Source organism: Opisthocomus hoazin, chromosome Z, assembly GCF_030867145.1.
Source record: "Opisthocomus hoazin isolate bOpiHoa1 chromosome Z, bOpiHoa1.hap1, whole genome shotgun sequence".
Lineage (NCBI taxonomy): Eukaryota > Metazoa > Chordata > Aves > Opisthocomiformes > Opisthocomidae > Opisthocomus > Opisthocomus hoazin.
In genome coordinates, this window is record NC_134454.1 from 91,237,243 (window position 1) to 91,308,975 (window position 71,733).

The window sequence follows — 71,733 nt, forward strand, 5'->3', positions numbered from 1 at the left end:
AAACCGTGAAAATGCTGATCCTATATGTGCTGACGAATTTAATTAGCTCCTTTAAACCACCAGATGCTTTCAGTAAGATTTTCAGGGTATCCCAGGCACATTTTAATTCAAAGGTCAAAAGCCTTAGGCTTGTTTACTTTGGTATTTTATAGATAAGAAAAATCAGTCTGTAAAGTAGCAGAACAGTATGAAGATACCTATCAGATTTGTACAAATACAGAGGGAAATGCATTGACCATCACAAACCAAAGGACAGCTGAGCTGAGCCGGCAACTAATTTAACTGCTTTGTGTAAAGACCTCCTAAAAGAGCCCACTTGTCTTTCCGCATAGGTAATTAGTTCTCTGGTGACATGTGGGAGAAGGATCCCAAGAGACAGAAATCGAATCAGAAGTCTTGGCGGTTTTAGGCAGGGTGTTTGAGAACGAGTTAGCATTTGCTAGCTCTGATGCTTGATGAAGATGGGTCTTCTCCACTAAGGAAACGAGCTGTTACAGTAGAAGAGTCACTGAGGCTCTGCACTCCCGCCACCCAGAAATGTCATACCAAACAAGAACATTTCAACATATGTGTGGGAGGAGTGTTTTTAGAAGGTGTTTGCCTGTGTGCTCACCAGTACCTTAGGGGAAAGATGGTGATCAGCTTGAAATGCTATAAAGGGTTCCAGGAGAAAATAGATAAAAGACATACAAATCAATGCATTTGCCCAGATTAGTAAAACATTACCCATATACAATGAACACATAAAGCTACACACTGCCTTCTCTGTCCTTTTGCAGCCTTGGAGGAGAGCACCATCATACCCGTCGGTGATAACGGGCTTTTTAATAGCAGCTGATCTGCTCTGGCCTTTTCCCATGTCGCAGTGTCTGTGCCTGTGCTGCAGTGGAAGGCGGAGGGGTGACCCTCCCCGGCAGCCTGGGACCCAGCTCTGGAGCAGGAGAGAGCCTTCGCCCTCCCCTCTGCCTCACGGCGGAGGCGGCTTTGCCAAAAAGGAGAATTTGTCCTCCTTGCCCAAGTGACCAGCAATACACCGCAGGCATGGCCCAGGCTCAGATCCTTCCTAAGATTTTGCGTGTCTGTCTGCCCTGTGGCACTGCGCTGTGTAGCTGTGGATGGCTGCCGTGCCCCTCTGCAGGGAGCGGCACTGTCCCAGGCAAGGGGGGAGATGCTCTGTGCTGCTGGGGCACCGGGACTGCCTGGTGAAACCGTGGTTTGACCCAGCACCTGCTGTAGTGGCTCCACAGCAGCAATGCTCTTTGCCCGGGAGCTGCTCCGGAAGCTGCCAGCAGCTAGGCCTGCTGCAGCCATGCAGACCCCCAGCAGCCATACGGACCCCGAGCAGCAGCCCTGCAGCCCCCCAGCAGCCCTGCAGCCCCCCAGCAGCCATACAGACCCCCAGCAGCAGCCCTGCAGACCCTCAGCAGCCGTGTAGACCCCCAGCAGCCATACAGACCCCCAACAGCAGCCATGCAGACCCCCAGCAGCAGCCCTGCAGACCCCCAGCAGCCCTGCAGACCCCCAGCAGCCATACGGACCCCGAGCAGCAGCCCTGCAGACCCCCAGCAGCCATACGGACCCCGAACAGCAGCCCTGCAGACCCCCAGCAGCAGCCCTGCAGACCCCCAGCAGCCATGCAGACCCCCAGCTCCATGTGGGCCTGCAGCAGCAAGAGGTGTTAGCTGGGGTGGCTAGGCAGGATAAGTCCTCTCACGGTGAGGGCGCCCAGGGAATGACTAACGGAGGCAATAACGGTGTTTACAAGACACAGTTTACGTCGCCAGATCCAAAGGCCGGTGCTTTTCCTGTACCGAATACTGGGGACACCCAGCTGTCTTCTGCAACTGGCAGCAGATCTGCCCTGTTGGCATGGGACCTTCCAGCAAGCCCATCCGTTGGATCATCCAGCTTCTCTCAGCAAAGCACTGTAGCTCACAGGGCCTGGCAGAGCCACCACCGCTCGGTGGGGCTGGAGGACCTGCCCCAGCCCGGGCAAACAGGGCTCAGTGCAGAGTGGATTTCACATCTGGAGTGCATTGTAACTGTGTCTTTTGCACTATGAAGGAAGAAAGGAGAGGGGAGGGGAGGGGAGGAGAGGAGAGGAGAGGAGAGGGAGAGGGAGAGGGAGAGGGAGAGGGAGAGGGAGAGGGAGAGGGAGAGGGAGAGGGAGAGGGAGAGAGAGAGGGAAGGGGAGAGGGAAGGGGAGGGGAGAGGGGCAAAAAAGTGAAAAGTGAAAAGGAAAGAAGGCCAGAGGAAGGCAGGAAGGGAGGGAGGGAGGAAGCAAGGAAGGAAGAAAGAAAGAAAAAGAGACAAACCATACTTGGTGCATTTATTCATTTAAAATGAATATTTTTACTTGACTGAGTGGAAACAGAGAGAGAGACTTACAAACCTGTAGGAAGGTGCTTCCTGTATTCATTTGCGAATTTCCTTCACAGGCTAGCTCACGGAGAACTGCCAAAGCCCTTGATTTCAGAGAACATCTGAGCCCCTCGGGAGCAGTATTGTATCCACCACCCATGTGCAAGGGCTGCACAGCTTTCGTGGGGGTGAGCACGTGTGCTAACTACTGTGGCTGTGCAAGTGCAGAGACCTGCGCGCCGCCAGGACCTAAAACCACCGAGCTGGATCCTGCCTGTCCCACAGACTCGGATTTAGGACTAGGGAAAGCCGTGGTTTTTCTCAGGGTTTGGTGCCCTGCCCCGGCATAATCTTCCAGGTGGGACAGATTTCTGTTTAGCCTTGTATGGAGCTAACTCCTACAATAAATGTGGTGAGCTCATTTTAGCCTGTACAAGTTATTTGGTGGTACCCCAGGCCCCAGAATTTGGCACACGTAGCAGCCAAGCAGAGGGCCACCGCTGTCCCTCAACGTTTCAACTGCATTTGAAGAGCGAGGGGCTGTGAAATTAAAGCAGCCCGGAGCAGACTGCGTTGCTCACTGCCATGGCTTGCTGAGAGCTACCAAGCCTTGGCTTCCTACAAGTCCTCACTCAGTCCTATATACCATGACATTTTTGTCCCGAGCTGTAGAGTTATATGCTTCATTTTTTGCCTTTTGCTATATTTAGTACAGAAATGCTCAAACCATTTTTTTTTTTTAAGTTTTTGCAGAAAATGTCAACATTTGAATACTGGGTTTGTTTCAAAATGTTTGAAACAGATATGTTTTTATTAGAAATATATGTATTTATTTCTGAAAGCAGTATTAAATGAGTGGTTACCTGTATGTTATGCATCAGAAGCACAATTTTTCTAAAAAGTACACATTTAATAGCATTTTGATCACACTGAAAACATGGAAAAAGGCACATTTTTTCCCCAGTATTAGCTTTTTTAAAGCCATTTTTTTCCATGGGGAAAAATGTTACGTTATAAAATGAGAATCTAATTTTGCACTAAGCAGTCACTGCACGTAAATTTTAACCACCCCCCCTCAGGGTTTTAAAGTCTCTCTCTTTTCTCTATATTTACATTTAATGGTATAGAGCTAAGTGCGTTCCTCTGCCCGCCCTCACTCTGCAGCCCCTGTGAGACCAGGCTGAATTCACCACCCTTGGATAGCGGTGTCTCTTCTACATCACAGCACATTTCTGCTCAGCAGCCTGTTTCATTTCGGTGAAGGTGGCTTGTGCCTTTTCTTTGATTGCATCCATGTCCATATTCTGGATGTTCTGCAGCTGTCCCAGGATAGAGTCTTTGTCCTCTTCCTCCACCTGATCTTCTGCCACCATCTTCTGAAGGTCTTCTGGCAAACCCACATCGTCTCCAGCCATCTGTATTTGATTCTCATCTACTTCACTCTGATACAAAAAGCAGAAAATAAAAACAGTACATGAGAGTATTTCTGCTATCCCAGAATCTACCGCTGAGTCTTGTCTTTGTTTGCTTGTTTTAGGGAGAACCGAAACATATGCATAGATTTTTCAGTCAAAGTTTTTAGGTGCAACTTGTGAATTCAGGGGCCAAATCAGCCCCCATACAAGTGCTAAGATTTTTCAGACAATGTCAATTATATTTCTCTGAAGGGTTTCAGTAGAGCCAAAACTGAAGCTCTCAGTGTCACCTGCCGCTTTGGAAATCTGCCATACATGTTAACTGTGGCAACATGCTGATACTACGGGAAATCCACTACAAGTTACTGGTATCCACCAAAGTCACGCTGCAATATACTGCCTGGGCTGTCATCTGTTGTGTGATTTGGTCAACGAAGCAATAGCTTTAGAAAAACTGTGTGGCTAACATTCCCCAGTTCATTTGGTGGTGGGTATTTTTAGATAGCAGCACTGAACTGAAGCCTTCCTGAAGCAAGATGCACTAAACATAGGAAAGAATTACTGGAAAAAAGGTCTCCATCTTCACCAAACCTTGTCTAAGCTCTATCTAGGTCTCTGGTTAGCATCTCTGAGTTGTGATGAAGAGCAGGGGCTGCCTGGCACATAATCAGAGCAGTGTTGCAGTGCTGGTAAGTGGGGTAATAGGAGGACTTGGACAACAAAAGAAAGGATGGAGGTTGAGTGTGAGTCTGAGAAAGCAAAAGGAGACAGAAGGAACTGATTAAGCAATTAAAAGGGCTAAAATGCAGTAAGTGCTACACATACTTGCTTCCTGCCTGCTCGCTGAAACATTCTGTCACTGGGGCTATGTCAATTTTTCAAACAATGGCAATTTTGTTCGCATTCTGTGGTGGATTCTGATGGATCCACAGCTCAGAAGAACGGGATATTTTGACACAGTTCACACATCAAAGATAAGCATTAATGCCTCATTACATTTCCAAAATGAAGCATGACAGCAGCAAAGGCCTGATATGAATAAGCAGCAATGCTGTCAGCAGGAGGTGCTTTTGAGAGTGAGAGGGGTCTTGGGTTTCCATGAATGAATGAATGCAAGAATGAACGGAAAGACGTATACGAGCAATGTCTGTGTAGTTTCAGGCCTTAGCAAGGACAGGCAGACTGGGATGCTCGATTGCATAGCCACTATTTCCTCTTACCTATATTTGCACAGCTTTATGTCTGCAATAACTGTACTTCCCTGTAATCTGATTTCTCCCTCTCTCTCATGAAAATACAGAGAGGTGTATCATGATCATTACTACTATGTGGCTAAAATGGGTGAGGACGTCTCTCGACCCCTTTGGGTAAGGGTTGCTGCTATCAGATCTGTGGGAACTAGAAACAATATTCCAGTTGGCAGAAGTATTCTTTATTGATTGTGCAGCAGGAAAAAATGTCTTTAGCTTTTAGCCAGCAAGTGCGGGCTATTGGAGGAGTTGGCCCTTTTGACCTTCTTCCAAGTAGCAGCAGAGGATAATAAAAAAAGACACTGGGTTAATTACTGAAAACGTCCCCCTAAGCAGACAATTGCACATGTTCTGTTCTTCAGAACTAGTCGTAATTTAAGACATCGTCACCGCAGACCACTGTACATTATGGGGAGAGATGCCCACACAGCGCACACAAAGGCCACTTCGGCGATGTGAACAATTGTTGAGCGTGTTCTGGCTACAAAGTCCCCTGTCCTACTGAAGTCTGAGATGTGATGCGCAACACTGGGGGTTCAACGTGTTCTCTGACTGAAGATCGTATTCAGATGCCATCTAAAGCAGCACAGCTCTGCCCAAGCCACCTGCCTCTACCCACTCGGCATTTAGCCTGTCCTTGAATAGACCTAGCATGAGCTTCAGCAGGGTAGGGTTGCTCAACAAGTAGCACATAAGATGTGTATGACCTCTTCTCTTTCTTCTAAAATTTGACAGATCTGGTTCCATTACTTTTATTTGAAATGGAAATGTAGCATTAAGTTTCTGATTTTACATATTCCCTTTCTTTTTTTCAAGTCTGGTGGAAATAAGTTAAAGCTTGCTTTCTCACAAGGAGAAACCAGAAGATTTTCCCACAGCATGTTCCTAAAGTGAGGTTAATGCTGCAAGCGTCCAAGTACGCAGCGAGCCTGCAGCCCCAAGCACTCCCTTCTGGCAGTCAGCACCAGAAACGTGGTGCTGGCAACGCGTCATGTTTGTGATTTCCAGACAGCCGCCTGTGACTGGGGCGTGAGCAGGGTGTGCAGATCCCTGTGGCCCCAGCACGCACACACGTGGGGACTGCTACCCGCCCAAGGCCAGGCATGGCCTTGACACGGACAGGGGCACTGCCCTGCATCAGCACACGCTCAGCCCAGGCTACGGGTTGCATCCGAAGCAGGCAGACCCCATGGACGGGACAGCTGGGGCTGTCCAGTGCAGAAAGCCCCTCTGGACCCTGGCAAACCTGCGCTGGACGGGGCGGCCTCTCTCCTGATGACTTTCATCTCCGTGGTCTCCAGGTCTCTGCAAGTGTTCACCCACCCTTTTAGGATCTCTGAGAACACAGAAGCAACGTCTATTCTAGTAAATTATGTATGCCCGGCACTGGTCTCTTGCCCCAAGGCCAGCTGGCCTGGAACAACCCGCTGCGATGCTATTGAACTCTCTTGCCCCACCAAACAGGGCGGTCCCATCTAGCTGCCTGCTGGGAATGCCTGTCCTCACCCCCAGACTGGCCTTGGGAACTGCTTGGGAGAGCGCCTGGGCCAAAACTGGGTCAGACACTATTCTGACAATTCAGCAGCATAGGCGATAGTGTCCTCATCCCTGATAATACTCTTTGACCCTGATTATTCATCTGATGTCGTCAGACTCGGGTCTATTTTGTTACAGGTGCAGTATAATGCAGTGTTCTTTATACAGAAATGATACACGGGTGTAAGCAGTCTAAACATCTGTTTCTAGGAGGCCTGACTGCAAACAAAAGAGATCAAAGCTCACAGGCTAATCCACAGGGGAGCCAAACTTTTCCAGCATCACTGTGTGATGTGCAGCTTTCCTTACGTCTAACTTACCCTGTCATAAATTTACCTACGCCTATGTGCAGAGATCGTTAGGTAGGTGAATCCAGACCCGACTCTGACTGATCACCTACAATGCACCAGTTACGTACAAAATCAGAGTTCATGTCTTGTCCTGCAAGTGGGACTTTTGGCAGGCGATACAGCAGCCCCATACTGACCTGTGCCACCCAAGGGCTGCAGGTACCTCAGCAGGAGGTATGAGGAGCCCCAGGTCGGAACCACCAGCCTGCTCCCCCACAAACACCCTCTTGTGCCATCCTTACACAGGGATTGCCGTTCGGAGCATAGGGCATGTGTGTGGAGGCTGCTTGATGCCCCAGCTGGCAGGGCCTCATAGGCACCGCCACCTCATTACCCAAACTGGCTTCAGTGACAACTCCCTTACCCCAGAAACCCCGTTTCCGCTCATGCCAGGCTCCCAGCTCTGCCCTAAGCTACATCACAGCCGTGCCCGTGCTGAAGTGGTCCCTGCCGAACCCAGCTTGTTGACCCGTCTTCTAGGATGGACCATGCTTTGCCTGCCCTGACCATCACCGGGCTGTCGCGGGACCCTGCTGCCAGCCCCAGCCCTGCCCGCTGCGTTCAGAGCCTGCAGGAGAGGGCACTGCTCGTGCCAGGGTCCCCCATCACCCCAGCCCCAGCCTTCTCAGGGGGCAATCCTAGTCCCGCTGCCTCCTGACATCCACACTGTGACTCCATTTTACCACAGTGGATCCACAGCTGTTTCACTGTGGCCTATTAAGAAAACAGATCAGCAAAAGAATTCTTCAAGCTTAGCAAATACTTGTTTTCAGGTACTTGTCTAAAGCCTGTATGTACTGAAGAGCTTCTCCCAAGAGAAGTTTCCCTTTCTGCCGGGTCACTGTGCAGCCCCTGTGGCACAGCTAGAGCTTACGTCACGGCTGCATACAAGTGAAAAACCCTTTAATTCTGGAATGGCACTATTCAGTAAATCAAGCCTTAACAATATTCCCATCACAGCACAACAGAGCAAAAGCTGTTTGAGATTACACGGCTACGTGTCCCTTTCACAGCGAGCAGCTTTCCTTTTTAATGTTTTTAGCAGCGCTTGTTATTGAAAAGACACCTGATTGCATGCGAATACTCTTCCCCCCTAAACATCAGTGAATGAAGAAGATCCTGCTGTTCAGTAACTGAGACTCTTGTGGAGCAGCGCCCACAGAAGTGCTGTGACGAGGGGAAGGGATCCACCTGCTTGGAGCAGATGGCACAGCCCCTTCCCGAGGTGCTGGAACTCCATATATCACAACACAACCCCCAGCACTCGTGCAGAAGAATGGCACCAACGCGGCAATGCTCTAACAGAGAGTAGTGGCATTGGAGGTGACGTGGTGGGTATACGTGCAGGTCAGTGATGTGAAAGGGGTGGCGAGACCCACGGGGAGAGGTTGCCGTGCTGCAGACGAGGTCTGCGGACAGGCTGGACAGGCCTGTGGTCAGATGTTCATCTCCTGCATCACAGACACCGTCACCTCAAGACCCTGCGTTTAGACCTTGCATAAATTGACTACTGGATCCCAGTTCAAGAAAAAGGCAGTAAGTGAATAAAGGAGTTTAGCGTGGGGGATTTTAATTAAAATATTTATTTTACAATGTTTTGTATGGTGGTGATGCATTGAATACCCCGAAGATGAAAAAGTTGTCCATAGATCAAATGTCTCATAGCTAAAAACATCGTTCTGACGACAAACCTAAGTTGACAATTCTGTTAATAGGATTAGGTTCATTAAGGAACTGCTTTCTCTTATAAATCTGGCCCAGATAGCATGGAGTATTAGCTTTTGCACTGAAAAGGGGGCCCTCCTTAGTCCTGAATTTCATGCTTTCTTTTACAATGTATGCTAGTGGTTGATACTGGTAATATTCAGAGTTTCCACCCTATACCAGACTACCTAAATTGACTTCCATTTTTCAAAATCATTAATGCATTATCACACATCTGAGAGCATTTTGCTGCCATAATGTTGTATCATAAAGTTGCTATTTTTTCAGTGACATACAGTGTGCATGTAATAATTTCATTTTCTTCCTGATATAACATGTATTTTCGTAAGAGCTGATAAAAAGAAAGAAGACCTTCAACCCAGAAATGTTATATAGGTAGACACAAATGCACAAAAGCATATCCTGCAAAATTTACTTGCAACCACCGCAAATCAGCAAAGCTAAGTATATATTTAATACCTTCTTTGCTGGCTTAGAGCCTGCCTTGGAGGCAAGTCTTCTGTTATTACTGAAATTTGCCCCAAAGAGCACTCAGTGCATACCAAAGTCAAGATCCTGCTAGGGATGGGGCAGATCACCACTGCAGGCTCTCGGATGCTGTGGGGTGGCACTGTGGCTGTCGGGCATCAGCCAAGGGTGACTGCGGAGACCCGAACACCATCTCAGAACGGAAAAAGACTATGGGTGGGTGGCTTTCAAAATCAGACAAACACCCAGCTCCACCGACTTTTACTTGGGAGCTGGGCACGTAAGTGTGTCCTGAAGCCACTGAAACTAGCCCTTCTTGGGACTCAAAGCCAGGGCCTTGGCAGACTGTGGTGGGGCCGTGGGGAAATGCTGTTCAGTAGCTGTCTCAGCACATGCCTCCACAAGGAAAACAAAGCCTAATGATATTTTACTACTCAGCTACTAATTAAAATGCTTGTGTTTAGAGATTTAGGCCTACAATCCAATCAACCACTCAAAATCTTCTACTTTGTTTTTTTTTGCATAATTAATCTTTCTGTAATTAAACTCGCCCTCAGGACATGTTTACCTTTTTCTTGTCACTATGTTGAGCACTCATGGCCCAGAAGAAACGGTATATTGCAACTGATGAATACAGAAGAGCACAGTGGATAATCTGCCCTTGCTCCTTCTGCCCCTGTGTGTGATACCTGTCATGCACAGAGCTAACATTTATCCGTATTTCTCCAGGCATATCCCTTTCTCTTCCAGATAGATATTCTGTCAGCAGGGACTCTGAAGACGTGCTGTGTTTCTCTAGTCTTTCTGATGCCTGGCTGTAGCTGAGTGACTGCCAATTCCCTAACACCTGTACTGCAGGAGCAGATACCGGCCGCACGCACAAGGAGTGGCGGCTGCACATGCCGCAGGTCCAGCGATGGCCCCGGCAGCACACACAGCCTGCCCGCTGCACTGGGACTCAGCGCCCTCCGTCCAGCCCAGATGAGCAGGGCGCGCTGCAGACGATCTGCGCAGCTGGCAGGAGATAGGCAGGCTTGGTAATGCCTCAAACTTTAGACTACACAGCGGCAGGCACGCACGCTTCTACAGAGGGACCTGCAGCCGTAACAGCAGCACCTCTCGGGAACGAAAAAGAGACCACAGTTCGAGTACGAGTAAGTGTGTGACCTTGATAACCACCTGCAAAAGACTCACCAGCTAAGAATACTTCCATTTAAAGGGGTTATTGGAATAAGAAGCTATAGGCGTAGCAATACACCTTCATTTTTCATTGATCCTGGGGTGCATCAAGAAGAGTGTGGCCAGCAGGTTGAGGGAGGTTCTCCTTCCCCTCTACACTGCCCTAGTGAGGCCTCCTCTGGAGTACTGTGTCCAGTTCTGGGCTCCCCACTTCAAGAAAGATGAAGAGCTACTGGAAAGAGTCCAGCGGAGGGCTACGAGGATGATGAGGGGACTGGAATATCTACCCTACGAGGAGAGGTTGAGGGAACTGGGCTTGTTCAGCCTGAAGAAGAGAAGGCTGCGAGGGGACCTTATAAATGCTTACAAATATCTGAAGGGTGGGTGTCAGGAGGATGGGGCCAAGCTCTTTTCAGTGGTGCCCAGTGACAGGACAAGGGGCAATGGGCACAAACTGAGGCACAGGAAGTTCCATCTGAACATGAGGAAGAATTTCTTCCCTCTGAGGGTGACGGAGCACTGGAACAGGCTGCCCAGGGAGGTTGTGGAGTCTCCTTCTCTGGAGATATTCAAGACCCGCCTGGACAAGGTCCTGTGCAGCCTGCTGTAGGTGACCCTGCTTCGGCAGGAGGGTTGGACTAGATGACCCACAGAGGTCCCTTCCAACCCCTACTATTCTGTGATTCTGTGATTTTTGAAGATGACAGAATGTACCTTCAGATAATTTTAGAAGTCAAACATCCGTACAGAGTTTGTTGATCTGAGGTGAGTTTTTATATCGAACTGCATTCACATCAAATTTGCTTACGAAAGCTTTGTTCACCACCGACGCATTGGGAGGGCAAGCAGAGGTAGCTTAATTGCGGTTTCTTCACAGCATTTTTCCCCTTGCCTTTTTTCCCTCCATTACCCGTCTCAAAACATTGCCATGCTTTTTTAAGACAACACTTCTCTTTCTTGGAAAGTCAGTTAGCAAGGTTTTGATTGCAAAAACCATGTTTTCAAAGTTAGAGAAAAATACATTTTTTTATCCCTGATTATGAATGAGGCCTGCCAAACTGGTTAAATACAGATGGTATAACTTCGTCTAAGTCACCAGGTTGATTCACTTCTCATCCAAATTGTAATTTAGCCTTAGGGTTCAAGCAAATGATTGTTTTAAGAGTGATGCAGTGTTATGAACATGGCACTAGATGGCCTTTGACGGATCGGGGTTAGAAACAGCCTCAAACTAACACTGCAGAGAAAAATACATGATTTACAACTTGTGTTTACGTTGTAGAATCACTTCCTGAGCCTAGGTGACTTTGTTAATTTTTAATTGCCTGACTGCTGTGTCCTTTCCTTCTGGCATTTCTGATGTTTCAGTGGGAAATTCTTTAAACAGTTCAGCAGAGATGGCTGCAAATGTTTTAGTATTTAGTTGTGCTTGCCACAGAAAATGCCTAAATATTCAATTCTATTGCTTTCACATCTGACAGCATAAAGAGGGATTACAAGAATTTTTCCATTAGATTCATCTTCTGAGCAGAGAAAAAATGGTCTGAAAGAAGCAGTGGCTAGGGAAAACCATGGCTCCAACCTCCTCCATTTTTGTACTGAGCTGCAGTGGGATACCGCTAGTGAAGGCCATCTGCCATTTTCAGAACTCTGCATTGGTGGTCAGTGTGTGTGAAAACTGGCCACTGAATGAGATGAGATGATGAACTAGGGGCTTACCTTAGGGAGTCTGTACTTTTCTCTCAGATGAACCCTCAGACAGGCTCGCTCTGCTTTTTTCTGTGCAAACGCAGCATCTCTTTCCATCCTGGAAGTGAGAAACGGCATTTCTTCAAGATACTAATAAAATACAGGGTTTTCTTTGCACTGAATCAGTTGCTCAGCTGCAAAAAGCTACACGCAGGAGTTATTCCCAAAGTTAGGTAACTTGTCCAAAGGCTCAAAAGGAGCGGTATCAGCAACATGATGCTCAGGGCCCAGGCTTCCTGTACCCCAAGCTTGTTCTCAGAACAGTTCCTGGAGTCCTGTGAAGAATGAAGGATAAGCCAATAGTACTCGTCTGGAGTTTGTACCTGTACAAGCTGTTATTGCTCACTATAACAACGAACAACTCCAGTAAGCAGAAGTTACGCGTGTTCCTTGCTTATTGCATTGGGGTACTCACACAGCTGCCTGCAAATGCTCCTGGCCCACAAACACGGCATTCTCGCAGTCTGACAGCACACACACAGTGGCAGAATGGTCCTTCTGGGCCAGACAAAGTCCGCTTATCCCAGAGTCCCACCTCCAACAGCAGACAGTAGTGGACACTTTGAGAAGGGATTTAAAGAGAGGATAAGCATTCTGTATCAAAACTCTCCAGCTTCCAAACATCCATGGTGTAGGGTACTGGAGCTAGAAATCAGCTCTACATCATTGTCTTTAATAGCCGTGGGTGGCCTCTGCCACCTATGAATTTTCCTGGTATTTTCCACATCCATTTATTGTTTCAGAACATCCTACGGCAATGAATTCTACAGCTTCCCTGTGTGGAAAAGCACTTCTTCTATCTGCCATTTTATAAAATGCTTTCATTACATTCTGCACAATTTTTGGTTAGATTACTTATGTATTTATTTGCAAAACGTGTCCCCTCAAATATTTTTGGTAAAATAAGGGGGGTGGGGTGTGTGACATTAACTGGAAACCATCTTAAGCTTCTTTCAGCTTCTCCTCTCTTCATTGATGGGCAGATTGGTTAGAAAGAGATTTTTTGAGCCCTTCTGGCATATTTTCCCTCTCTTTCTCAGCCTTCCTCTTCTGTTGCCCACTCCTCATCCAAAGAAGCCATCATCAGCCATGGCTACTACTGGGCTACGTTCCCACGGACAGCGCGTGCAGCATTACTACACGTCCCTGTAGGTGTTCAGTGAGGCTGAGGGGCAGGAGTGGATTTTCTGCTCGGGTGGATTTGAGCTTTTCACTTGTCCTGGCATCATGGGAAGACCTGACAAAACTCACTCAGCCAATCTCCCACCACTGCCTGGGCCCTAGCGTCTGGCCTAATCTTACACTGTTTTGTTCTGGAGGATCTAATTATTCCCTGAGCATGAAGCTTTGTAGGAAACAGGCATAAGAGCAGTTGCGTGACAGTTGAGAGCCTGTGATGTACAGCACAAACTGGTGGTCCCCTCTTGCTTAAACTCTTGTGATGCTGGGAGGAAATTCTACGTGACTCTGCTGGCAACTGCCAGCACAAGCCACCTGTTTGTTTCCGCATATTAAACATTTTCCTGAGAAACACCAATCTGTGCATTTTTGTGTGTTTAATCACAAAAAAACAAAACAAAAAACCCCAAACTCAAAACCTCAGAAGAACCCAAAGCCAGGATGGTCATGCATCAAAGGCCAAGCTCTCTCTGAGTATGGCTCCAGCAAGCCACTTCTACTGCTCAGATCTCCACTCTTGTAGAGCTGAAAACTGGGTAGAATCCAGAGAGCCCCGAAACAGATGCTCTGCCCATGCCAGAGATTTCTGACACACATTTACATAATGACACCACTGTGCATTGTCCTAATTTTTTCTCTTTGAAAGTACTTAAAATGTTGCTGTTATAGTTCCAAACTGTACTTTCATAAGTACTCCTGCAATACAGTTCAGCATGTGACGGACACATGCCACACTTGGAAACATTCTAGAAATTATTCTTTTTCCAAGCATTTTCCCTATCCCAGGAAACCCATTTTCCTTCTCTGTCTCAGTAAAGCATCTTCCAGACAGCAGGTGCTGGTTTCGCTTTTAAATAGCCCTTGACAAAATGCATAGCAAAGCATTCTGTATTTTATTCCAAACCAAATGATACCTATTCAAGGTTTTGTGATAGAAATGGCTGCTGCTAAATACAGACCTGGATACCTCAAATTCCGTCAGTCATTAACCTTTCACCTATAATCATCTTACATCAAGGATTTACACAACCATTATGTAATTGACCATTAGAAGAACAGATGCATCTGAGATTTAAAAGTCAATTGTTATATTTACAATTATGCAGGATTTTAATTCCTACATGTTAAGTCCTTTATTTTACTTCTCTTTTGATATTTAAACACAGCAAGTGGTAAAGATTATAATTACAATTGAGATTTAGTAAGTTGAAAAGTTCTGCTTTATTTAGTATTTGAAAAAATTACTGCAAATGCAACTACAAAAAATAACCACCTTAAAACTTTTCTCTAAATAAATATCATCCATTTAACATAGCACTCTTTTTCATGTCTGCCATAATAAATGTGGACAAAGAAAAGATTATTGTATTGAAAGTATATTCCACATGCAGTTCCAGGAGAACAAATCAAACACCTTTTAGAATTAACTCCTGTGCTACAAACAGCTCTGTACCTACAGAAAAATTTGACAGATAAAGTAACATCAACTAGGAATGAATCCAGCATATCAAAGTGTGGAGACAGCAGGAGAGTGTAGGAGAGAACTGCGGAACTGGGGAGGGGGGGGAACACGGTATTTTATCATTTCTAATTGGTGAACTTGTATTTTGGAAGGTCTCTTTAGCAAACATTCTTCTGCTTAAAAAAAGGGAAGAGAGCTGAATGTCTGTCTTTTTCTTGGGCTATTTTTATCTGCACAAAAGTTACCAAGAATCAGCCCCATATGGATAATAAGGGAACAGGTACTCACTTCTCCTCAACCACTTGCTTTTGATATTCCTCATACTCCTCTCTGGTCATTCCTGCAGCTGCTGCTGGATCAGAAGGAGTGCTTTCTTCTTTGCTTTCTTCCCCTCCACCTCCAAGTCCCAAATTCTTTACCTGGTTGCTCAACATACTTTTCATTAGAAAGGCCATCTTCTTGAGAAAAAAGGAGCTATAAGCAAACAACTACAAGAACGCCAACCCAAACCACAAATGTTTTCAAAACCAACTGTAAGCAAGAGAGTTTCTACAGGCACATCACCTCTTCAAGGGTACAATGCTAGTGAAACGTGAATGCCAAAACCAGTTTGTCAGCCATAATCTGGATTAAGAGTGAACTCCTTAATATCTAGAGGCAGATGGTTCAGATTACTCCAAAAAAATCATTAGATGCAGCTACCTACTTTTTATATTAATACCTTAAGCTAATAGTACACACACACACAAATCAATCACAGTGTGCAATAGCATTTTGATGACTTCAGTCTTGAAACTCTCACTTTCATAGAAATGAAAACATTCCCTGGAACACAACAGTTCTGAATTAAAAATCTAGTTGAATACATAGCCATAGTAAAATCGTAAAATTCAGGCTACTGAGCGGAAAACCCTTTTGAATTTACACAGTCAAGTAAGATTTGAAAACTGGAACTCTTCATTAAGCAAAAAATCCAACCATTTTTATTCATTAATATTTTATCACATTGGACAGAAAGCACACTGAATTATTCTTCTTCATCCATTTTTCATATGGTTGGTTTGTCTCACAGATGAATGGGGCATTACTGCTATCATTACTTTTTTTCCCCAAGAAAGCAATCAGAAAAAAAGCAAATCACATCTTCCTACTATTCATTCCTCTGGGTTTATTTCAACTCTTCTCTAGGCTGTCTCTTTGACTGGAGCTGTGTAGAATACCCAGTGTTTTTAATCTTAACTGTCAGTAAAGGAGAAATGAATCTGACTGATTCTATATGCTATAATACAGCCTTGATACTTTCCGTTTGTGGATCGCTTGTGTAGGTCCTCATCTTTCAAACTTTTATTCACATCATTAGCCTCACCAGGTCTATTCAGGTGAAGATTTGCAGGATCTGCTACCTAGATCATGGACTATTTTGGGAAACAAAATCATCCGCTAGGTCTCAAAAGTTCATGATTTTGGGTTTTGAGCATTTATCCCGCTACGACTGACTGCGCATGCCTTAATGAAACATTCTGTAATTTTGATTATCTAAATGGTTCTCCCAGCACTCTCATAATTTCACTGAGAGACGGGAGGATTCCAGTTTGCCTAATGCCTAAATCTGTATTAGAGTCTTTCTAATTAAAGCAGACCTGTTACTATTTAAAAAAAAGCAGCACAGGACCTTCTGTAATCCTGGATTATTACTGATCAAACAAGAAACTTTAAATTTCTTTTTGAAACAGAGTATCGCTCAGAAGCAAAAATTCCAAATCACAAAAAAACTACTTCAATATACTACAAATACCTAGAAAGCATTTTTCTTGTATCAAAACTGATTTTATAATCGCTGTGCACTTTCAGAACTATGCATGTTACAAGAATTGTGGGAAGAATCAGCTTTTTACATCTGACCAACTCTGACCTTGATTACCAAAACTGTATTGTACTTGCCCAAATGGCTAACAGAACTGAGATCATAGACATTAGACAGCTAATCCCAATTTAAGCAGAGAATGCTGAACTTGACCATGCATTAGTCTGAAGTTGAATGCATAAAAGTAAAAAACAAAAATCTGTTATCCAGCAAAAATTAAAAACTAAAAATCCAGCATTAAGTTTATGTATAAGGTATCACTGCTCCTACCTCAGAGATTATGTCAGAATGGGCCTGGCAAAGGCAGTCTGACTTTGTCATGCCCGGAGAATTCCCCGGTTCAGTCTGCCGCCTCTCTGCAGCACTCGAAGGGTGGGATGGCTGGCAGCGGCCCTTGTTTCCCATCCCTCTGCATTTTAGAGAAGGCTGTGCCTGTTCAGGGGAGCCGACTGCGAGCTAGTGTGGGCAGGTCAGCGGGAGCTGTGCAGGCTGCCAGTGCCAGCAGAATGCACGACCCGTGTGACTGCTGTATCGCTGTGCGACTCATCTGGTGAGTCCTGTCCAGCTCTGCTCAGTGGTGCTTTTCCCAGCCTGAAGCAAAACAGAGATGGTTCTAACCTGCAACCCTTCTGCCTTCTACTAAAACCAAGACCTTGCTCCCTTTGCTGGCATTTGAAAAGTCCTGCAAACAGGCCTAATCTAGCACCTCTTTCAGAAGGAGCAGAGTCTTTGAACGAGCAGTCTGACTGCTGAGCATGTCCAGGGAGAAGCCACTGCTGGAGCACTCACCCAGCGTGCCAGGAGCTGCACACAGCCCACCTGAGACTTTCACCGCCGGGAACAGGGTCCCTTGCTAGCAGGCAACTCCAGGGAAGTGTACCGGCTAGACTTTGTGCTGTTGTTCTTTACTAAGCTTCCCTAAATCTGGGAATAAGTCTTGGCTGTACATTTTGATCCCTACAGAAGTGTTGCTAACACCACCTTCTGCCTAAAACAGATGCTTTCACAGAATCAACTGAGAGGCAAGAAAGCTGAAAGCAGGCTTGGGAAGGGTCTGCAGAGAACCTGAGAGGTCTTGCCCTCCAGGTCTTGAGAGACGTTTCAGGAACCTTCCTAACAGCAAAAGGCTTTCCAACGTTAAGATTCAAAACTGAAGACAACAAAAACTCCTTTAAACATTACTGGCCCTGTTAGCACTGGAAACTGCCAAGACACACGAGAGACTAATGACGAAACTTTGGAAGACACTACATAGCTAGCTGGTGAATTGCTCTCTTCACTGTGGGTTTAGATATTTATCACAAATCTATGTATACAAATAATGAATAAACACTCAGAGTGAAAACGAACCAATTGCTTACAGAGTGCCTAAAGCATCAGGTATTACGCACCTACCTTGGGCGTCAAGAAGGAGCAGTACCTCCAGAATAATTCCTGTTCCTGACAGGTGCTTTAACTACTGCCTATACTGACATTACAAACCACTTACTGCTTTTTGTTGATTACAGGGATCACAGGCTTAACGAAAACATACAGACAGCTGCTAATTAAGTGCTCACGTTGCCACTTCCTTTGCCTTAAATCAACATCCTTTCCCTCTAGCTTAAGTGAAATCAAAATTAAAGGCTCAGTTCCTGTTTATCTGATTGAACTGGGTGATATGAAAAAAGCCTGTGTTCCAGACCCAAAGAACACAGGCGTCTTCAACCCCAGAACAGAATTCAGAGACTCAAAACAGGAAAATCGGAAAGAGCAAAATCTAAAAGCCTGACAAAGAGGCCAGCACAAAAATGCTATAGGCAAGCAAGCATCCAAACTCCTAGCCTCTTCTAGAGACCGTTTTCCCAAAACACAGTCACAGCAGACAACTCCAACCAGAAGTATCAAAGCATTCTTTGAAAGGACCAAGACTCTCCCGCTGCCCTGCTACACTCCTCTAGAAGAGGCCTCTTCAACACAGGCAGAGCCTCAGCTGTGGAATGCCATTAACTCTCCAGGATCAGGTAGGACTGAACCCAGATCTCAAAGCGTTCAAACCCTCTGAACAACAGAGGGTAAAGAATGCTTCAAATCCACTTGCTTGGATTTTGTTGACATATAACAAATTAAAAGAAAAAAAGCTTACTAAAAATATGCATCTTTATTCAAATAAGGTTATCTCTGAACTCCAAGTGTCAATTTACATTAGTCAGAAACAAACAAATGAAAACGTCAGCCGTTTGAATTTAAAAAAAAACCAAAAAACAGTAGACAGTCTTCGGTGTTACAGTACTTGATGCATTGATAAATGTCAAATTTTCTTCAAACAGCAAGTTAGGTAATTTACAAACCATACTGTGAATTTTACTTTTTAAATATTCAGGTGTGACCATGTATTTAATATACCCTGACCAGTACAATGAGATTCTCTTGTCACCGCCAAATATTTGCTACTTATCATCCACACTTCAAACACAATTATTCGACTTGTTCTCCCCCATATCGTCAAAGTGGATTCCAAAGCATCTCCTCCTGTTCCTGAAATCTTACTTGGTAAGAATCAAACACGCTATCAGTGTTGAAAGAAACTTCTAGTAGCCAGCCATAACAGGAGGCTACACTGAGTGGCAAATATTCTTAAAAGTCTAAATTTGTTGCTATCACTTCAAGAACAGACAGGACAAAATCTGAGCTGGGCAACTGGGAGCTTTCCTTTGATCCAGTGAGTGATGAGGCAATTATGGAAGTTCCAAGGAGACATGACTGAAATGAAGAATTAAGCAAAGTTATCACTTTTTGGACGTTATGCTTTACACCTCCTGCTCCCTAATACAAAAGTCTCCTAGTTGCACATGGGAGATATGTCAGATCCATTAGCAGCATAAACACACAAGCTGAACCTCATAATGAAGATACAATTGCAGGTTCATGTTTTCCCCTAGACACCACCCCCAGCCTTCTCTTCTTTCTAACAAAACACACAAAAGTCTGGGCTGCTCCAGCTTTAAAACAAAAGTTATGGTTGGATAAATTCACAGTACTAAAAATACAGGCTTCCTCCCATTGATACGTTAGAGCTGTTCCTCATTATGCCAGATATATGCACCTACTTATCAACATACAGTTGCTAGCCTTTCTGTGTAAAAAGTCTTACAAAGCCTGCTGTGAGAGAGGAAGTTCTGTTCAGGTGTTGCACTGATGCAGGAAGGCTTGCAACTGAAAGGAACAACACTCTGCATTTTCAGAACAATTTAAGAAAATATATTAAGTTTACTTAGAAGAGTCAGGGTTGTAACAGCTTAGACTCAAGGCACCTGTAAATATTTGCTGGTGTTGAAAGAACTGAATGGATAAATTCCTATGTGTTATTCTGGCTTATCTGAAAAGTTTTTTTCATTGATTTACCCTACTTATCCAGCAAGATTAGCTTGAGGCAGTATTTTCTCCAATTAGTACAGCAAAATCTTCTCAAATTTAGAAATTAATCTGTAAAGCTATACCACTTCCAGTATACTACATACTGTAGCTATGTAAATAGGTGTGTAGGTAGTATAACTTTATTGGTATAGCACAGATATCCACTTTTTGGACACTGTATTATAAGTAACAAAATATATTGCATAGATTTATCATTCCTCCAAACTGACAGGCACAATACTGAAGTGTTCTTCATTACAGTGAATTTGGCAGCATGTGTTGCACCCCAAGGGAGTAGACTGTAGGAATGCAGTAGTAGTGTGCTAGATTCCAGATAATCGGTATGTCTGAATCTGCAAAAGTTAACAGTTAGAAGTGAAAAATCCTGATGCATTTGTGCATTTTATAGAATTTTAAAAAAAAGAAAAAAGAAAACAAACCCCCTTATTCTAACTCCACACACAAACAATTCAAGGACAAAGTTACCACAGATATGTAAACAAGGCAAAATGAGTCCATTTCACATTCCTAATTTGGGCTATCCGCTTTGTTTCTTTCCCGAAGCAAATGTTCACATGATAAGCAGTATCAAAAATACATGTTCAGTCTCCTGCTTTTGATAGTAAAGCAGGAACTGACACACAAAACTGGTTCTATGATAGCTGCTAGATTAACGAACATGTCTGAAGCAACAGCTTTTGAAGAAATGGGTTAACGCTCAGTATCTCTAGTTTAGAATACTTGCCATGTCAAGATTTAAATCAAAGCATCTGTATTTGATACATGAAAGACAGCTTTATAGAAGACATATTCATACACTAAACATATCCTTAATAAAATCAGATTTGAAGAGGTATAAAGCAATGGTATCTTTGCTGAAAAAGTTTCACAAATCTCCAAACAAAATTACAGACAGACTTGAAACTACAAAAGAGAAATCAGTCCCACAGTATACTCGAAGAAACTACTTTATCATGTTTTCCCTCACTCCCTAAAACCAAAACCCAAAATAAGGAAATAAGCCTTTATTTGCTTGTTCTGTATAGCTTGTTTTCTCTATCAGGTATCAACAGCCAGACCATTAAAGGCCTTTCTTTGTGTCCACATGTTAAAAAGTGCTTAAATCCGTATTTCAAGAAGAGTTAGAATTAACTAAATAATTCTTAAACTGTTAATCCAAGTAGTAAAGAAATTAAATGTTTATAACAAATTTTTAACACCCACTCCCACCACCCAAGAGCAGTTGTTTGGGTTTTGTTTGTTTTGTTTGTTTGCTTTTGGTTTCTTTAAACTGATATGTCAGGACACTTAGTGGCAAGCTTTCTGCACAGATCATCCACCTACAGTTCTCATTACAAACAACCACAAAACCTGGGTGTTTCAATTCCCTCCTCTGGAATCTTAATAAAAGAAGAGGAATACGGCATTTGCCTTCCAGTATTTATGAGAAAGTTAGCTGAAAACATAGACCTAGATAGGGTCTGCAGTCTTCCACTATCTAGCATTTGCTCTGCTGCTCCCCAGTCTGTTTTTAACTTTAGCATTACCAGTTTAAATGAGAACTCATTTTGTTTAACAAAATGCAATAATTTACAATATTGAAATATATCAAACACTCAAATTTCCCTCATTTACAGAAGAGTATAATTTTCTGTGCATACATACTGCTGTTATGTACACACAAAAGGAACAGGTCATCAAAAGAACTTTTTGGCTGCTGCTTCTTGTTGACTCCTGAAAGAAAAAGCAGAGGAGAATTCATTAAGTACTCACAGTATAAAACTAGCTAACTGGTTTAAATAAATAAATATTTCATTTCTTCGGGGATTAAAAGATTCCATATCTTGCCAAAAGAGACTTAGGGAAATCAAATTTAAGTCGTACCACAAAAATAGGATAAATTTTTCTATTTACAAAGACATTGGTAGCATCACTACAGTTCCAGTTTTGCATCAGACATAGAAGCAAACAAAACATTCTGGCCAGAAGCCAGAAAAAGTGCAAGAACACAACCTGATTTTTAAAATACTTGAACTAAAATTTTCTAAAGCTTCTCAGTATCTGATTGGCCTAAAGATCATCACAGAAAAGGAAACACATACAACTAAGCAGTGAAAGAATTTACCTGAAATGGGATTTTCTTTGCCCTGTGGCACAGAACATATTTATTTTCCTAGTGGGTCAACCACACACAGATGCTAGAATTACATGGGCATCAAAAAGAACTAGAACGGACCAGCTCCTCATTTGTCTTAGAAGCCATCTTTGCATTTCATGGCATAACATGACACACATAAGAAAAGCACTCTCTCCATTTTGTAGAGAGGCAGACACATAATAAAAAGTTAGGGCTATCAGCTGCACTGGTCTTATATTAATACCAGTTCTCCTTCCACAGCGGTAGCAAACAGCATTTTCTCTTCAAAGGGCAATGCAGCTATTTTGGTCCCTACTCGTTATCCTGATTAGTGTGTGCGAGAAGCAAGAGTGAAAACTACGAAGCAAGTAAGTCCTTACTCTCAATAGGTTTTCCTTTCCATCAATGCAAATTTAATTTGAACATTATGACAGTACAAGGAGGAGGAAGACAACAGAGAAAACATGCCAAATAGTTTAAAGAAGGAAAAAAAAAAAAACAGTCCATACACTATCAGTATCATGTGTAGGAGAGGGATGGATATGTATCATAAAAAAAAGTTCACCGAAGAATTTGTAAGATGGAATAAGCAGCTTGTAGGTACACATAGCAAAAAAACAAACCACAAAACCAAATTACATCAGATTTTAAGATAACAACTTCAGGAAGTCCAGCAGAGGACCATAAGGACGGTGGTCAAGAGCTGAAGTACATGCCAAAAGAGAAGAGAGGGAGGAAGTGGGCTTGTTCACCCTGGACAAAAGAAGGGGTCTAACAGCAGCTTTCTAATACCCACAACAAGAGGTTATGGTGGAGACAGGGACAGTTTCTTTACAGAGACACACACTATAAGAAAAAGACAGAATAGTCAAATTGAAACAGAGCAGGTTCCTACTAGGTATATGGTGGAGGCACAGGGAGAATATAACAAACTTCATTGTGATTATTAAACATTTCCAGTGGGGTCCCTAACAGTGGTAAATATTCCATTCTTCGAGGTTTTTAAGACCTGACCAGTCTAAACACGAAGCAACATGGTCTGAATTCAGTGTCAACCCTGCTTTGAGCAGAAGGTTGAACTAGAGACCCAAGGTCTCTTCCCCTCTGAATGATTGCTTGCTTTAAAGATTAACATAATCATAACATTACAACTGCACTTCCAGTCAGCAGTTCTAAAATCATTTGTCCTGTTGTCTTTAAAGAAAAACATACTTACCTATACATGATATAACCAATGAATAACACTGTTTGCACCGCTACAAATATGAAGAAGTGCACTGTAGATACGCATGATGGAAACGGTGGCAAGTCCGGACACTTCGATTTCTCACTAGATGGCTAAAACCCAAGAAACACAATATTTGAGAGCAAACAAGACATACCATCAAAGCACTGTTATATGCAAGAAACAAAACAAGGTATTTATGACATGATCTAAAAACTGGAACACAAGCAGAAAACCGACAGAAATGACATTACTCTGAAAAATCATAATCTTACTCCCCGTCTCACTTCCTTCTTTCACCTTTATGTTCTCAGATAAACTGATATTAATTTGAGGGTTATAGGGGAAAGAGTACATCTTTGGTAAATTAACCCAGAAATCAAGAACCTTCTATGGGATCATATGCTAATTCAGCTTAATTTGTACTTAGGCTAGACTAAGGTGCTCCCGTGTGTGAATGCAGTCATCCTCCACACTTCGAGACCTTAAGCGGAGCCTGCCCTAGTGTCCCCTGATTAAAGCTCTCCCTTCTGTGCAGAAACAATAGAGCATCTCCTCTGTATAGAGCTGTCAAGTAGGGGGGAAAAACACACACAAAAAAAAGCACCCAGAAAATCTAATTGCTTGACCTTGTTTCCACAGGAAATTAGACTAAAAATCATGTTCTTTGTGCAAAACTTCTCATCAAGACACAGATCATGCAGTTAGGTCAAGCCAGTGCAGTTTTAGCGAAGCAGCTTAATGAAGGATTAATTGCTCCGTAAATTGCATGCTGGCTCATCCTAGCTTTTCACTAACAGCCAAATAAAGAAGTATTACAGCCATGCTTACACTACCAGCACATAAATTACCATATTTCGTTGTACTAAATGCTCAATGTCCCTCTTTACTACATGAAGGTGTTCTTTGATGTCATTGAAGTGCTGAGTCGTTTCATAGGCTCCTGCAGCAGAGCCAGGATGTTGAGCTCCACTGATCAACCTCAGAGTATCAGCCATGGAATTTCTGAAACAGGACAAACAACAAAACATCTTTCAGCACAGAACAGTTTTGCTACGAACAGCAGTTAATATGGACACCTTTTAGTCCATTAAAATTAATTTGAAATACACAGTTGCCCCAAAAGACAGAGAACATTTTTTCTAGCTTCCAAGAACACCTATCAATAAATAACTCCTCAATCAAACTATGATTTTAAAAAATATTTAATTCCGCAGACAGTTTCAGTTTGTACAGTGCACCATCTCCTGCAGTCATGCTGAAAACAAGACCAAGCGAATATTCTATTGCTAGACATCTGCTTTGCCTGATGGATGAAGTCTAAAACAGGTGTTTTATCTGAGGTTCTTGCCAAGGCTTTAGGATAAGCAGAGTTTAATGCAATCTTTGAAGAAAACCAAAAGCTGTTTGAAAAATAAATAAATAAAAGCAGTCACGTAAGAAATCGAAATACAGAAGAGGCTTTAGGGATAAGAAAAGATTTAGATACATCCTTGTTTCATGATTATCATTTATATGAGAAACTCATTTCCCATATGCATGGCCATAATACTTAATATTGTCTTCATGTGAATTCATTTTGCTTCAACAACAAATCAAATTAAATCTGTAAAAAGTTGAGGTTCCATAACTAATTCTGTTTGGAGATTAAGTATTTTTCTCTTATTGACTAGTTTACCTCAATCAATATGTTTATATAATTTTCCCCTACTGTGATGTCTCTTTTCAGTTGCAAAGAGGATTATTTTACAGCTAAAATATTTATCATGTGAATGTTAATCTCTTCACTATTAACAGAACAAACAATCAAAATGTATGTCTTTGTATTTCTTTTTAATTTACTTAAAACTTTACATTTTATTCAGATGAGAGCTTACTTCGATGCCTTCAAGGTAAAATCTCAACTCCTTCTACAGTGGTCAGCACTTTATCATAGAATCACAGAATGATTTGGGTTGAAAGGGACCATTAGAGATCATCTAGTCTAACGCCCCTGCCGTGGACAGGGACTTCTTTCACTAGATCAGGTTGCTCAGAGCCCCATCCAACCTGGCCTTGAACACTTTCAATTTTAACTTTCACATAAGAAAAAAAACAACACAGAAAACATGGCTTGAATACTATTCATTGAGTAAACTGACAACAACAACACATAATCGTATTTGTGTTATACGAAACGATATTACTGATTTTTAAATGGCTCATATTGATTGTGAAAACAGCAAGTTAAGCATCAAAACTTAAATGTTTACAAATAATCTTCATACAGATGCTGCCCATCTTTCACCTTTGCATCAGCTGCTCTTCATGCCATTAAAATTCAAAAAACCACAAAACTAAAAATAAATTTTTTTTAAAAAAAAGGTGAAAAGAGAAAACTAGTAAGGTACATATCTATTCAAAGGCACTATGACAACTCTCCAGAAGCACCCACTGCAAGCATAGCTATGCTACATTAGTGTTATAGCAGCTTTCGCTCCATTATAAGAACCATACAGCATGTTTAAACTACTTGAAGCAGCTACATACTAAGTCAAAGCCACACATTAAATCAATCGACACAATTATATCAAGTTGCCAATACACCACTTCAACAGAGGCATTTAGTAATTATAGTCGCTACTAAATGCTGGATTAACAATATACTTTTCTTCAAACTGAAGACTACCAGTTTTTCTTAAAAATATCACTTTAAGGCACAAATCAACTTAACATAGTAGACTACTAGTATTCTACGTACTTCCCACATAACAAAAAAATTCTTTTCACTTTCAATAAGAAAAAGATCCAAGAATTCGCCTTCTCTGTCATCTATGTAAAAGCTCACTCCCACTTCCAGCACATGTTAGAAGATCAGTCACTTTCCAGCGTTACATTTCCAGTTACTCCACGAAATGTACTGCAGTCTAGGTCGGACAGAGTTAGCCATGACTTCTGCAAAACTCTCAATGTCTACCTCACTAAGGTCATCACTGCAAAATTACCAAAAGGAATTATCAAAAATCAGCTGTTTGCTTCTGTAAGCCACTGCAAACAAAACTAATCAAAGCAGCTCTCACCTTCTCTCATTTCACATTTCTGGTTTGGAACTTATACATGAAAAACGAATGCATAAAACCCCTCATCTGTCCTAACTTAAATTATTATATATGTTATCCAGAAATTATTTTACATTTTTGTATTGTCATTGTATAATTGTTTAAATTCATTAATATTTACCTGTACTTTGAATTAGTGTTATAATAACCTATTTTAGAAGTAAGTTTTTCGCCCATGCAAATTCATGCAACCACCACCATGACCACCACCTAATAAATGCTGATAGTAATTCTGTCTATTCACACCCCTCACATTTTTTATCTTGCCCTGCTATTTTCAGTGCTAGAACACAAGTGTGACACTCCTTTTGGTCCTCCCCCTGCTCATAACACCATCCCTACGTAATCAACAGAAATCTGCACCCTCACCTTCCCCCAGACTGATCCACTGTTTGTTAAAAGCAAAATAACTTCCCTAAATAGACATGATCTGTATCAAATTTAATTTATATTCACTTTTGCATGAACAACACCATGCTGATAGTTTCTATTGTATGAACACACAAGATTCTCCTGTAATCAGACGATTAAGAAATCCACAAATCTTGACAATAAAATTACTTAGACAGTAAGTCCTTCTCCTCCGGGATGACCAGCCACGCAACAGCAGGCTGTTCATCTCTATCTATAAACAAAGCATTTCTTTAATCTAAGAAAAATATTAAGATGATGTTACGCAAACTCATACCTAATAAGTAGTCACTAAAAGGGCAGACTGCCAATGTTAACAAAAAAATTTAATTTGCTTGCAAGGTATAAAGATTTGTCAAGAATATTAACATAAAAGCTTTCATGGAAGAACAAGTGCAAAAATGGAAGCGCTCTAATCTTCATTCGACAAAAAACTGACCTACTTAGATAAATCACAAGAGCTGCCCTTGAACTAATACAGGAAAAAACCCAGAACTGCTTCCATACTACAGCATGAAGTTGTAGGAATTGTTAATCTCCTTTTTTTAAGCCCAAGGTAAGGAACGTTTTAACTACTACAAATGAAGAGTTAAAGCAACCTAAAGACACTCCTGCTAAAGACAGCAATTTAGAAACATCTTAGAAGCAGTACACAGACATCCCTATCAAACAGGAATTTTCTAAATTTCATTTTGGTAGTGTAGTACCTTCAAGGTAAGATTTTTACTTCATTTGGTAACATAGCTTGAAAAGGCACAGCAACCTCTCAATCAATTTTAAAAAACTGCATCTTAAAAAGCAAAATTATTAATCACTTGGGAACTTGCAAGCATCCCTGCAAATACTGAAGTTTCCTGAGAAAGTTAACTGGCAGAAAGTCCTCTGACAAAAAACCAACCCCCCCCTCCCCAGGAGCCTTCATGCAGTACAGTTAGATTCCAGTAAGTTACCCAAGACTGCCACACAACTGAATATATTCAGGTCAAGAAACCAAGGCTGTAACTGCCAAAGTCTCCTTTAATATGCTACAGAAGACACTGACATACCAGCTGATAGGCCTGGTTTGTACACAGTAAAATAAAAATTAGACCATAAAATATTCACACCCTTCAAATAACAAAAGTATTTTTTAAGTAAGAGCATGCAGCCCATTGCATAAAGAACAAACAAGCACTTCTATCACAGCAGAGTTTCAAAATGTTTTCCCATTTTTCTCTAACCTACAAGAAACGGAGACAAGATTACTAAAATGGTCTACACAACACACCGGCACAGGAAAAAAACCAACACATTTCTGTCTTCACTACACAATGTAAGCGACAGTAATTTAATATTAGAGTGCTTTTCTTTTTTCCTTTATTCTTTAGTGCTGCATGACAGTATGTCTTAGCACCTAACAAACCAAGGAATTTTTAGCCACAGCTGAGTCTCCAGTATCTCCAAGCATGGAGACTGCAAAACCTTTCTGGGGGACCAACCTACTCCAGTGTTCAACTACCCTGACAAGTTTTTTTCTTACGTCTACACAGAAATTCGTTCAGTTTGTGACCATTGCCCTTCATACCCATGCAGTTCAAGAAAGAGGAGAAGCTACTGGAGAGAGTCCAGAGAAGGGCTACGAGGATGAGGAGGGGACTGGAGCATCTCTCCTATGAGGAGAGGATGAGGGAGCTGGGATTGTTCAGCCTGAAGAAGAGAAGGCTGAGAGGGGACCTTAGAAATGCCTCAAAATATCTGCGGGGTGGGTGTCAGGAGGATGGGGTCAGACTCTTTCCAGTGGTGCCCAGCGACAGGACAAGGGGCAATGGGCACAAACTGAAGCACAGGAAGTTCCAGCTGAACATGAGGAAGAACTTCTTCCCTCTGAGGGTGACGGAGCACTGGAACAGGCTGCCCAGGGAGGTTGTGGAGTCTTCTTCTCTGGAGATATTCAAGCCCCGCCTGGACAAGGTCCTGTGCAGCCTGCTCTAGGTGACCCTGCTTCAGCAGGAGGGTTGGACTAGATGACCCACAGAGGTCCCTTCCAACCCCTAACATTCTGTGATTCTGTCATTGGGTACCAGTGAGAAGAGTCTGGTTCACTCTCTATCACCCCCACCACCTCCAATATCAGGTATTTACACCCACTGATAAGTTGCCCTCAAGCCTTTTCTCCATTTCCCTCAGCCTCTCGTTGTGTAACAAATGTTCCAACCCCTTCACCATTTTCATGATCCATCACTTGCCTCCCTCCAGTATGTCCACGTTGCTCTTGTACTGGGGTGCCCAGGCCTGGACCCAGGACTCCAGATGTTGTGTCAGCAGTGCTGAACAGAGAGGGACAATCATCTCCCTTGACCCACCCGCAATACTCTGTACGAAACAGCCTGGAATGCTGCTGGGGCTTTCCTGTATGAGTGTGTTGCTGTCCACGGTTCAACTTCTTGTCTACCAGGATTCCAAAACTCTTTCCTGCAGAACTGCTTTCCAGCTGATTAATCCCCTGGCTGTGCTGATGGATGGAGTTACTCCTTGACAGGTGCAGGACTGTGGAAACCGCACTTTTTTGTCACCTTATTTTTCAAAGTTCAGGCCAAGAGAGGACATTAAACATTTTCCAGATCTGGCCCTTGTTTCAACTGCCATCAAGCAGCAATGCCTAGCCCTGCTCCTACTGATAAACAAGATCAATTTACAATGGAAATGGGGGGCAGGGGGGAGGCCTATCCAAGGCTTATACACACCATTATGGAGCTCTAATCAATATATGAGCTTTAGACAGTCATAGCAAAATCAGGGAAAAACCCCAAAGTCAAAATATATGTCTACATTGAAGAAAAAAGTGAACTACTTTTAAAAAAGCAAAAATAATAATTAGAAGAATAAGCAATAAATCTTAATAACTCTTAACTACATGTGTATTTTCATTTGTACAGAACTACTTCTCAGAATTACTTACAAGCCTTTATAGGTTGTTTACACTAAACAAAACCTCAAATATACCTCATATAATATTATCCAAGTACAATATTATAGATTTTATTCATCATATTATATAATAATAAACTCACATAATCATTATATCAGGAGTAGACTGAATATACGGACAAGATACTCCGATATACTTTTATTTTTAATAGGTTCACTAGCTATAAAAGACATTTATGCTCATGTAGTTATCAATACTCCAAAATCAGAGTAACAAATTTCCATGAGGAAGCAGGTTATCACATTAGCAGAAATCGATTGTTTTTAGAGGGACTGGACTTATCCGTTGAAGTGGAATCTCATGATAAAGACTATGGAAATTAGGGGGCTTAGTGACCCTAGAGACATGAACTTACTTTAGTATAGAAATTAAATGTATGTAGAGAGTCATCACTAAGGAACTGAAACAGAAATTTTGAGTTTGTCAATATTCTCCTACTGAAATAATAAATAGGATTTAAAAGGTGGAAAATAATATAACATTCAAAACACAGCCTTAATATTTAGAAAGCATTTACCTTATTTCATTTACTTGTCTAATGACCTCTTCTTGAGTTTTCACAACTGTCTCAATCTCTTGCTGGGAAACCTGGCGGGGGTTAAGGGAGAAGAAAAAGATCAATATATCTTGGAAAAAGCAAATTCATCATGCCGCTGAAATTAGGCTGAGCTATCAATCACGGTGTATTTTTTTTTTATTATTATTATTTACCTGTCCTTGTTGACCTGGAAAAGCAGCTGCTCTTTTAGCAATCTCATCTGTGACTGCAGAGACGTATCTCCTCTGCTCATCCAGAATCATGTCCAATTGCCTATTAAGCTGTTTGATTTCAAGATGAATTCGATTCTGCCCCTCAAAGATTTGCCTCAGTTCACGATCACTTACAGTTTCAAAAAGATCATCCGCTAATAAGAAAAAAGCACAGGTAGTTCTTATGTATATGCATGGCTCATAAATTGCATTGTATTGTTTTTCCTCGTTCCCTTAAAGTTTCCACATGGCTACACTTTTTCCCCATAATTTCATACATTTGGTGTTTATTTATCATCATTGCCACAGCAAGGGATACCTAAACGGGATCAGAACAACTGAACGGAGATAATCACACATTCAAACTCAGACTCCATCTTATAGTTACTACTTCAATACCTGGGTATGTGCAACATAAAACAGAAAGAGGAGGCTCATATTAATAGGAGGCAGCCATCTCTGCATAAGCTAGCATTGTATTACCAATTATCCTTCAGAAAAGATTTGCAGGTATCAAGTAACAGCTACTTTTTTGAAAAAGTAAACTTTAAAAAGTAGCTTGAAATAGAGAAGCGTCTATACATTTTGAGTGAGTTCCTCCGCAGCTTCAACAACATCAGAAAGAAGAAGGTCCAAAAGACTCTATGGCAAAAAGATTGTTTCTTATCAATGGAAGGCTAGACAATATTTCAAAAATACAGATGAAGTTAAAATGGTGTAGGACCATTAGAACAGTCATAACTTATCACTGTGCAAAAAAACTGACAACCTGAAATTTCAGATACAGATGCCTGAAGTACATTCCTGATACATGTACATTCATACACAGTTAATTCAGTCCACAAAAGAAAGAAATAGACTGGCTTCCATTATATTTTTAAATAAGAAGATACTTTTTTTGCCTGGCTCTAAAAATAAACAAATAAAAATTAAAAATCAACAATTAAAAAAACAACCCAAGCAAACAAACAAAACCCCTACCATGTTCCATACCAGAACAATCACAGTCAAAGCACCTTGGCTAAACGTTCAAAATAAGTGGGCATGAGTCATTACTGTAATTTTCCCAAATTAAATATCATTTGAAATCAGTGGAAAAGTCTGTTCAGTCCAAACTATCTTTAAACCAATCCTTGCTGAGAGAGGCAGACACGTGGTATCATTAGTGGAAAGGGCCAATTCTGCCTTACCAAGCCAAACTCAAAATTTCTTATCAATAGCTTAAACTGTAAAAATAAAGGCCAGAGTTTTTAACAATATCAAGCTGGAAATTTGGTTATTAGCCAACCCAAATATCAACACTGAATGCCAGCTAATGCTGTGGTGCTGAAACCGACAGAACTCAACACATCCAACACTGGGCAAGCATTAAAAAGCTCTTCCAAGTAAGCACACGTTCCGGCACATCCACTAGTCCATCTTTAACATAAAGATGTTATCCATAAAACAAGATAAGAAAAAAAGTTTGTTATGAATGTGCAGAAACAGCATAAAAAGATGACCTTTCAAATAACCAAAAAGGTCATGCTTCCCTGATCATCACTTAACAGCAGGATGCGGGACCTTCCATCCCTTCTACTGTTCCATACAGATTCTCACCGTTCCTGTCATGTTTCCATTCATTTGCTTTGTTCTCAACCCAGACATGACAAAAGACACTTTATATTTCAGAAAACACTTTACAAATAAAGTAAATAACATCAGTAGGAGCTTAGAAACATCAGTCAGCGTATCAGGCCCTAGTTGTGAATATGCTGGAAAGCACAAGTTTTCCTTGACAACTGAAAAATCACTCAAACAACTTGCCTGGCTGCCCTTGCACATCAGGATGTTCCTTTTGAAATTCTTCTTTCTTTTTATCCAATTCTTGTTGAAAGTGTTCAAATTCTTCTTGATACTTCTCTTTATCTTGCTGAGGAATTTCTGCATCTGGGGTTGGCTTTAAAACATTATCAAGGGGGGGGGGGGGGGGGGGGGGGAGAGATTTTTTCCATGTTTTCCACCACTCCTATACAACTTACTCTCCAGCAAAGCTGTTCAGATTTCAGATTTGAAAACATAACATAATTAGTGGAGCACATTAATACATTGAGTTGAATTGAGAAACCAGACATTCTTATGGAGACCCATAGCTTTTTCTCCCCGATACATGCATACTTTCTGTGACTAAAAAGATATCAAGTTTTACAACAACAGACCGTTTAGCAATACAGAAGTATTCTAGAGGCATGGAAAGCTGAACAGATTATTTGTCCACTTTCCAAACAAAGTGCACCTTTCAGTTTGTTTTCTCTGCATGTTTTGATTTAACATCAGGCATTTTGTTGATTCAGTGTTGCTTCAAGAACCCTGGTCTTGAAAACAATTAAAATATAACTGAAACATTGCAGTATTAGTCTAATTTTTCTAAAACAGATGACAGCAGAGCTACGTGCCAAAATCCTGAAACAGGAATGCTAAGTATGACATCAGAGGAAATGCCATAATCTGGTGCTACATACAAAACATATACAATAACATATTTTACTAATTATGCGTGAAGATGCTTACTACTTCCTTCCCAGGCTCAGTCAACTGGAAGGTCAGAAAAGACAGGACATCATGATCATCTGTATTCAACAAACCAAACAAAAACACCACTGTTAGTTGCTACTGCTACATGTTACAAATCCTGGTACTTCCCAAGTCAACCTTCCACTTGCAAAGGGTCTGCAGGCAACAGCACCCTCCTGAAGTCCTCCCAGGAGTTTATGCGGTGGGGAATGAGACTGCACAACGTCTTGGTCAGAATAAACTGAAACTTATTCTGCTCCAGGCAGGAAAAGGCCTAGGCACATCAGTAATTTAGGAATGGGACAGGATTAATTACATCATCAGGGTCAAAAATTGGTATAATAGATCAACACTAGCACTAAAAAAAAACCCAAAAACCCAAACCCCTCTTGCAAACCCCGCAAGTCTCCACACCATTTGTCACAATTTTTAACATTTGCTACCTGCAAGTCCCCCTGTTGCTGCAGATATTCCAAAATATCCTTGTGATGGCAACACCATGTCTTCCACTTTCGCACAAAATTCATAGTCTTCTTTATCCGGAGTAAAGCCATTATTAATTAATACCTAAAAGGATAAATGCTTACAATTTTTACCACATAAATCTATTTGCATTAATTGCTTTGTCAGTTTACAGTAACGGTCACAAATACAACTTATCAGGTAATTCAGCAGCTCATACTAGGAATCAAAAACTATTTATTTTCTGAAAAACACTTTTCACAAAGAAAATGCATAAGCCTTCTATTTTAAAAAGGAAAAAAAGGCCTGATTTGAAGTTCAGTATGAACAAAACTCAGCATTTTCTATTCATCTCCTAACAGGATACACCACATAGAATCCCAACACATACAAAAATGCATTCATTTCAGTTATAAGAAGCAGCAAGACAAATTAGCATGTGGAAAGGAACGCAAGTGGGAAAGGGATACCACCAGGAGAGACGAAGGTAAGCCAAGGGATGGCACAGCACCACCTGAGAGTGCTAATGGTAGCAATTACACTGTTCCAGGGAGCACCGACAGTTTAGGAGCACATCTGAAATGCTTGTACACCACCACACGCAGTATAATAAACAAACAAGACAAACTGGAAGCACTGGTCCACTCCCACAGCTACAATGTCACTGGTATTAGCGAGACTCGGTGAAACGAGCCCCACAGTGGGGGTGCTAGGATGGAGAGCTGCAGGATGGATAGGCAGGGCAGGTGAAGTGGAGGCACTGCACTGATCGTAATGGAGAGGTCTGATTGTACAGCCCTTACAGTTAGAGACAATGTGGTTGACAGCCTCTGGGTGAGGGTTAGTGGGGTGGAAAACAAAGCAGATGTCATTGTGCGCGTCCACTATTGAGCATCCAGCCAGGATGACAGCACTAACAAGTCATTCTATAGGCAATTAGGAGAAACCTCTGGATCAGCAGTCCTTGTCTTTATGAGAGATTTCAACTTCCCAGACATCAACTGGGAAGAGCACACTGCTGTGACAAGCAAGTCTGGGAAATTCCTGAATGTGATTTCTTGTCACAAGTACTCAGTGAGCCAGCTAGGAAAGATGCCCTTCCAGACTTTGTTGTGAATAGAGGACTCCTCACAGGAGGTGTGATGGTAGGTGGCTGTTTTGGCCACAGTGATCACAAAATGGTAGACTGAAAAATTCTTGGTGTAATGAGAAAAAAGGTCAGCAGAGTTGCTATACTGGATTTCAAGAGAGCAAACTTTAAGCGGCTCAGGGAGCTAGTTAGCAACGTCCCCTGAGAAACAGCTTTTGAGGACTTAAGGGTCCGTGAGTGTTGGTCAGTTTTAAGAACCTCCTCCCCCCCAGAAACCTTGCACAGGAGCAGGCAATCTGATTGTGTTGAAAATCAAGCAAGTGGGGCACATGACCAGCTTGGCTGAACAGGGAACTCCTCGTGGAACTCAAGAGGGAACAGAAATTGTATGATCTCTGGAAGCAAGGTCAGGCTTCACAGGAAGATTACAGGGCTGTGGTTCGCATATGCAGGGAGAAGACACAAAAGGCCAAAGCTCAACCAGAGTTGAAACTGGCCAGTGTTGTGTCAGACTTTTTCCTTAACTTACTTTTCTAAGTGAGTTAAGGAAACCACTGGACCAATACTTGTTGAAGATGGTCACCTGACAAATACGGATGAAGACAAGACAGAGGCATTCAACTCTCTGTGCCTTAGTCTGTACTAACACTGACAGACCTTGGGCTGCCCTGTCCACTGAGTTGGAGGACCTCAGCTGTGGAAGCAGTGACTTCCCATTTGTGGACACTGAAATTGTAAGGGACCAGTTGTATCAGCTGAGTGTTCATAAATCCATGGGGCTGGATGGGATTCGTCTCAGAGCACCAAAGGAGCTGGCAGATGTTATAGCAGGACGCCTCTCAATTGTCTACCAAAGGTCTTGGGAGTCTGGGGAGGTCCCCTCTGACTTAAAAGCTAGCTAATATTACTCCAATTTACAACAGGCACATGAGCGAAGATCCAGGAAACTATGGACCTGTTAGTCTAACCTCAGCGCCTAGAAAAATTACGAAAATCATACTGGGTGCTACTGAAAGGCATCTAAAGAACAATGCAGTCGTCAGGCACAGTCAAACACGGGTTCACAAAGGGAAAGTCTCATCTAACTAATTTGATATCCTACTCTAAGGTGACCCACACAGTGAATGAAGGGGAGTGGTGGATGTAGTTCTGGATTTCAGTAAGGCTTTTGATACTGTCTCTCACAGTATCCTTCTGGACAAGCTGACCAACTGTGCGATGAGGAGGTTCACAGTGCACTGGATGAAGAACTGGCTGGATAGCAGGGCTCTAACGGCTGCAGTGAATGGGGCTACACCTGGTTGGCAACAGGTCACCAGCAGTGCTCCTCGGGGCTCAATCCTAGGGCCAGTGCTGTCCAACATTTTTATCAATGATCTGGATGCAGGAGTTGAATGCACCCTTAGCAAGTTTGCTGATGAGACTAAACTGGAAGGTGCTGTTGACTTAAGGGGCAAGAGGCCTGGCAGAGGGATCTAGACAGACTGGAGTATTGTGCAATCATCAATGGCATGAAATTTAACAAGAACAAATGCTGGATCCCGCACTTGGGATGAAATAATGCCAGACACAAGTATAAACTGCAAAAGGAGTAGCTGGGAATCAGCTCTGCAGAAAGCGATCTGAGGGTGCTGGTTGATGGGAGGCTCAATACGAGTCAGCAGTGTGCCCCGACAGCCAAGAGGGCAAACTGCATCCTGGGATGCATTAAACGTAGTGTAACCAGCTGGTCAAGAGAGGTGATCACCGCGCTGTGTTCAGCGTTGGTGTGGCCTCACCCTGAGTGCTGTGAGCATTACAATTTTACAAAGGATGTTAAGGTACCTGAATGCAGAGAAGGGCAACAAAGCTGGTGACAGGACTGGAAGGCATGTCCTATGGGGAGCAGCTGAGGGCTCTGGGTTTGTCTTGTTTGGAGAAAAGGAGACTGAGGCACAACCTCATTGCTCTCTGCAGCTTCCTGAGGAATGGATGTGCAGAGTGAGGTGTTGAGCTCTTCTCCGTGGGATACAGGACAGGACGCCTGGGAACAGCTCAAAGCTGTGCCAGGAGAGGTTCAGATGGGACATTAGGAAGCATTTTTTTTTACAGAAAGGGTGGTCAAACCCTGGAACAGGCTTGCTGGAGAGGCAATCAACAGCCCACGCCTGGCAGTGTTTAAGAGGCATTTGGACAACACCCTTAGCAGCATGCTTTAGCTTTTGGTCAGCCTGGAATCGGTCAGGCAGTTGGACTAGATGATCATTGTAGGTCCCTTCCACACGAATTATTCTATTCTAAAACTGATTATGGCGTAACAGTATCAACTCTGGTTCAAGAAATCCCTGACTCGGAGATCATTAAAGGCCAGTCTATCAGAAGTATACATCCCAATAAGGTTCTGGGCAACACAAATTTTCGGTCTCATGACTCTAGAAGAGACATCCCTTACTGTTCGTAGGTTGATTCTAAGCTTAGAGAGATTTTCTCTTCCTCCACAGATGCATTTGCAGAACTGCTAAGGTTAGCAGCAACATTTGGGCCAGAGGAGTTCCTAGATAAGGCATCAGGGACGAGGTGCATTCAAGAAGAGAGAGTAGCCTTGGAGTATGAAATTTAATCTTCATTCAAGAGTAACAGATAGCTTTTACCATTACAACACTTACAACACAGTACAAGGTCCACCTCCTTTCAGGTGCACTGATGTTTACTTTTAGAGAAACTTTTACTACAGAATGACAGCTGTGTGTTTTATGGCTAATACCTATTAATAGTACCTTTTCAGAATAAATCATAAGCCAAGAAACACACACTTCATAGCTGTCACAACCCAGGACCACATTAGTATCTTTCTCTCCTTATCTAGCAGGAATTCACAGTAATCTGAATAATATTTAAGAAGTCTTGAAGACTCCCTTATACCAGTGGTTTTCTATCTTCTTTAATCTTCAAAGCCTTACTATTTCTTGGAGGTGGGAAGACTCAAATAGCAAATTTGAATCTCCTGTCAAAGAGCGAACTTCAGTTTTTTAGTCACATTTCAAGAACCTCTTACAATCAGCTACAAAACCATCTGCAGCTCTCAGATCAGCTTGAGAAATACCGTTCAAGTTAAGGAGCTGCTCAACCACTGGAAGCTGAGGAACAGATGCTGGCTTTGGCACACCCCTACAGGCAAGTCAACAGCAAGAGAAGGGTCTGAGCACGTTACGAGTACGTCAGCATGACTGACTCTTAAATAACATCAGAAAAATCAGCAATAGCTGCTGAGTCAGCTCAGGAAACTACAGATGCACAAAAGTAAGACAGAAGAACTAGTCTAGCATTTGAACACACTCCACCTTCTTCCAACTTCTGCTACCAAGCTCAACATTTTCAAGAATATTGGAATGAACATATGAGGTCTCTGGGTTTTCAAATTGTTGCAACAATCTCACACTTAAAAAGCTAAGAAATACGAGTAATTTTGTTATTGCAGAGTACTTACAGTCAACGTTTTTAGGTAGTATGTTATCTTTACTCGAACAGGATAGGGCTTGTTACGAAAGTCCCTCTGACAGAATGCCAATGCTTGCGTGGAACCATCACTGTGCAAGAAGACAACTTGCATAAAACTATATCTTATGACTTATCAGCTAAGACAAAAAAAGCATCAATGTATCACTAAGCAACATTGTGATAACTTTTCCAATATGCAAGTTTTTCAAAAGCTGTCCCACAGCTACACTGAGCTTTTCTGCATTCTGGGATCAACAGTACTGGATGCTTTACACAGGACAAAATACAGACAGAATGCAGTAACCTGTTTGCTTCTAAGACACATTCCCACAGCCGTGAACTGAGATGGAAATAAGCTATAGTCCGGACTGCACCACCCCAACTAGACACCTCTTTTCTCAGAGAATCCCATGAGGTATCAATTGTGTTTTTGACAATAAACAGTCAGAAATCAAAATAAAACAATTAATTTCAGTAACAGCTAATTAGTCACTTTTGTCAGTTATTAGCTATGTGTGGAAGATATCGCTACGTAATGAAGAGGTAAAAAGTCTGTACCTCCATTTATCCGAGTTCACCTATCCCAAAGGGCATATGCCATTTAAACACCCATCAGTTGCCAATTTCTCTGCTGTTATTGCCAAAACAGTATTTTAACAAACAGAAAAACTCAAATGCAAAGGAAAAAAGTTTCATATGAAAGAAACCTTTATGTTTCTCAAAGAGTTTCATGCTACATTTCATCATCCAAAACAAACATTAACACCGAAAAGAAACTTACTTCTGATGGTCATACAGAAGTTTTCCATTGTTGCCTACAACAATCACTCCAGGATTGTTTTTCTAGAAAAAGAAATAGCAAACAAATAGAATAATTTGAAGTGAAACATAAGTAACATCCCTGATAGTCATTTTTGCTTTTGTAATTCTGAAGTACAGAAAGAATAAATACATCTGTGGTGTACCTGTAGTGTGATGGCTTTAGGTGCTTTATCACAGAAAGGCTGAGTAAGCACTATGTCATGCTGCACGCTTTGCAAAAGACTGCTACATTCTTTGCATAGTTAGGGGTGAAAAAAACCCCACACAAGTTAAGTTCCTGAATATACTACCAATTACCATCACTTCACAAATACAGAAATATAAAAGACACAGATAGGAGAAATTCATATGTAGTGAAGATACAGATCATAAAACTAACAGATAACTTAATACATCCAACTTTGGATACGTAATACTGGGAAAAACATCCAAACACACACTATGTTGACACCCTACTGACCTTGTCACAATCATTAGAAAAACCTCAGGAGCTATCTGTCAGAGACTAAACAAAGTCTGTTGAATACATCCCCAGTTATTTAAATTGCTAGGAGACGAGAACAAGCTCAAATGATAACGGCAGAACAGATTTACAGCGCTACTCCAGTTGCCTCCAGGAGTTTATGAAGTGAACTCCAGCTTTCACAGGAGTACAAGCTTTCAGAGTTAATCTCCCTTCCCCCTTCAACATTTCAATTCATCATCTCCTAAAGTGCACTGGTTTTGGCTGGAATAGAGTTACATTTCTTCATAGTAGCTTGTACGCGGCTTTTCGGGGGATTTATGATGAATCAGAAGCAGGATGCTTTGGGTTGGCAGTACTAGATATAGTCTACCTCTGGATGCTAGTATATTAGGCTGAGGACCAGTTACAGCAGCAAACATCTTCCAGCAACAAGGGGAATTTCTCCATACTGAGACTGAAGAAAGCAACAAGTTGTCATTAAAAAAAGTCTTACAAACTCCAGTATTTAAGACACATCAGACCAATACAGGCATGGTGAAGATTTCTGTTTTGACTAAAAGTGACACATCATCACTTCCTGAATAATGGTTTCACATCACACTGAACTTCTCATGATCAGAGTCCCAGCGCAATCAAAGTTCTGGCGAACAGTGCTGTCCACATGCAATTTTTGTTAGATGGCATCTTCAGCCAGCTGAACTATGCCAGTGTCCATACTCACGCCACAAGTCAGAAAAAAAAGGGGAAAAAAAAAAAAAGATTTAAAAATTGTTAACAAGTTGAACAACACTCTATGTCTTGTCTTTGAAGATCAGAAACACAAATATCACCTTCATTCTTACAAATGTCACCTTCATTCCTTCAACTTTTACATATCATGAAGTTTGCTGTATAACAAAAGCCACTTGTAGGGAAAAAGCTTGTACACCTACAAAAATATACCTAAAACATCTAAAAACAAGCCAAAGTAGTACAGGAAAAGAAAAAAAAAAAAAGCAAAGCAGATGTACTATGCATTGTTCAAGTTCCCCAGGATCATTCTGGACTGGAAAACTGGAAATCCAAACCAGCAACTGTCACCCCCATCTGCTACAGAATTTTTGATGCTGAACTAGTCAAGAGATTTGTTCCAAGAAAAAGAGCATCTCTGAAGACAGACACAGAAATTTGTGCTTCCACAGTGTCATATTTTGGTACAACGTGCCTCTTCCAAAGCACACATTTTCAGATACATCAACATTTCAAACTGTGCATGAACATTCCACATATCAGCTTATACAAAGGTACACGGCATTTTCCCTCCAAACCTAAGACATGAACCAATATTCAGTGGCAATTCATTATGTGTTATGCTTCAATTTTCAAGCAAAAAAAAAAAAAGGTGTGAAAAAGCCTAGTAAAAACTCTGTAAGGGAAAATTGACTATTTTAATTTATCCTAAGTGAAGGGGTGGGGAAGAGTAGGAAAATACCCTTTTTTTTCCCCCCCACAAAGTTGTATGTACAAAACAGGTGGGAAATTAATTTATAATCTTTGCTAGAAGTTTGCTTCTGACTAACCTTTCCATCATTGTCAAATGAATCGAAGAAAATTCCAACACCGTTCCATTTATCAGCTGCCCCGAAAACAGGACCTTCCAAGCCTTGCTCTTCTGTAAACCAGACTGCCTATCACACAAAGCAAGTAAGAGTCACAAGTCAAGATCCACTTTTTACAGCATGTCTACTTTTTTTTTCAGTTAAAAAATTCTTCATACCAATCCGTCAGCTCCAATGCGGCCTCTTCCTGTAACTCGAAAGGTCACTTCAACTTCCCAATATTCAAATATTGACTTGTTTTTTGTCCACACTGATCCTCTTTGGCTTTTCAAAGATGTTGTTATACGAATCTGATCTGCACTCGGTATGGCATCTAGAAAGGAAAGGAACCGCCACTGAATATATGAAAGACAAAGTATTGCAAGTTCTTAACTGGCCAATTAACAAATCTTCCAAACTCATAAAATTTTCTGGTCTCCTCAACTAGGGAACAGCTTTCAAAATAACTTTTTAGTGGAGTATTGAACCACTTGAGAGTAGTGGAAAAAAAAACAAAATACACCCCCACACCTTTACTTGCAACAACTTGACTACTACTGCTTTACAGTAGACTTAATCACCTTTCACTTCGGGCCACAACATACAACTTAAGTAGAACAACAATGTTGCTGTTAAGATATGTATTAATTAATTAAAAAAAAAATCACATTTAGTTTTCTGCTGTATCCCACGTGACTCTTCACAAATCAGAGATTTCTGCTCTGCTTTTTAAAAAACAAAGTCGTAGTTTTCTGTTTAATAGTTTAAAAGAATAATAGGCACAAATTTAGAGAGAGATTCACTGGCTTGTATAAATAACATTTATTTTTGTGATTATCTGCTTAAAAAAGCAGGAAAAAAGCTCAGCTATGGACAGTTTCCTTCACGTCACGTGTAACACAATGTCAAATAAGAGTAAAAAATTAACACTCTTGAATTAACCAATATAAACCAAAATCCGCCAAAACACAGAAGCCCAGAAGTTACCGCGGAGCAGCCTCGCGTTCGGCAGACGCCGCGACGCCCGCGGGAGGGGACGCTCACGGAGGAGCAGGCGCCTTTCCGAGCCCAAGCGCAGCGCTCACCCGCGCTGCGGAGGGGACAAGCCGCCGAGGCGCCGGCCCCGGAGCTCCCCGGGCCCCGGCCCCGCCAGCCGCGGCGGGCTCGCGGCGCAGCGCGCGGGCGCGAGGCCGAGCGCCACCTCACCGCGCGGCGCGCGCCACCGGCCCGCGCCTCACGGCGCCGCGGCCGCCGCACCGCAGCCGAGGCCACAGGTAATTGCGAGCCGCACGTCGCGGACACCGGGGGAGGACTTCTGGCGTTCCACAGTCACCCCCCGGCCCTTCGGAGCTACGCGGAAAGCCGCGGGACAGGGCCCGGGGGGCGTGCGGGGCTGGGGGCCCAGCCCGCGGCAGGGCTCTACCGAGCGGAAGCCGCGGGGGCCGGGGGCGAGCCCTGCTCTTCGCCGCGTCGGCAGCCGCAGGCCCCGAGAGCCCTCGCCTCCCCGGCCACGGCCTGCGGCGACTCCTGCCCGCACCTTTTCCTCAAGCAACGAGTGCCTCCCGCGGGACCGGCCACAGCGGCCTGCACGGCAGGAGCACGGCGCGGCGCGGCCCCGCTCGCCCCCCGCCCGGCACTTACTGCCCGTATGCACCCAGAACGGCACCGTCCCGTCCGCCTGCACCAGGTGCGGCCCCTTGAAGCTGTACTTGTACTCAAAGCGGCGGTGCGGCTGAGCTGCGGCCGAGCCTTCCGCGGCCGCCGCCTGCCCGAGGGCGAGCGGCAGGCGGCCGAGGGCGAGCAGAGCACCGGCGAGGAGGGCCGCCGCCAGGCCGCCCCGCTGCGCGCGCGCCGCCATCTTGGGCCGTGCTGCGGGCCGCCGGGCACAGCCAACAGGGCGCCGCCCGATTGGCCGAGCGCGGGGGCCGGGCGGAGGGCGGGGCGGCGGCCGGGCCTCGCCCCCAGCCCGGCGGGGCCTGGGGGGCGGCCACGGCCGTGGCGCTTCCGAGGGGCGGTGCGCGGGCGGGAGGGCACCGCGACGGGGCGGGCCGGGGCGGGCCGCGCCGCCCCTCTCTGCTGCTCCCGCGCGGCGGGGGGGCCGCCGCTCCCCGGCTTGGCGGGCGCCGGCGGCAGCGCTCCCGTGGGGGGGTGGCCCCTCCGTGGGAACGGAGGGGTCCCGGACAGCCCAAAGCCCGGCGCCTGGCAGGGCGCCGGGCTGCCGGCGGTTCCGAGCAGCCCCGGGGCCGTCTGAGCCGCCGGGGGAGCGGTACTGCCGAGGCCGTTCCCCGTCCCCTCAGGGGCGCGGCTGGTGGGACGGCTGCAGGGTGCCCAGCGGGCCGGCGGCGGCCGTGCGTGCTCTCGCACTGCGGCCCCTGGCACGGCTGCGTGCCGGTAACAGTCTGCAGAGCGCTCGAGCGGTAAATCGTCTGTTCTCCCTCAGTATTGCTTCCTTAGCACAGGTCCCGCTTACACAGGCTCTACGTGTTCATTTTCAGAATAGTCGGAAATCCTGCAGAAAAAAAAGATAGCGGGGTACGAGAGCACTCTTCTTCCATGGCAGTGAGGAAAGCAAGCCTTCGGTGGCACTCACGCCCACGATGTGCGAGCGGACAGCGGTGGAAGTTGGTTAGTGATCCAGGCGCTGCTTCAGGGAGGGTCAGGTTTACAAAGGTGAGAAATGCGGACGCGGGTTTGTCAGTGTGCCGCACCGCAGAGCAGGGGCAGGTGTCCGCTTTGTTTCACTGGGGTGGCAGCCCACCCCGACCAGAGTGTGCCCTTGTTAAATCGATGGCTGAACCAATGGTTAGAACTTCCTTTTTCGTCCTGAAATACCACCTGTCGCTCTATCTTACAGCCTCATTCCAGTAGAAAATAATTAGCAGGAGTGGATTTTTTTCAGTTTCTTTCCACCCTTGTGTTTGTTCTACCTTTTTCGTATATATTTGTTTCTGACATCCCTTCTTTTCCGCTTACCTAATCTGTGAGTATGAGCAATTTAAGAGTCAGTAAGTAGGTTCAGAGCGTGCTAAAGAGGAGGATGATCTTGGAGTCATTCAGGAGAGATTAAGTTCTTTTTTTAAAATGGCATACATCTACTTCAGTGTGGATGAAAGTAAAATGTTACATACTCAATGGGAAAGGTAAATTCTCAGTTACAGAAAGGATTAAGCAAATATATTGGTTGGATGAGATGTGCAAGGAAAATATTTCTGAGATAAATTTTAGACGAACTTATATAAGTATCTTGAGTATTCCTGATAAGTTAATACTTGTTAATATAGAGAAAAAAGTACTTGAGGTTTTGTATAGTGTCTTCCAACTATATTCTAAAATATCTCTAAGTAAGAATATATTTTTGTTTGTTAGAGTACGTCTGTGGGAGATGTGAAAAGAATTGTGAGTCTCTTCTGGGCAGTTAACCAAGCAAAGAAAACTCAGCTGTTTTTATCTTCTTTAAAGATCTGTGAAGTAATTTCTCAGGTAAAATTCTAGAACACTGGAGCAGTACAGTATGCTGAAATTACTTCAGGAGGATAAAAAGGTGTATGCGTCAGAGGTCCAAACAGAACAGTATGAAGCCCTATCCTGTCTACTTCATACATTTGGCAGTAGTCTTGGAACTTATGCCAATAAAATAACTGTACCACACTGAAAAGACGAGAAAACCGAAAGCAGTAGCCTTCAAATAAATCTCTCTTACCCAGTCACCCACACACATCAGCAGGTCTGAAATTCTGCATTTAGAGGCACTGGCGTAGAAGTGATACATGATTTAAGAGAACAGACGCTGTACTGAATAACTTTATGATGTTATATTAAATTGTCTCAATTTATTAGTAGGTAAAATAGAACATTGTGCAGCTGCTTTTGCATGTATCATTCTTGCTAACAACTTCTGTCATTTGACTGATTGTGCCCCTTTGTTTTGTATAATACTTTGTAGTTGTTTTATAATTGTCACAGAGCATGCAAAACTCCAGAGCCCCTTTGTTTTGTATAATACTTCGTAGTTGTTTTATAATTGTCACAGAGCATGCAAAACTCCAGACTACTTGACAGCAGTCCATAGTAAAGAAATAGGATTTCCCAGAACACCATATGGTTATTTATTAATTACCATACTGTCAAAAAGGAAAAATCCATGTAGTTTGTATAGTCACTCTGTACTGAATGGCTCCTCTACACTGCAATAACTATCTCAGTTCAGCTACTCAGTTCCCTGAGTTGAAGAAGAAAATGAACTAATCAAACTATGTGCAGATGTATATGGGCACACACAAACCTGCACGTGTATAAATACATATTTTAAACATACGTTGGCTAAGTGGCAGAAAGTCTAGGGATATCAAACTTCAAAATATTTGATTTAAAAAGAGGGCAAATGACCAGTTTTCTTCATCTGTTCCCTCCGCGGGCCCTGCACTTGCACTGTTAAACCCTCATCCCTCTTGGTGCCAAGGAGGTTTGATTAATGCCAAGAAAGTTTGTCCTGTACATGTGAACACGTGTGTAACCATGTAACTATTCTGGGAAGCCCCCCAGCAGTGCAGACTGCATGAAAAGTCTTTATTAAAGCCCATGTTGGCTATAATGCCTACTGTCAAAGTTACCGTGGTCTCACTGAGATAGCTTCTGTCTTAGAAAATACAATCTCTGCCAGAGATGTCTCTCAGCAGGCTAATTCTACAAGTATACATTGCAGTTTGTGTAATGTTCTCTTAACTATTTATCATCGTACCAAGTCTGCAAAGGTATGGCGCTCCCGATTTTTCTATAGAATGCATAATACTATGCAGAATTTATACCAGCACAAAGGACTCCTGCCAATGCGTGCAATTCTTCAACAGCATAAACTAGCAGTAAACTTAGCAAAAGAGGTTTTTTGATGGTTAAAATTGCACATATATGGGAACGTGGGCCAATACAACTGTTAGCTGAGGACATGACCCCATCATATGTCACAATTCTGGAGTGTGGTCATAACCTAAGGGAGGTAGTAAGTGGCTTGTCTATGGTTACACAGCAGATCGATCTCACCTCGCTTTTTAGACAGCTACATCTGCAGGATAGGCATGTACCTCCGCTATGACCGTCCTAGGATCTTTGTGTAGCTAGGACAGAGAATGGACTACTGAAAAGGGCAAGGGTCAGCTCATCTTAAGTGGATGCCGAAAAGACATCAAACAAACTACCATAGAAGTACCTGTTTCCTCATATCAGTGGTGGAGCAAGCTAGGTCTGAGGCAGACATCTCTTCATCTGAGATGAATCTTGCATTGAATGGCTTGATAGTTGATTGCCCTCCTCTCCTTTTCTCACCATCCTTCAGCAACATCACATTTCTCTCTCTGCAGAGTTTCCTGCTTGTTGCAGTCTAGACCCATAGTAAGGAAAGTACTTGTCAGCATTATCTGTATTTGTTCAAACACAAAAATAATTTGTTGTATCTATTAGATGAGTCCTCAGTTCACTTGAGTCAGCCACAGACACTCCAGCAGCCAGGCTTTAATCATGTACCAGCTTTCCAAAAAAGGAATTTTTAATTTGGAGGTGCAAGTATTTGAAGACTTTGCAAAGAAAACATGCACATGCTTCAGTTGCTGTCACTGGCTATGGTAATGCATGAAAATAACAGACAAGTCGTCCTGATAAGCTTTGTATGCATGGTTGTGCAAAGGCAGAACAGAATTGTTCAAAATACTTAGTTTTCTGGAAAAAGGAAAATCACAGACTGTGGTTTTTTTATATAAGCGTTATTGTTTTAGCTTTCCCAGGCTTTTCTCCTGATTAAAAGCTTTTGTCTGTCGGACAATCCAAGAACAGAAACAGACCTGTATGGATTACACAATCAAAAAGGCAACACTCAGCACAGCTAAGGCTTTAAATGTTCAGAATAGGGAGTATCATGAACAACCAAAGTTTCCCTGCTTACCCCATGCACACTCCCGTTTCCATTCTTAGCCCTATCACACCTAGAAGAAGAAAGAAGAAATTGGACCTGTTTCCTAGGCCTGGTTGCAATAGTGGGTGTTTCTAGAGGGACCTGGATGGCCTGGAGAAATGGGCCAGCAGGAATCATATGAAGTTCAACAGAGAGAAATGCAAAGTCCTGCACCTAGTGAGAAATAACCACATGTAGCAGATGGGTTTGGGGTGCAAGCGGTTGGAAAGCAGCTCTGCAGAGAACGACCTTGGTGTCCTGATGGACAACACGCTGGACATAGAGCAGCAATTGCACCCTCGCGGCAAAGGTGTCCTCCAACAGCATCCTGGGCAGTATTAGGAAGAGCGTCACTAGCAGGTTGAGGGAGGTGGTCTTTCCTCTCTACCATGTAAATAATAATTTACATTCTATCTTCCTAGATTAAACAGGATAGTGCTCTTGCAATCTGTGGCTTGCACGTCCTCTCTTACGCTTTAGTTAGATCACTAGCAGACTCCTTAAAACTCAGAGGAAAAGAGTTCTTATGATTAACAACTGGCAAAATGTAGTTTTTAACATTAATTACAGGATTAACCTACTTACTTTTGGATGGAAAGCTCCCAACAACTTTCCAACATCAATACTTAGCAGCAACATAAAAAATTACCATGGATCAGAGCACGTTTCCACTAAAATCCATGGAATTTTTGGTATTGACTTGAAGCAAGCAGTGAACCACAGTTGCATGTTTCACAAAACAGAAATATTCCATCATAGAATCATCACAGAATCATTTAGGTTGGAAAAGACCTATCGAGTCCAACTGTGAACCTAATATTGCCAAGTCCAGCACTAAACCATGTCCCTAAGCACCACAACTACACGTCTTTTCAACACCTCCAGGGTTGGTGACTCAAACACTTCCCTGGGCAGCCTGTTTCAATGATTGACAACACTTTCAGTGAAGAAAGTTCTCCCAATATCCAATCTACACCTCCCCTGGCGCAACTTGAGGCTGTTTCCTCTCATCCTATCCCTTGTTACTTGGGAAAAGAGACCAACCCCCACCTCGCTACAACCTCCGTTCAGGTAGTTGTAGATACGGTCTCCCCTCAGCCTCCTCTTTTTCACACTAAAAAACCCCAGTTCCCGCAGCTGCTCCTTACAGGACTTGTGCTCTAGACCTTTCACCAGCTTTGTTGCTCTTCTTCGGACATGCTCCCACACCTCAGTGTCTTTTTTGTAGCGAGGTGCGCAAAACTGAGCACAGTATTCGAGGTGCGGCCTCACCAGTGCCGAGTACAGCGGCATGATCACTGCCCTACTCCTGCTGGCCACAACATTCCTGATACAAACCAGGATGCCGTTGGCCTTCTTGGCCACCTGGGCACACCGCTGGCTCATGTTCAGCCGGCTGTCGACCAACACCCCCAGGTCCTTTTCTGCCAGGCAGCTTTCCAGCCACTCTTCCCCAAGCCTGCAGTGTTGCATGGGGTTGTTGTGCCCTGGGGAACACCCCTTGTGACCAGCCATGGGCTGGATTTATCTCCATTCACCATCACTCTGTGGGCCTGGCCGTCTGGGCAGTTTTTTACCCAGTGAAGCGTACGCTTGTCCAAGCCGTGAGCCAGTTTCTCCAGGAGGGTGCTGTGGGAAACAGTGTCAAAGGCTTTACTAAAATCCAGGTAAACAACACCCACAGCCTTTCCCTCATCCACTAAGTAGGTCGTCTTGTCAGGAAGGAGATTAGATTAGTCAAGCGAGACTTTCACAGGCAGGATCATCACAGCTGTGTGATCTGTTTCAACCTTGAAACAAAGCAAATGCCTCAAACCTCTGGGCAAGCTTGCTCTGGTGCTTGAAGGTGTCATAATGGCTGTAGTGGAGCTGACCAAAATGAAGGTGTACTCAAGCTTCAGATAAATTTCTTGGTGGAAACTGCTGACAAAGACATATTCAAAATGATGTGCTGGGGTAAGAACTGAAGCAGCTGAAGGGTCAGGTGCAGCCCTTGCCATCCCTGCTGGAGCAGTGGTGATCGCAGAAGATCTAGAGAAACTCTGTGAAGCGGCTGTGTGTTGAAACGCCACAGCAAGATTCCACAGAGCTTATCTGCCATACCCTACCACCCAGGACATCACATTGGTAGAGAGTCTGTTTGCCACTATAAAATCCCTAAAACTCTTTCTGTAGGTGAGTTACATGGCAGACTGAGGTAACTGAAGGACCTTGCTGACTGCCTACCTAGATCCCTCAAGCACTCTGTTTGTTTTGTTATTCTTTCTTTTCTGAACTATTCTGTTCAATTTTGCCACAAGAAACTGAAAAGTTTTTCTATTGCAACCCAGAGTTGAAACTATTCCTACATATCTTATTACTTACCTTTTGTTATGATCCTGAAATGGAATATGCCATAGACTATAAGGCATTATTTTACAACTATTATTTTTTTTTCTTGTTCTAAGATAGAGATCAAAAGGATGTAAAACAAAGAAATAAACCAGGGACAAAGATAAAATAGCTCCAGAGCAGCTGGAGATAAATCTCAAGTGTTTAGGATCTCTAGAATTTGTTTTCAAACTGATTATCTTCATTCCATGTAACAGTGTCAATCTAACAGTACAACAAAGTCAGGTTTTTTTAGAAGAGGTCTCTCATTTGGATACCTTTGTTCCCCTGTTGGTTTTGCTATGAGAGAAACCAATCACAGTTTGCAGCAACCTGTTAGCCTAGCATTCTTTTAGACGGTAGAATATTCTCTCTTTCTACTCCTCCTCTCCTCTTACATACAAAAAGGAAGAGTAGAAGACATATCACTACACTGAGAGATAAAGATAATCGTCTCCTTCCTTTGTCCCCAGAAGAATCTGTGCCAGGCCTCTCTCTGGCCACCAGGCGCCATGATCTCCATTTCTCTTTGTCTTTTCAGCACCCGTCTAATTTTTGGGAAGTCAGTTTTCTTATGCTAGAGATGAGGATCCCACAATTAATAGGAAGATCAGGCCCACGTTTCTGAACTGACCCTTCTCCGAAGAGTACACTTTGGAAGAAGGAAGCTAATTTCCTTGTTCCTAGTATTATAGGGGTCTGGAAGGGAGGGGGAAGGTGACTGAACATCAGTAATCCTGTTTTCCATCCCTATAATTCCCCATACGTTGAATGTAGAAAAAGTAAGGGAAGGGTGGATATCTGGGGTCGATGCCTTAAAATGCTTTCTATGTTCTCATGAAAATCAAAACCGTTGGAAAAAATATTCAAAAATTCTTGGAAATCCCCCTCCCACCCCCAAATGTCATAGGGCTCATGAGTCCTGATAATAAGGTGTTTTTTTCAATGAAGATGAAATGTATGAAGTCTAATACTCTAAGGGAATGAAAAAGGGTGTATGCATATTTGTGTATGTGTGTGCACTCACATTGAAACCTAGGTGGCTTGCAAGAATCTGGATGGCATCCAAAGATTTATTATGGTTACTAGGCTGTATTAGCAATTGTGCATGGAGGATTTTTAAAACCTCATTTGAAAATGGAAACTCACTCCTTTAAAAGTCTTCTTTCCAGCCGTGGAATGCTGCCCTACAATCCACTGTGACACACAGGAAAATGTCCAGCGACTCCCAAATTATAGAAATTAGCAGTTGAGACAGGGAACTGTCCTTCCAATTTTTTCTGACTACATAAGCTCACTGCAGAGAACAAAAAATGTTTCCTATTTGTAAGAACGTTCTTGAGTTCTGTCCTGAAAATTACATTTGAATTCAAATACAGTAACAGGGAAATGATGTTTCAGCAAAGAGAGAACAGAAAATGGCTTACTGACCTGAAACCTTCTTGAATTAGCAGGGACTGACAGCTTGCTCTATTTGAGAAAATGTTTGCCACCATCAGTCCAGTTACCAGTGGATGGATGTTCACTCAGAAAAGCGTAACGATATCTGCTGAAACACCAAAGAACATGTGAATATGTTCTTGCTTAGCGCCTGCTGATCTCTCTCACACATCTAGAATGCATCTTCATAAGATACTTGCTTGGACGGGGCTGCATTGGCAGGGTGATAAATTCTGTATAATCATAATGAATTCAATACCTTAACTGTTTCAGATCCTGCTGCGCAATAGATGGTACTGTTTCACTGTCATTGTTCTTAGAAAAATGCCGTCATATTTTCCAGAGGTCCCAGCAGGACTTACCTATCTAGTCCTAGACTTACCTGTCTAGTCTCTTCCCATCTTAATGTTTAGTCCATGAGCTTTATGTATATCCATGAAAGCAAGCCTTTGTACGCAGACTCAAATTATTTTACATTTCACAATAGATAGGGGCATGCTGAAACAGACTGTGTTTCTTGCACTGGCTGTGCTTGGATTTATGTGCCGTGAATGAAACGTGGTGTGGAAGGAAACTGACTAGCTCGGAGAAACCCCTCGTTGCTAAACCAGACCTCAGACTCGTGGGGAAAACGCTACATTAGCAATGATACAGATATTGGCATCCCCAGAACCCAGGGATTCTTATCACTAACGATAATGTTCAGAAGCATGAACTTTTGGAGTGCCTGGAGAAGACAGCTGCTTGTTCCAGGACTGGTGTTTTTGCCAACCTCAAGCTGCCTTTCTCTTCCTTTTCTGTGACATCTATATGGGAAAATGGACCTGCAAGGCCCCAAGTGTGCTACTGCTCAGTAGAGAGGCAGCATGTATGTCAGATGGACAAGAACCATTAGATCATGTTGTTCCAGTGAGCTCTGTGAAACTGAGGCATTCCACTAGCTTACTGACACAGGGTGCTGTTCCCTGGAGACCTGCACAAGAAAGGGTATGTCCGGAAGGCAGTTGTGGTGAACATCTGACCGGGCGCCTTCACCCAAATCCACAGCATGAAGAGGAACCACAAAGATAGACACGGATAGACAGCACAGACTGCATTTGTCCGAAGGGCACATTTCTGTTCTCATTAGATGGTCATTAAGGATCCTTCTCCGCTGAGGTCTTGCCTCTAGAACCGATGAGATTTCCTAGACAGGCTGCAAGCTTAACACTGACTACCTTAAAAGCAGCAAAGTAAACAGTGCTGTGTCTTCAGAGCAGAGACTTCAGACTGGCATCCAGAGCATTTCCCAGAGCACACTGAGAGGTGAGAGATAAAGGACTGCTGTGTCCATAGACTATTTATTTCCAGAAATATGACAGTGCCCCACAGGTAAGGTAATAAAGAGAGCAATTATGGATTTAGTTAACAGTACAAAACCAATGCAAAATTTACCTCCTGTGCTATGTCAACAGAAGACAGGGGACTTGTAAGTAACTTGGTAAGTGCTGCTTTTGAACAACTCTACTGTTGGTCTGTCAAGATAGGTGGATGCCCTGCCAACCATGTATGTGACACCAGCATGCCTCTGCAGGGAAAGTCACCCTCAGAGCACCTCTGCAAACCAGATGGTGTGGTCAGGTCCGGCTTGGACTGAGGCAGAGGCGTTGGCAGCTGGGCCAGCCGCAGGCAGTGCAGAGGGGTAAATTGCCCTAGTCCCATTTTGGCTCTGCCGAGGAGATGCTTCAGCTGGCCTGTGTTCTCCAGCTGGGACACAAGGGGTTTTGGTTTTGTTTTTTTTCTGAGACCATGTGATAGCATTTTAGCCTTAGCACACCTTTATAAAGCCGCTCACGTGAGCAAAAGACTCACTCTCCTTTCGGTGATGAGCCACTGGAAACAACGGAGAGGAAAACCTCTGGGCGTCACAGGAAGCATCACCTTTTCTTATGATTTCCGTTTTATCATATCAGTGAAGGAAAGGTATATTTTCAGAAATTGTAAGCAATATTTTGACAAACCAACCCCATTTCATCTCTCCTCCAAAACATCTTGAAGTAATTTAAGCATTTTTCTTTTTGACTGAAGAGTTTCTTAAAATGTGCCACAATTTTAAAGAGACAATTGATATTCTGACCTCTGTTATTATTTTCTTAATTTCTCTGTCGCAGCCCTGAGGATTCTCCCTTGTTCCTCCTCCTAGTCCAGAAATCTGTGTATGAAGTGTATTATTTAATTTCAATTACAATGTTAATTACAGAAGACAAGTGGTTACTGAATCTTGCACCATAATTAATCGACCTGATATTTACTTACTACATTGTTGATACTAGATTAAGCTGTAGCTGGACAAGCAGGGCAAGGAAAGTGAATGACAGGAGCATTATCACGGCACACTGCCTCCCATTGGGAAAGTTCATCTTCCTTCTGAAAGAGACGCCTTCAGGGATCATGTAATTTGAATTCCCTGTGAATTTAGTGTCATCTTAGCTTGACCAGCTCTGGAAGAACATATTAACCTCCTCTTGTGATTTTCAGAGAACCATTCTAATTTAGCAAGTAATTAAGGGTCACATGTAGGATAAAGAGCTAGATAAGCTTGGATTACGCACAGGAAGCTTTGTTTCCAAGGCAACCCTAGCAGAGGGGGTGTTAATGCTGAGGTCAGCCAGTTAATGAACTGGGAATGGTTACAGGCTGCAAAATGTATTAGAACTGGGGAAACTAACAATTGCATTACCATTTAATGATTTGATGATAGAAAGCAAATGCCTACAAAACTAGTTATCACTGAAAATACTGGAGACAAAGGTTAGAGGCAGTGGGACCGTTCTGCTGAGTGAGGTCACAAGAAGTCCAAAACAATGACGCTTGACAAACCTCATTTTTTTTTAAGCTAAAATTACTTTAGTCATCATTCATGGATTTTACGTCTTCTCAGTGTGAAGCTGTCAACGTTTGCGTAAGCTGCCATTGCTAACACATGCACTCCATGCTGGACATTCATTTCTTCCTGAGGTTAGCCCTGACAGAGGTTACTACCTCTGTACCACTGTCAGAATGAAATCAGCCTGATGGATTTAGCACACTGAAAAGCAAGGCACTGGGCTTCCAAGAGCTCGGGATGTAACACACCCTCTGTTAGGGCTCTGGGAACTAATCTCATGGAAGATTTGACAGGGCAAACACACAAACATCACAGACACAGCTAAAACGTCCAAGCAGCTCATATGTAGCAAACATAAGCTGATTTATTAAAACATGTTAATATTTTTAAAATGGAATCTTACATGGGGTTTTTATGCTGCAAATCTCATAACCTTAATTTTGATGCTTTATGAACAGTGTGTAGGCTCAGTCTCCATATTCGCTCTTCCTGATAATCAGCAGACTTTGACAAATAAAGGTTGTGCTTCCATAACTCCATGATAACATGTTGCTGGCACCGGGAAGAACTTCTTTGCTTTTCTTCTTACTATATTTAAAAATTCCCAGATGCACACCTCCAAACTGGGGGTCTACAATAACAAGTTTCAGAGCTAATCAAAGCAGGTGCAGCTCTCATTGACTTATCCAGAAGTCATACCTGATTTTTCAGGGACTTGAATTTATCTCCAGGATGTCTGACTACCTCTAAGCCTGTGCAGCTTGCAGAGTTGGATATAAATTTTTAATTTGTTTTCAATACTTACAACTAATCAGTCTCTGAAGAGACCTAAGCCAAGGGAGCAATGACCCTATGTAAAAACATGGCAATAGACTTAGGGGGAGCAAAATGTTTTCAACTACATGTAATCAAAGCATTTCAAAACAGGATTTCTGTGGAAAAAAAAAGGTTGTATTGTGAAAATTGAGTATTTTTTTAAGGTAATTTGTTTCAGCTATAGCTTGGATGATGGGAATTCTGACTTCACTAGATGGCAAAACATCTTTTATCTTAGCACTGAAACATTTTGAAATAGGATATTTTGACTTTCATATTTTTCATTTTGATACAATATTATCTATATGTATAGGATTTTAATGTAATTTATTAACCAAAGGAACATGAAGAAGAGAAGGCTGTGAGGGGACCTAATAAATGCTTATAAATATCTGAAGGGTGGGTGTCAGGAGGATGGGGCCAAGCTCTTTTCAGTGGTGCCCAGTGACAGGACAAGGGGCAATGGGCACAAACTGAAGCAGAGGAAGTTCCGTCTGAACGTGAGGAAGAATTTCTTCCCTCTGAGGGTGACGGAGCACTGGAACAGGCTGCCCAGGGAGGCTGTGGAGTCTCCTTCTCTGGAGATATTCAAGACCCGCCTGGACAAGGTCCTGTGTAGCCTGCTCTGGGTGACCCTGCTTCGGCAGGAGGGTTGGACTAGATGACCCACAGAGGTCCCTTCCAACCCCTACTATTCTGTGATTCTGTGATTATAGAAATTAAGTATTTTTAACCTTATGAAAACAAAGCAATATTTCTCATTTTAATTCCAGAGAAATTTTCAGATTTCTGTCTAATTTAAAATTAATCCACCTAATTTCAGAAATTCCTTTTCTTACCACCTTTTATTCCTATAAAAATACTCAAAATTTCCAGTGGAAGAGGCTTTTCTATCAAGGAAAGAAGTTAACATTTTCTGTTAATATGCAGGCATTGGATAATGTAAGAAACATTTGGGAATCAGATTATTGTGCTATAAAGCAGCATAACAGAAATTTTATAAAGTACAAAGAGTAGGAGTGACCCATTAGATATTAAATGCTTTCTTAGTTCACTTGTACCATAGCTATCCATTGTGATCTGTGAGAGAAAGAATTGCACAGGCGTTTTTCAAAGCGTTCTTTAAAGCAAACAAGCATTCTCTGCTTTTTGCTACAATCAGATGACATTAATGTCATACAATATACTGTAACAGTTGGGGTATTCTTGTGTCTGGAATACAGGTACCTCTAACTTTGTGCCATGCTTTCTGGAAATGTGTATCCATTGTGGCTACATAAATTAGGACAATTTTCAATGCCACCTTATCTCTGGTTTTTTTATGTGCAGCCTTGGCAAGGAGTGGCAAGGAGAATTTATGCAAAATATTAGTGGATATTTCACATTTGTTCCAACAGCTGACTACCCGTTGAGAGCACCGACAAGCCCATAACATCTCTGCACAAGCTTTTTTAGGAGCAGCTTCTGTGCTGCTGTGTCTGGCTGGCGCTGGGCAGGACAGATCACCTCCCAGAATTGCTTCTTTCCTTCCCACCTGCTTCCCGTCATAGCCATAGCTCTGCTTTATTCTTCATATTTCACACTTCCAGGCTAAAGAAGTCACAACGGTATTTAATTCCTCAAGTGTTTTTACCACTACAGTTAAGGGACTTGAGCAGTGTTGTAAGTAATAATTTGTCGCGTGTGAAAATGCTATACAGATAGGGACAAAGAACATGATTTTTATCGTTATTTTGATTGCAAAGAATCAAAAGTAACCATTAAAGTCTTAAGTAAATCAATAAAAAGTTCATCCGGAGCTTGGAAAACCCAACAGTCATGCTAGGTCTGTGGTTCCCCCAGTATGGACTGACACCGAAGTTTCTAGAATAAAGTATCCTGTTTCAAACAGTACAATGAGGCTGTTTTGTTGCAGAAAATACTCTTGTGGCATGCCTCTTGGCTGTGAATTGTCTCCTGCACATTGTTATGTTGCATGTTACTCTATTGCAGATGACTGCTGAACAAGCCGAAGTAAAGCTTTCAGCTGTGCCAAAAAGCACTTAGAGATGCTCTGGTATGAATTTATCTTGGTATGGAACAAGTAAAAATAACCTGCCTGACTTCACAGAGCTGGAGCTGTAAAGTAATTTTCATACCTGTCTTCTCTAAGTCATACTAGTGTATTTAGGCAGTCTCAAAATCCCAACACCAATGGAAAATTTAGACATAAAGAAAGCATTTAGCTTAACCTGATTCAGTTCAGCATTTGATCTGGCAGATGTACCAGCCAAAATTTTACCAAGGGTAACAAATGAACCCTGGGATTAATTCAGACACTCCACAATTGAAGTGGTGGGAAATGCACAAACAGGCTATGGTGCGGCTTTGTAGCTTCCATATAGATATTGGCTATTATTCAGCAAGATCTGGACTTCTTAAATTATTCCAGCTTTCTTTTTTTCACTTTTCTTAAGGCAATGCTGCTGATGCTGGCACTCCATAGCAAAGGAAGTAAATGCTTGTCACTGTGCACCCAGCTTTATGTTCATATTTGCTCCAGCTCCCAAAATAAATAGCAGGTTAGTTAACCAAATGACATGAAGGGAAGTTCAGATTGGACATGAGGAAGAGGTCCTTCACTGAGAGGGTGGTCGGTCACTGGAGCAGGCTCCCCAGGGAAGTGGTTACAGCACCCAGCCTGCCAGAGTTCAAGGACCGTCTGGACAACGCTCTTAGTCATATGGTTTAGATTTAAGTAGTCCTGCAAGGAGCAGGTGATCCTTATGGGTCCCTCCCAACGTGAGATTTTCTGTGATTCATCCTCTGTCTCATACTTGCCTCCTTTTAAGGTTTTCTCAGCTCTAGGGCTGCAGAGTGACAACATTCAAATGCTGATTTTATTGAGCATTTTAAACATTGAACATCATCACTTTCCTCTTTAGTGAGAGACCCCCTCCTAACACGCCCTTCTGTGGCTCTGAATGGCTGTTTTTGAGTCGAATTTTATTGAAATGAACAATTGACCCATTCATGTTTATATCAAGCAGGGATAAGCTGAACGGATTTAAAAACATGTGAACATCTTTGAACATTAGAAGTTGCAAATTTAGAATCTTTTCAATCAAATGACCTGGAAATGAACCATGAAAAACATGGAAGCATCCCTGGCTTTGGACTTTGGCTTCTTGAGTACAGCCTCTGGGGGAACTGCTCGTGTGATCCTCAGCGCAGTGCAGCTTGAACTGCCATATTTTCTCGCTGCTGCCTCTCTTCTGTCTATATGATGAGTCCCTTTCACTTGTCAGATGTCTACCCCAGACTTTGAGCCTCACCTCCGCTACACTTCTCTCATTTGTTTTACCTCACCTCCCTTCTTTTTCTTGTTTGCTTTCTCCAGCATATTTAGCTGCCTCCTGACAATAGGCCTTCCCTCAGCAGCTGGACATGTTTTCAGATACTTCATTGTTTCTCTAATGCATTACAGCTGCCAGTCTCAATGGGGAGGACAACATAAGGAATGATCCCTGAAGCATCAGCTGATGGATGGAGAACCATCCAGATTGTTTTCAATGCAAGCATGCACACTGTACACTTTTCCCCTTTAATTTCTATACACGAGCAGGAAGGAGTTTTCAGTGATTTTGGTACCCGAAGGAGTAACTAGTCAGATAAAAGCCCCATTCAATTTAGTTTTAGTGAGAATAGCTCTCTGAAATAGAAGGAAGGGATGTGCCGAATTCAAGGGAAAACTGACACACACACAGACGCACACTCACACCATCCTGGTCAACCAACAGGCCGGGTCCCAGGACCTAGGATGTCAGGGCTCCCAACACCAGAAAACACACAGCACAGCTGACTGGGCTGCCCTGGCCTCCCCCATTACTGCACTGGGTTGCCACGTGAGTACCCGTGGGAGGATTCCAGAGCCCATTCCCAGCTGTCCTTGGGCAGCCACACGTGTAGACCCTACCCCTGCTCAGCTGAGCCCGCTTGGACTCAGGCTGTATTTTTCCTGGTTGCGTTCGAAGCCTGTACCTTCTGTTTGCAGTGGACTCCCACTGACCTTGGCTGCGTCTCCCTCGTCTTTCTTCAGTCACACTGAAAGCTACAAAGCCTGTTTCAGCCTACATGTCAACTATTTCAGTGTGGGTTCACACAGTTGATATTTTTAGCATCTCTGTCTCCTAAGGATGGAGAGATTTCTTAGTTTTTTTGGCATTAAAAAAAAGAGGTCACGTGCATTTCCCAACATTGCTCTTTTATTCTCTGTTAGCTAGAATCATCTTAGTGAAGATAACTGATCTTGCATCACAGGAGCCACTTCTTGCCTTTCTCTGAGATACTGCTTGCTTTTTTCTAGAGTGCCCAGCTGGTGACTAGGCATGCGTGCAGTATTGCAGAGAATCAGATCCCTGAGCTGTCAAGTGTATCCCTCATTACTAGTACACCCTTTAGTTTCTAATCATCACAGACCAAAGCAGTAGGCTCTAACAGCGGCGCCCTGCCTGATGCTATACTTCAACTCTGGAAAAGGTAGTAGCGCGTATGTGAGCACTTCATCAGCTTCTGAGCTACAGCCCCGGTGGCCATAGCCAACAAGTACAAACAGAAGATGGAGCCTGAAAACTCGGGTGTCTTTTGCTTTGTACACTTTGCTGACAGTACGCCGTGTCTTTTGCTCTCATCAGTTTCAGACAACCCAATTCATATGCCTTCCTTTAAAGCTGGTGGGTCCGGCTCACTGTACTACCACTGACCTGTAGCTTTTCCAATTGCTCCTTGTGCCTGTGGTGTCTCAGGCCACAGCACCCTGCACGCACCTTGTGGGCCTCACTCACCAACCGCCTCTGTCCTAGGCAACCTACACGGAGGAGGGGTTTGAAAGGACAGCAGTAAAAACCTGCCCACCCTTCCCTAGGAAGGATGCTTTCCAACCTTTGTGTATTTTCAGAGCCTTCTGTGATATTTTTAAGGTATTTCCTTTAGAAAGAGCAATTTTTCGCTTTCAAAGGTTGCCTGGTATATGTTAGGGTCCTTTGCTATCATGCCTTGTGACTTTTCCTTTCACATGAAGTTCGTAAACAGGCTTTACCTCCTTTTGAGAGGACTTACCTATTAAACATTAGCCCAAGTGAATTTGTGCCAAACTAACTTCTCCAGAGTGATTGATATCGAGGAAGAGTCATTTTCAGACTCTGTGGGACCAAGCAGCAGGAAGGAGGACAGGGAAAGGAAGGGAGGTTTCACTTACCTGCCTCTCCTCTGCTGTTTGCTTTCTCTGGGGACATTATTGATGGCAGCAGTGATGGACAAGTGGCTTTGATGCTCCCCACTTTCCACACGAGGTGCTGTGCCACTGTACTGAGCATACGCTGCCATCTGCTACCTGTCATGCAGGGATTGCTGCCAAATGCCCTCTGAGGTCAAAGATGAGAGATTTCTTGTCCATTGGTGGCAGATGTCATTAGCCCAGGCTTACAGATGAGATGGCCTCAAAATGCATGCAGGAACAATTCCCAGCAGGAATCAAATGATACTTCTGCTCTAGCAGGTGCAACACTAATTACTAATGTGATTTTGCCTTTGCCACATGACATCTACTCCATGCACTTTGCAGCCGCTGCAGTACTTGCCACTTGTGCAGGAAAGGTAAGGTTTCCGGATCCAAACCTACAAACAAGAGGAGGTGGTTTAGGGCACCTTTAGTCCCCTCATTAGCAGCAGCTGATGAGATATGCCATCCTATGGACTCATGTAAGTGGTTCCTACCTTTCCTGCTCCTTAGATGTGGTAGGACTGCATTCGTCCTCTGCATGTGCCCCGAAGCTGTAGCTGATGAAGCAGCAGCCTGAGCAAAGAAGCCACCGCTCAGCTGGACTGGGAACACTAGGAGCTGGGGAAGGACCCCAGCCCTCTTGCCTCTTTATTCCGTAAGAACAGGATCACCTTCACCTCCAGAAAATGAAGGTCATTCCTATTTAAACTGGTGCACAGTTGGCCATGCTCATTAGGAAGGGAGGGGGCCTGGGAAGCATCTTTCCTAACAGCAGTAAGACAAAAAGTGAACTGGAGGAGGAAGTGGAAAGAGGGTAGAACATGTTAAAGGATTACATCTTGGCATGCATAGCATGCAATTTCACAACTCATGTCACACTGGCTTGTGGTAAACCAGAAGCTATTAATCCCATGGGAAACAAAGGAAACCCAAGGGACTACCTCCTGCAAGCGTTCTGTGAAAACACAGCAGGCAGCAGTGACGAGAGCGCGGATCTCTGCACACACAATTGTACCTGCCTTGGAAAACACATGAAGATTTTCAAGTGCATGAATGGCAAAAGAGAAAAACAAAAAAACAAAACACAAATATATTTGCTCAATTAGCCTTAAGGGATCCAAGGTTTTTTTCCGCCCTGCATCTTTTTGGACTTTTTAAAGTAAGGAGCTCGGCTTTTTTGCCTATTTTATAGATGGATGGCTCTAGGAACACTTGTTAAGAGGAATTAATTGTAACTTTGTTCAGTAGGAAGTTTCTTTCTACCAGCCAGCAAGAAATCCCTCGTTTTCATGACAACCAAAAGAAAAGCAAGTGACCATGCATTAGAGTGAAAAGAATCCGGTTTAGAATGTGAATAGGGGTACAAATTACCAAGCGTCAACACATACCCAAGTAACTGGCTATTTGGAAACTAATTGGTTTTCCTAACTGTGGTTATACACAGGCAAAAGAGAAAAAAAAAGAACAGAGGTGAGGAAAGGGGGAGCCCTGACTGTTTATTTCTCTTCAGCGTGAATAGATCATCTGAGTTGTCTTAATAAAAGGTGCATTGTCTTTTTGAGCAGACTGTAGGTTTTATAGTTTCAACTCCACTTTCCTCTTTTTGTCCAATATGAAACTGCTCAGCAGAGGAGTTCTGAAGGATTTAGACAATTGCCTAGCAGTACTGAGCCCGTGACAGAGAGCACAAACTTGTCATCATTGGGCAGCCTCTCCCTGGAGCCCCAGAGGTATCACTTACTCGTAAAAAATGCAGCCTTGCAGCTATTGAAAAAGCATGCTAAGCCCACATGTCTGTGTAGACAATATATAAACAAATTCAGAAATGGCAGAAGACTGCGTTGAACATAGGCATTTGCAGTGTCATTTTCTAAAAGCTTGCAGAATTACTTTTGTGTATTGCCAGGCAACATCAGCAATAGACCAGGTACATTTTCAACTCTCCTTTAGGACTTGGAACACTTCCAGTAGCGGGGAACTTCAGCATTGGTCTAGAAATGCAAGAGGCAATATCAACCCATCTAGAGAAAATGTGTAAAATGCAGAGTACCTAATGTTACTCAAAACCTTTTTTAGGAAATGCCTGTGCACATGGCAAAACTAGGACCTCTGGATCCAGTTGTACTAGCAAGGAGTTTAACACTATGTCATCTAATCACAGTACTTTGCATAAAGCTGGCCAGAAAAAAACCCAAACTAGGTAAAGCCATGCAAAGCATTAAAAAACCCCCAAACTATCAAAACTATGTTTTTCTTTTCTTTTTTTCAAAATATTCAGGGTATTTCTGTACCAGAGTTGTTATTGAAAATGCTGTCAAAGTTATTAATTACATACCCAAATTCAGTAACTATATTAAAGCATATTTTCAAAACACAAAATTACTAGAAAGACCAAGTATTTTAGGATTGTTAAAGGCAATGCTTTACAGGTTTATTTTTTAATGCAAGCCCATTTGTTGATAATAAGGTAATTCAGAAGCGTCGGCCAATACTTGTGACTGCTGACGTGTAAATCATGGCTGTATGTTACAGTGAGGAAGGTGACAGGAATTCAGTGACAAAACCCCCCCTGCCAGGGGGGTCCACTGCTCTGGCCAGCCCGCTGCCACAGCCCGTCTCCCTGTGGGGGGACGAGCTGAAAAGGCAGCTGGGAGGGCAGGGCAGACATCGCGCCCGAGGCACACTCGCCCCAAAGCCAGAGAGTTTCTCCTGGTAAAGGGGTGGTGTTGACTACAGGTAGGAGCTGTTAAACATGACCCAGGCATTTGTGCTATTTCTAACCTGCTTGTACCTCATTTTAAAAGCGAAGATATTCATAGAATCACAGAATGGTTTGGATTGGAAGGGACCTCAAAGACCATCTGGTTCCAACACCCTACCATGGGCAGGGACCCCTTCCACCAGCCCAGGGTGCTCAGAGCCCCGTCCATCCTGGCCTTGAACCCTGCCAGGGAGGGGGCAGCCACAGCTTCTCTGGGCAGCCGGGGCCAAGGCCTCAGCACCCTCAGAGTGAAGCATTTCTTCCTTATATCTAATTTAAATCACCCCTCTTTGACTGTAAAGCCATTAACCCGTGTCCTATCACTCCATGCCCTTGTAAAGAGTCCCTCTCGAGCCTTCTCGCAGGCCCCTTCAGGTACTGGGAGGATGCTGTATTAAATTACTTCAAACTAGAAAGCTTTCGCAGAATCACAGAATCAGAGAATGGCAGGGGTGGGAAGGGACCTCTGTATATCACCTGGTCCAACCCCCTGCCCAAGCAGGGTCACCCACAGCAGGCTGCACAGGACCTTGTCCAGGCGGGTCTTGAATATCTCCAGAGAAGGAGACTCCACAGCCTCCCTGGGCAGCCTGGGCCAGGGCTCCGTCACCCTCAGAGGGAAGAAGTTCTTCCTCGGGTTCAGCTGGAGCTTCCTCTGGTTCAGTTTGTGCCCGTTGCCCCTTGTCCTGTCGCTGGGCACCACTGGAAAGAGTCTGGCCCCGTCCTCCTGACACCCACCCTGCAGATATTTTGAGGCATTTGTAAGGTCCCCTCGCAGCCTTCTCTTCTCCAGGCTGAACAAGCCCAGCTCCCTCAGCCTCTCCTTGTAGGAGAGATGCTCCAGTCCCCTCCTCATCCTTGTAGCCCTCCTCTGGACTCTCTCCAGGAGTTCCCCAAGCTTCCCTTCCCACTCTAGTCCGGCCAGCAAGGCTGTGGTTCCACCGGGTGCAGCTGCAGCGCTGCCGTGCCCTGCTGCCTCCCCATGGGGTGCGGCCTGTCCCGTGGCTGCGACGCTGCACCCACTGCAGCTGGTCAGGGCTACCCGCGGGCAGCGTCGCGAGGCCCAGCTGCCACAGCCAGAAAGCACTGCCATTTCCCTGGGCTGCGGAGGGGGACATGGCAAGCAGCTTGCCGGTGGGCAGCAAAGGGGTGAGATGGATCCAACCCACTAGCCTGCATTTTTCCAAGAGAAGGTAAAACCTGCCTCCAGAGCAGTCCTCATGGAATGGCCTCTGCGGCCGCAGGGCCTGCCTCTGGCCACCCAAGCTCGGCACCCCACACTGGGCACCCACCACCAGCCTCCATGCCTGCGGCTGCTGGGCAGCCACCAGGCCATCCCCCAGGTGATGGAGAGTGGGCTGGCAGTGCAGGCAGAACGTGCACAGGCACCATTTCCCTGCTCAGGCTGCGTGCTGGGGAATGGAGGTAGCCAGCACAGGGGTCTCATGGCGTGGGGCGTCACATGGCATGGTGTGTCACACGGCATGGTGTGTCACACGGCATGGTGTGTCATATGGCATGGTGTGTCACACGGCATGGTGTGTCACACGGCATGGTGTGTCATATGGCATGGTGTGTCACATGGCATGGTGTGTCATATGGCATGGTGTGTCGCACGGCATGGTGTGTCACACGGCATGGTGTGTCATATGGCATGGTGTGTCACACGGCATGGTGTGTCGCACGGCATGGTGTGTCACATGGCATGGTATGTCACATGGCATGGTGTGTCGCACGGCATGGTGTGGCGTGGTGCAGCGTGGCGCAGGGCTTGTGGGTAACCTCGCCAGGTACCGGCGTGCTCTGGCACACCTCTGAGGTGCCCAGGCTGCCAGCCAAAGTGGCAGGCATTGATTTGTTGCTGGTGTTGCCCCTTTTCTCACAAGCCTCGAATGCTCACAGCCCTTTGCTTCAATTGCGTCCTTGCCCTTCACGCTCGTGTTCACGCCGGCAGGGAGGCACGCCGATGTACGGCCTTGGGTACACATTTGTACCGGGGGTGGCTTTAGGGTTGGTTTGGTTTTAGTTTTTTGAGGTTGGTTGGGTTTGTGGTTTTTTGGGTGGTAGTTTGCTTTTGGTTTTTTTTTTTTTTTTTTTTGCTCAGCCCTCATTAACTCCACTCACGCTGTCTTACTCTGTTTGCCAGTGCTTAAGCAGTGCTTTTTTAAAAAAGCAACCAATTAGCACCTCATCAGCTCCAATTAGAGGAGACAAAAGCAGTGTAAAGATAACTCAATGAGAGGGGGTGGCACAACATCATGTAATCACTTAAGACAGCGGTGAGTATTCTCTGTGTTGGCTATGCTGGGCCTATTCACCTTTTTTTTCTTCTCTCTGGATGCATTTAAGACTTTTTTCCCCCCTTTCTTTCTTTCTTTCTTTTTTTTTTTTTTTTTTTTTTCCTTTTTTTTTTTTTTCTGGGAAGCCGGGCCTCCCAGGAGTCTCAGAGTCTCTCATTCAGGGCTACCTGTTTACAGCTCACCGAACAGAAGGACCTAAACAATTCTATATTGTACGCCTAGTGCTTCCTTAAACTTAGGCCTCCACAATGGCATGTTTTCAGAAGCTGGGCAGAGTAAGTTAAAGGCTGGCTTTATACTCATTAAGTGTTCTGCTTGTACTGTCTTCTAATTACATGGCAGGGCAACAATGTATTTTTTTTTCAATGGAGTTCTTTGGAGCAGTTAATTTGGTGCCTGTACTAAATGCCCCAAAACATTAATTAGTGTGGAAGGAACCCTAATTTCCTTGGCGGCTTTCCTCTCCATTTACTTCCCTTGTTTTCACATAGGCTTGGATGAGCCTCTATAATGAAATTACCTCATTAATGCCTTTATTCTTGCAGAGTAACTCATTCAAGATCTACCATTTAGTTTTAATTTAATGCTGTCAAAAGCAAAAGGTGCATTCATGTCTTTGATTAGTGCATTTTTTTCTCTCTAAAGAGTGGACAGATTTAAATTATTAAGATGGCAAGTAGTGAGTTATAATTGGATACAAGAAGCACTTCAGTGAATATTAAATGCTTTCAAAGCCTGGCCTATGTGGTCTGCTGACTATTAACTGTGTCCAGTGAGTTATTCTGTGGGTTTTGAATTAATGGCACCTTAGCTACTGTGAAGCAAATTAAGTTTAATTTTGTTTATAAAAAACGGTGAAGTTGCGTTTATCAACATGACATTTAGTTGTAGCAGAGCTCAGTTTTCCCCATTGTCCTGTACTGACCTCATGGCTTGGTTAGTACTGCTAACCAGGGTCTCATCCTGTACTTCACAGCCATGCAATGTCTAGCTTGAGACTTTGCTATGTACGGCCCCAGTGGGATAAGGCCTTTATTTGCAAGAACTACAGAGTTCTAAATATTGTCAAACAGGAACCACCTTATCCACATTTGACCACACTGATTATTTGCTTGCAGAGTACAGTGGCACAAAGTATATCTCCTATTAATGGTGAATGCACAGTTACAAACTGTTCAGATACCAGCAACTGAGCAGACAGGATTTAACATCTTTCTTTAATTCTTTCTCTTCTCCCTCTGTTCATCTAGAACTCCTGTCACAAAATACCTGAGATGCATCGGAGAAATGTGTATGTCGGAAGAATTAAGCAAGCTGTAGTCTGCTTGGCAGATCCATATTAGAGTTTAAGGTGTGGCTTCAGTGCTACCAGAGGTCAAAAATCAGTCACTTGCATGGGGACAGGACCTCTGGAGGGTTCTAGTGTAACCCTCTGCTCAAAGCAGGCACAGTCACATCAGCTTGGTCACAGCCTTGTCCAGGGCCTTTAAGTTTTGAGCATCTCCAAAGACAGAGATCCCACAGCCTCTCTGGGCCCCCGTTCCAGTGTCTACCCACTTCCACAGTGACGTTTTCCTTATGTAATTAGAAGGAAATTATTATATTTTAAATGCAAGCATTAAATATGACATGATAACTTGAATTGATAAAATTTCATAACATAAATGGTAACTTTATTATATTAAATAGTATATTTATTGTAAATATTTGATACATTTATTGCACTGCTTTCTGCCATGAGTCCGTGCAGTGTAGACTGGATATGTCCCTATTATCTGACTCCTAACTCTGGGTTTATGCTGGGTTTCATGTGAGGACCATCTGGCATGAAGATGTGGAAGACATGGAGGTTTTCTTGCATGTGTGGTTTTCCAGCTCGGAGTGCCTGAGACAGAGCAAGTGCTGTAAGCTTGAAGAGTGTGCATTGCCTCTGTGCAGTGCGGTGTTAGGGTGTATGATGTGGTTTGATGCATAAAACCTGCAGAAGGCGGCTGCAAAGTCTTCAGGGAACCAGTTCTGATACAGTCCCATCTGTCCTGTCCATCATCAATGATACCCAGCAAGTGCTATTGCTCTGTGGTGCACCAGAGCCCTCTCATAAATTGCTACTTAGCAGGGGCCAAAATTGTGCTAGCAGCTGTGCTTGCTAGCAGTTATGCAGTGTGAGTGACTGGGGTCCAAAAGCTGAGCTTAGCTCTCTGGCTTTGGCTTATTTTGCAGAGAGAACAAGCCACAAAGTCCTGTTTCTGTCCTAGGTCAGCTAAGAACAGCGTGGGTGGTGCTAGAGCTAGCTAAGTCCAATCGTTATGCAGATACCAAATGTTTCTCTGTACCACATGAGGGCCCTGGTCCAGGGAGTTTTCTCAGTGTAATGTATGCTGTCAAACCTGGGCTTCTCCTGACATCCAATGGCTTTCTCCCCCAGGTCCCTACAAGTCCAGTGACTGAAGCATACGCTCAAGAAGCAAGATAGGCAGCCCAATTCTCTCCTTATCTCCAGGAAATATGCACGTTTCAAATGATCACACCATGTCTTTCTAGGAGAAAGGGGAAGGAATGGTTCTTGCTATCCACTTCTTTCCCTCTGAAACATGTCATTATGCAGAAAAAGAGTCAGAGTAGACAAGACCCTCGGGCTGGAAGCTAGAGCTGTGTTTGGTCTCTGCTCCAAGAACTGTCCCTGTATTTTATGTTTGTATGATTAATAGAATAACATAGTACTAGGAACAGAGACAAGGAACCAGGAGTCCTCTTCAAGGTGAGGGTCCTTGCTGCAGGATCACAGGAGTCATGTACAGAGTTCAGCTTCTGCTCCTTCCACTCTGGGGACTATCAGATGCTGAGAGCAGCTAGGGAGCCTGTTCACCAAAACAGCAAGTTGTATGTGGTGAACCCAGGGATAAAAGAGAGTGGCTGCAGATAGTGGCTCGGTGAAAAACTAGGCTTAGTCGGAGTGTGGATCCCAAGCCTTATTTTCCACAGCCTGAAGACGCTGTGGGACACACAGATGTGACCTCTGACGGGTGAACGCTGGTGAGTTCTATGCTCAGGCAGGAGGCTTAGGCAGATGAAAGCAAGCACCAAGTATGAGCAGCAAGAATCACAACCAAGAAACGAGAAGGATCAACTGAAGTGACGGTTCAAACACGTTTTAATTCCTCAGCAAGTATAGCACAAACAGAAACAGCAGAACCTGGGTGTATGAGGTGGGCATAAGGCGAGAAGCAAGGGAAAGGTAACAGGCCAGCAGGGCTCTCAGGTGGCGGGCTGGGCACGGGCGTCCCAGGGAAAGCTCGTGCTGCCCAAGAGATTCAACGGCACAGCGGGGTCAGCCTGGCTCTGTCCTTGCTGGCCCATGGCACGCGCTTTGCGGGCAGGGCGCTGGCAGCGCTTCGCTGTGCAGACGCGCTGCGCTTGGCAGCAGTGGTGCACAACTTGACGGCTGCCATTTGCTCCCACCTCTGTGGCATTAAACTGACTGTGGGACCAGGCCAGGAGTTAGGTTAAAAACAGCACCCCTTCCTCCCCCCTTCACTGACAGGTTAATTTTAAGTTCCCTGCTGGAGTTTGTTGCACCGTGCCCCCATCCTTGGGCTGGAGGAAGCAGAAAGCGCAGCAGAGAGGGGTGAGACAGGCTGAACGTGGCTTAGCCATGATGGAAATGCCCGTCTCTCCTTGAGTGGGAGATGGTTTAAAACAGCTTTAAGGCAGGACACACATCTGAGGACCGTGTCTTCACCATCCGCTTATCAAGCAGGATGCCTCATGGGGGCGGCCGGCTGCGCACCAGGGCACCAACTGCCGGCGGAGGAAGCACCAGCTGCGGCGCTTTGGATGATATTTCTTAGCATTACTAACTTGCCAGAATATCTATTGAAATATAATTTTACATTGTATCTTGTCTTACCATACGATGTCTTAAACTGGTAAAGTCTTCTTAATGATTCTGGAAAAGATTCAGTTAAAAAGCATGCTTTGATGTCTCCTGCTCTCATGCTCATGCTCTGACTTCAGAAAGATGCAGTTACAAAAAACCTGGGGAAAAAAACAAACTCAAAACAAACCACAATCCCCAGAACAAAACCGCACACCTGAAATTTACAATGAAATCATCCTGTATTGGATGCAGTTCAAAACAAGGGTTTCATTTGCTCTGAGAAAGCAGTAACTGCTCGGACATGATTTCCGTTGAAGTTGGTAGAAGTAGCTCACTGGTGGTGGCAGAATAGATTGAAGTTTAATATTACTACAGCTTGGTATAACTCTTCTGCCAGGAAGTTAATGAATTATTTTCAGAGCTGCAAATTGTCTCTGTAGTCAAAAGTTAATATTCATTACTCTAAGTTTGTAAGCTGTAGTGGTCTTGAGAGAGGGGAAAAAGTGCAAATTATTAAAAGGCTTTGAGAATTTTGCTTGCCTTCACATTTCTTTTCAAATAATACAACATTAAGGAGGCATCAGCTAGAGGATCATAATGTGCAGCTTTTTCCCCAAAACAACATCAGAAGTCATATTGGGGTAGTCCTTCAAATGTCTTGGAGCTTTATCTTCTCGAGAAGTAAATGCTGTGATTTCCCAGGAGTCTTGGGAATGGGATTTGAATTTAGCTAGCAAAATCTGTTCTACTAGACCACAGATTGTACTTAATGCCCATTCTCAATAGTGTGAAAATGTTACGGTTTGATTGTTGTTCCTCCTGAAACAAACAGGCATTCTTGCATCCTTTTCACTGTCTGGCAGATGTCTCCAATTGGAAGTGAGAAATTTGATCCTATGATAGTGAGCTATGGGGACAGAGAAGTGCAGGACAGTGGGGATCCTGTCACTGAGATATCCCATCACTGAGGTGGGTAATGGGAGTTAAATGCAACACCACATTTCTTTACAGTCCTCAGAAAAGAGGACAAAAATTAAATGTTCAGAATGAATGAGTAATGTGTCTGTGTGTAGCCTGCACTTCACTCTCTGGATCACAAGAATCATCTTAGTTGGACACACTTACCTATCTCTTTCTGCCTTCCACTTGAACAATGCCCTTAAAGGCTTCAAAAGTCAGATCAAGTCCTGTCGTGGCGGAATCTTTCCTTCTGTCTGCTGGAACCCTGGATGTGATCTATGCTGCATACTGCATATGGTCCCTGCACTGGTGAATTCCTTTGTATGACCTGGGGCTATGCAGAATACCTGCTCAAGTCTTTTATTCAGTTTGATCGAAAGAGCCCTGACACAGGCAAGTGTTTAGCTGAACAAGCATCTTGCTATGAATAGCACAAGTATTTGAATTCAAGTATACATCAACAGCAATCGATTGAAACTTTCGTGCTGGAGGCCTGTGGGAACTAAACGCAGATGAAAGAAGAGGAAAAGATTCTTTGTAGGGTTGAGTCAGGTATTAAGACAACCCTGCTTCTTGTAAGCAGGTCAGAGTGTTCTGCACAGAGACAGCAATGTGTAGGCACTAGTATTCTGCTTAGCCCCTGCATCACAGTAACAGTAAGGTGGTTATGGTGAAAGTAGGCTGAAAATTCACATCACCTATTAAAAGGTGGTCACACCAAAGAACGTGGCCTAACTGCCCAGAACTGGTGGGCTGAGTGACTGCAGGAGAAGAAAGCTAGTGATTAATGCAATGCTTTGGTGGAAAGGGTTTATGTTCCACTTAGGTCTGTGGTTTATGTATTTGCATGTGAAATACAAGGGGGTCAGCAGAGGCAGGAAGTAAAATCAGTCGTTTTCCTAACAGAGAGCAGCAGTGACGACACTAGAGGAAACCAGCAAGCTATAGGGTGATAGTTCCTGTTTTGAAAATAGTCAATGCATATTGGTTTTGAAGGTTTTCATCAGGGAGCCAGAGCAACACCAATAAAGAAAAGAAAGTGAGCAGAGAAAAGCTACCTGATGCAGCTGTCACATGGGCTTACCACTTTGTGGTGAAAGAACTAAATGGCTTAAAGGAACAGCAAATAAACAGCATCAGAAAGGATCTTAACGGTAAACTAAAAAAGGTACATATATATGCAGGAAAGACACCTCTCCCTTACACATGCGTAGTTTAGGCTTCAGTGATGGAAGAAGGCACATTTTAACAAATTGTCTGCATAAATGTGTCTCTCAAGATGCTGTTAGACAGCTGTCTGTTGGTGGTAGGAAATGAAGTGTCTGTTGCAGTTTTGTTCCTGATACTGTTATTTTAAACACTGAGAGACACTGAAAAGAGCAAGATACAAGATCTGACTAATGTGCAGCAGTTGCAGCCACCAAAGTTGTACTCAGCACCTTAACATGAGGGCGGCCCTTGTGCCGCGGAGCAGTGTGTTAAAGCAAAGCAGTCAGCTATCCCTAACAGGCTAATGGACCCCCTCAGCCAAAACTTATGGACAAAGACCATTCAGAAACAGCAAGTGTTTATCTGCACATTTGGAATCTTGACTGTGTTCACATATCTGTCCCTCAGGGACCAGGCCTACGTTTCTGATTCCCAGCAATACTGACATCTTAGGACTGTAGCAAACACCCACAAGCCTAGGTTTAAGCAATTTAGCCTCCACAAGAGCCTCAAATTTCCTCTGCTGCTCTGCTCATTTAGCTTGGAAACACCACACGTGAGTTTCCACTTGCCTGCTTTCACCAGCACAACATTGGGCAAAAAGTCTCTGGGCAAAATGATCATCCCAATGAGGTCAGTGCCTTTTGGGGCTCCAGGGCTGTGGCCAGCGGCACAAATCTCCTTCCTGGCGAAAGGCCTGACAGCCCTTTCTGCCTCAGGCTACGGGGTGGGATGTCAATGGCAAACCTTCTGGAGGGAGTCACAAACACCCAGGTTAATTTGCTGTGTCAGGGAGCTGCTGAACTGCTGCAGCTCCACGCCCCTGGGTCCAGCTAGCAGTGGGGCTGCACATGTGTTCCCTGGCACAGGCAAACACGCAAATGCAACATGCATGTGCCAGCCACACAGATCAACACAGGCAGCAACATTCAGCACTCATAAAAATGCAAACAGCACTAATGG

At 43.6% G+C, this 71,733-nt stretch overlaps 2 protein-coding genes across 4 annotated transcripts; both read right to left on the reverse strand.

The window, feature by feature from the left end:
• Nucleotides 1-2,329: 2,329 nt before the first annotated feature.
• LOC142358880 (complexin-4) lies at nt 2,330-18,576 on the reverse strand. Its single transcript, XM_075411288.1, has 3 exons — nt 14,963-18,576; nt 12,004-12,091; nt 2,330-3,803 (listed from the first exon to the last, which is right to left on the reverse strand). Exons 1-3 carry the CDS (start codon nt 15,127-15,129, stop codon nt 3,576-3,578), a joined length of 483 nt encoding a protein of 160 aa, XP_075267403.1. The 5' UTR covers nt 15,130-18,576; the 3' UTR covers nt 2,330-3,575.
• An 83-nt stretch (nt 18,577-18,659) lies between these two features.
• Nucleotides 18,660-42,828, reverse strand: LOC104328498 (protein ERGIC-53). 3 transcript variants are annotated; one of them, XM_075411287.1, is made up of 14 exons: nt 42,612-42,828; nt 41,150-41,304; nt 40,953-41,060; nt 38,887-38,948; nt 38,095-38,194; nt 33,520-33,643; nt 33,074-33,132; nt 32,330-32,462; nt 30,485-30,678; nt 30,291-30,361; nt 24,148-24,301; nt 23,288-23,409; nt 21,600-21,668; nt 18,660-19,280 (listed from the first exon to the last, which is right to left on the reverse strand). In XM_075411287.1, the coding sequence occupies exons 1-13, from the start codon at nt 42,826-42,828 to the stop codon at nt 21,632-21,634; spliced, it is 1,536 nt and encodes a 511-aa protein (XP_075267402.1). In that variant the 3' UTR covers nt 18,660-19,280; nt 21,600-21,631. The 3 variants fall into 3 exon arrangements, with proteins under 3 accessions (XP_075267402.1, XP_075267401.1, XP_075267400.1); XM_075411286.1 differs by having other exon boundaries at nt 18,660-20,287; XM_075411285.1 differs by lacking the exon at nt 18,660-19,280 and having other exon boundaries at nt 20,710-21,668.
• Between the last annotated feature and the right edge of the window lie 28,905 nt (nt 42,829-71,733).

What these genes read in the sequence shown, in the direction of transcription:
- LOC142358880 (XM_075411288.1), bottom strand. Translation starts at nt 15,129, where the DNA reads ATGGCCTTTCTAATGAAAAGTATGTTGAGCAACCAGGTAAAGAATTTG. An exon ending in AAGCAAGTGGTTGAGGAGAA is followed by an intron (nt 12,092 to 14,962) that starts GTGAGTACCTGT and finishes TCTCACTTCCAG; the next exon opens with GATGGAAAGAGATGCTGCGT. An exon ending in AAAAGTACAGACTCCCTAAG is followed by an intron (nt 3,804 to 12,003) that starts GTAAGCCCCTAG and finishes TTTTTGTATCAG; the next exon opens with AGTGAAGTAGATGAGAATCA.
- LOC104328498 (XM_075411287.1), bottom strand. Translation starts at nt 42,828, where the DNA reads ATGGCGGCGCGCGCGCAGCGGGGCGGCCTGGCGGCGGCCCTCCTCGCC. An exon ending in CTGAGCCTGGGAAGGAAGTA is followed by an intron (nt 32,463 to 33,073) that starts GTAAGCATCTTC and finishes AATGTTTTAAAG; the next exon opens with CCAACCCCAGATGCAGAAAT. An exon ending in ATTGGTTATATCATGTATAG is followed by an intron (nt 21,669 to 23,287) that starts GTAAGTATGTTT and finishes TTTTTCTTTCAG; the next exon opens with GAGTCAACAAGAAGCAGCAG.